We start from the raw sequence: 72,089 nt of genomic DNA, 5'->3' as shown, positions 1-72,089 counted from the left end.
ATTACTGGTGTATAGGAATGCTTGTGATTTTTGCACGTTGATTTTGTATCCTGAGACTTTGCTGAAGTTGTTTATCAGTTTCAGGAGATTTTGGGCTGAGATGATGGGGTCTTCCAGATATACAATCATGTCATCTGCAAATAGAGACAATTTGATTTCCTCCTTTCCAATTTGGATACCCTTTATTTCTTTTTCTTGCCTGATTGCTCTGGCTAGAACTTCCATTACTATATTGAATAGGAGTGGTGAGAGAGGGCATCCTTGTCTAGTGCCAGATTTCAAAGGGAATGCTTCCAGTTTTTGCCCATTCAGTATGATATTGGCTGTTGGTTTGTCGTAAATAGCTTTTATTGTTTTGAGATACGTTCCGTCAATACCTAGTTTATTGAGGGTTTTTAGCATAAAGGGTTGTTGAATTTTGTCAAAAGCCTTCTCTGCATCAATCGAGATAATCATGTGGTTTTTGTCTTTGGTTCTGTTTATGTGGTGAATTACGTTTATGGACTTGCGTATGTTGAACCAGCCTTGCATCCCCGGGATGAATCCTACTTGATCATGGTGGATGAGCTTTTTGATATGCTGTTGCAATCGGTTTGCCAGTATTTTATTGAAGATTTTTGCATCTATGTTCATCATGGATATTGGCCTGAAATTTTCTTTTCTTGTTGAGTCTCTGCCGGGTTTTGGTATCAGGATGATGTTTGTCTCGTAAAATGATTTGGGAAGGATTCCCTCTTTTTGGATTGTCTGGAATAGTTTCAGAAGGAATGGTATCAGCTACTCCTTGTATGTCTGGTAGAATTCAGCTGTGAACCCATCTGGACCTGGGCTTTTTTTGGGTGGTAGGCTCTTTATTGCTGCCTCGACTTCAGACCATGTTATTGGTCTATTCAGGGTTTCGGCTTCTTCCAGGTTTAGGCTTGGGAGGTTGCAGGTGTCCAGGAATTCATCCATTTCTTCCAGGTTTACTAGTTTATGTGCATAGAGTTGTTTGTAATAATCTCTGATGATGGTTTGGATTTCTGTGGAATCTGTGGTGATATCCCCTTTATCGTTTTTTATTGCATCAATTTGGTTATTCTCTCTTTTCTTTTTTATTAATCTGGCTAGTGGTCTGTCTATTTTGTTGATCTTTTCAAAGAACCAGCTCCTGGATTTATTGATTTTTTGAAGAGTTTTTTGTGTCTCTATTTCCTTCCGTTCTGCTCTGATCTTAGTTATTTCCTGTCTTCTGCTAGGTTTTGAGTTTTTTTGATCTTGCTCCTCTAGCTCTTTCAATTTTGATGATAGGGTGTCAATTTTAGATCTCTCCTTTCTTCTCATGTGGGCACTCATTGCTATATATTTTCCTCTAGAGACTGCTTTAAATGTGTCCCAGAGATTCTGGTATGTTGTGTCTTCGTTCTCATTGGTTTCGAAGAACATCTTTATTTCTGCCTTCATTTCATTGTTTATCCAGTCAACATTCAAGAGCAAGTTGTTCAGTTTCCATGAAGCTGTGCGGTTCTGAGTTAGTTTCTGCATTCTGAGTTCTAACTCGATTGCACTGTGGTCTGAGAGACTGTTTGTTATGATTTCTGTTCTTTTGCATTTGCTGAGGAGTGATTTATTGCCAATTATGTGGTCAATTTTAGAGTAGGTGTGATGTGGTGCTGAGAAGAATGTATATACTGTGGATTTGGGGTGGAGAGTTCTGTAAATGTCTATTAGGTTTGCTCGTTCCAGGTCTGTGTTCAGGTCCTGGATATCCTTGTTGATTTTCTGTCTGGTTGATCTGTCTAATATTGACAATGGGGTGTTAAAGTCTCCCACACAATAATAGTCTAAGTCTCTTTGTAAGTCATTAAGAACTTGCCTTATGTATCTGGGTGCTCCTGTATTGGGTGCATATATATTTAGGATCGTTAGCTCTTCTTGTTGCAGTGATCCTTTTACCATTATGTAATGTCCTTCTTTGTCTCTTTTGATCTTTGTTGCTTTAAAGTCTATTTTATCAGAGATGAGAATTGCAACTCCTGCCTTTTTTTGCTCTCCATTTGCTTGGTAGATCTTCCTCCATCCCTTTATTTTGAGCCTTTGTGTATCCTTGCATGTAAGATGGGTTTCCTGGATACAGCACACTGATGGGTTTTGGCTTTTTATCCAATTTGCCAGTCTGTGTCTTTTGATTGGGGCATTTAGTCCATTGACATTTAGGGATAATATTGTTATGTGTGAATTTGATGCTGTCATTTTGATGCTACCTGGCTGTTTTGTTGGTTAGTTGATGCAGATTCTTGATTGTGTTGATGCTTTTTTACCATTTGGTGTGTTTTTGGAGTGGCTGGTACTGGTTGTTCCTTTATATGTGTAGAGCCTCTTTCAGGAGTTCTTGTAGAGCAGGTTTGGTGGTGATGAAATCTCTGAGTGCTTGCTTGTTCACAAAGGATTTTATTTTTCCTTCACTTATGAAGCTTAGTTTGGCTGGATAGGAGATTCTGGGTTGAAAGTTCTTTTCTTTAAGGATGTTGAATATTGGCCCCCAGTCTCTTCTGGCTTGTAGGGTTTCTGCTGAGAGATCTGCTGTGAGTCTAATGGACTTCCCTTTGTGGGTAACCCGACCTTTCTCTCTGGCTGCCCTTAGCATTTTCTCTTTCATTTCAACCCTGGTGAATCTGACGATTATGTGCCTTGGGGTTGCTCTTCTTGAGGAATATCTCTGTGGTGTTCTCTGTATTTCCTGGATTTGAATATTGGTCTGCCTTGCTAGGTTGGGGAAGTTTTCCTGGATAATATCCTGAAGAGTATTTTCCAGCTTGGATTCATTCTCTTCATCACATTCAGGTACACCTATCAGACGTAGATTTGGTCTTTTCACATAGTCCCACATTTCTTGAAGATTTTGTTCATTCCTTTTTGCGCTTTTTTCTCTGTTCTTGCCTTCTCTTTTTATTTCATTGAGTTGGTCTTCGACCTCTGATATCCTTTCTTCTGCTTGGTCAATTCGGCTGTTGAAGCTTGCGCATGCTTCACGAAGTTCTCGTGTTGCGTTTTTCAGCTCCATCAATTCACTTATTCTCCTCTCTATGCTGTCCATTCTCGTCAGCAGTTCGTCCAATCTTTTTTCAAGGTTCCTATTTTCTTTGCGATGGGTTAGAACATGTTCTTTTAGCTCAATTGTAGTTTCTTACTACCCATCTTCTGAAGTCTGATTCTGTCATTTCATCACCCTCCTTCTCCATCCGGTCTGGTTCCCTTGCTGGTGAGGAGTTGTGATCACTTTTAGGAGGAGAGGTGTTCTGGTTTCGGGAGTTTTCATCCTTTTTACGCTGGTTTCTACCCATTTTTGTGGGTTTATCCACCTGTTGTCTGTCTCTGTCCCAGGGAGTTGGAGCTTTATGAGTTTCCGTTGCACTACTGCCTTTTTTGATTTTTTTTTTCAGGTCGGACCTGCCCAGCTAGCAGCACGCCTAGCCTCTGCCTGCCCGCAGGGGCTTTGCTGAGCTGCTGTGGGCTCCACCCAGCTGCCCTGGGCTCTTCCCTGTAGTCCTTTTTATATGGGCGTAGTTAGAACTGTCTCGGCAATGGTGGCCCCGCCTCTGTTATGGCGGACTCTCTCTGTTGTGGCTGGTTGCCTCGGCAACGGCGGGTTGCCTCGGCAACGGCAGCCTGCCTCCGTAGCGGTGGAGAGTCTCAGTAATGGCGGAAGCCCCTCCCCCACGGAGCCGGACCGTCCCGCTTCAGCTGTGCTTGGTTTGAAGGGCTCAACCCAGAGGGTTTCCAATTACTGTTTTTGTTTTCGTTGTTGTTGGGGGTGGAGGGATGGGACCAACCGAGCCTGATCACCTGGCTCCCTGACTCAGAGTCTTTTCTTTTAAGTTGAACGACCCCGCGTTCCGGTCGCTTGTTGAAAAGGCGCCGGGATCTCCCGTGCTGCGACTCACGGAGTCGGCTCGAACCGCGGCGCTGGCTCCTGGCAGATTTTTTGCCTAGGAATCTCCTGGCCTGGCTCGCTATTTCAGATGAATGGGCTATTCTGCCGTCTCAAGGCTCTGCTCGCCAGCTAAGAGGGCTCCCAGACCAGTGGCTTTTGTACGGAGAACCGCAGCAACAGGGAGTGGTCACAGCAGCCGCGCGGGCGGAATCAGCCCCGCGGGGGCCAAAACAGCCGCACCGGCTGGGACTGCGATGCTGGCGACCCCTCTGCCTGGGTATCTCCTGGTCTGTGGGCAATAAGAGTTCGTCTGGAAATGCGGCGTCCACTCACCCTCTGCACTTTCACTGGGAGCTGAAGTCCTGAGCTGTTCTTAGGCGGCCATCTTGAAAGTCGGATCTTAATTTCTTTTTTTTCTAGTAATTTTGTGTTTGGCACTCTTGCTTTCCTGGTTCTTCAAGATGCATCATTAGATTGTTATTTGAAGTTATTTTTTTTTTCTTTTCATTGTAGGCAATTATAGTTAAACACTTTCTTTTAGGTACTGCTTTTGCTGTACTCTGTAGGTTTTGGTATGTTGTATTTCCATCATTATTTGTTTCAAGAAATTTTTCAATTTCCTTCTTAATGTCTTCACTAACTTTCTGGTCACTCAGGAGCATATTGTTTAATTTTCCCATATTTATATAGTTTCCAAAATTCTGCTTGTTATTACTTTCTAGTTTTAGTCTGTTGTGGTCAGAGAAGGTGCTTGATGTTATTTACTTTTGAATGTTTCGAGATTTGTTTTGTGACCTCATATATGGTTTATCCTTGAGAATAAACTGAGAAAAAATGTATTCTGCAGCTGTTGAATGAAATCTTCTGTAAATGTCTCTTACGTTCATTTAGTCTATAGTGCAAATTCAGTCCAATGTTTCTTTGTTGATGTTCTGTTTGGAAGATCTGTCCAATGCTGAAATTGGGGTGTTGAAATCTCCAGCTATTATTGTATTGATGTCTGTCTCTCATTAGCTCTAATACTGTGTGCTTTCTGTGTCTAGGTGCTCTAATGTTAGGTGAATATATATTTAAAATTGTTATATCCTCTTGTTGAATTGGCTCCTTTATCATTATATATGGTCCTTCTTTGTCTCTTCTTTTTTTTTTTTGTCTTAAAATCTATTTAGTCTGATATAAGTGTAGCTACTCCTGCTCATTTTGTGGTTTCCATTGGCATGGGACATCTTTTTCCATTCTTTTATTATCAGTGGATATGTGTCTTTATAGGTGAAGTATGTTTCTTTTAGGCAACAGATTTTTAAATTCATTCACTCTCTACCACTCTCTATATTTTGATTAAAGAGTTTTGTCTGTTTATATTCAGTGTTATTATTGATAAGAAAGAACTTACTCCTGCCATTTGGTTATTTGTCTTCTGGTGGTTTTGTGGTGGTCTTTTCTTTCTTTCCCTCCTGCCTTCCTTTTAGTGAAGGTGCTTTTCTCTGTGATATGATTTAGCTTCTTGCTTTTTATTTCTTGCATAACTGCTGCATGTGTTTTTGGTTTGAGGTTACCATGTGGCTTGTGAATACTATCTTATAACCCATTATTTTCAGCTGATAACAATGCTGTTTACACAAGCAAACAATTAGCAAAAAAGAAACTAAGAAAGACTCTATTCCTTAAGTTCACTCCTCTGCTTTTTAAGTTTTGTTGTTTCTCTTCGTATCTTATTATACTGTATCTTGAAATGTTGTAGTTATTATTTTTGATTGATTTATCACTTAGACTTTCTACTTAGGATAAGATTAGTTTACACACCACAGTTACAATGTCATATTTATCTGTGTTTTGATATGTACTTACTATTACTGGTGAGTTTTGTATCTTCAGATGATTTCTTATTGCTCATTAACATCATTTACTTTCTGATTGAAATACTCCCTTTAGCATTTCTTGTAGGACAGGTTTGGTATTGATGAAATTCCTAAGCTTTTGTTTGTTTGGGGAAGTCTTCATTTTTCCTTCATGTTTGAAGGATATTTTCACCAAATGCACTATTCTAGACTAAGTTTTTTTTTCTCCAGCAGTTTAAATTAAACATCATTTTAAAATTGCATTTTAGGTTTGGGGGTACATGTGAAGAACATGCAAGATTGTTGCATAGGTACACACATGGCAGTGTGATTGGCTGCCTTCCTCCCCATCACCTATATCTGGCATTTCCCCACATGCTACCTCTCCCCAACTTCCCACCTCACACTGTCCCTCCCCTACTTCCCCCTGACAGACCCCAGTGTGTGATGCTCCTCTCCCTGTGTCCATGTGTTCTCATTGTTCAACACCCACCTATAAGTGAGAACATGCAGTGTTTGATTTTTATGTTCTTGTGTCAGTTTGCTGAGAATAATGTTTCCCAGGTTTATCCACGTCACTACAAAGAACACGAACTCATCGTTTTTGATGGCTGCATAGTATTCCATGGTGTATATGTGCCACATTTTCTCTGTCCAGTCTATCATTGATGGGCATTTGGGTTGGTTTCAGGTCTTTGCTATTGTAAACAGTGTTGAAATGAACATTTGTGTGCATGTGTCCTTATAGTAGAATGATTTATAATCCTTTGGATAAATAGCCAGTAATGGGATTGTTGGGTCAAATGGAATTTCTATTTCTAGGTCCTTGAGGAATCATCACATTGTCTTCCACAATGGTTGAACTAATTTACACTCCCATCAACAGTGTAAAAGTCTTCCTATTTCTCCACATCCTGTCCAGTATCTGTTGTCTCCAGATTTTTTAAAGATCGCCATTCTAACTGGCATGAGATGGTATCTCAATGTAGTTTTGATTTGCATTTCTCTAATGACCAGTGATGATGAGCATTTTTTTTTTATGTTTTTGGCCTCATGTATGTCTTTTTGTAAAATGTCTGTTCATATCTTGAGCCCACTTTTGAATGGGCTTGTTTTTTTCTTGTAAATCTGTTTTAGTTCTTTGTAGATTCTAGATATAAGCCCTTTGTCAGATGGGTAGATTGCAAAAATTTTTTCCCATTCTGTTGGTTGCCCATTCAATCTAATGACTTTCTTTCACAGTGCAGAAGCTGTGGAGTTTGATTAGGTCCCATTTGTCTATTTTGGTTTTTGTTGCCAATGCTTTTGGTGTTTTGGTCATGAATTCCTTGCATACGCCTATGTCTTGAATGGTTTTGCCTAGATTTTCTTCTAGGGTTTTTTTTTTATGGTATTAGGTCTTATGTTTAAGTCTTTAGTTCATCCATGTTAATTTTAGTGTCAGGTGTCAGGAAGGGGTCCAGTTTCTGCTTTTTGCAGATGGCTAGCCAGTTTTCTCAACACCACTTATTAGACAGGGAATCTTTCCCCCTTGCTTGTTTTTGTCAGGTTTGTCAAAGATGGGATGGTTGTAGATGTGTTGTGTTTCCTCTGAGGCCTCTGTTCTGCACCATTGGTCCATGTCTCTGTTTTGATACCAGTACCATGTTGTTTTGATTACTGTAGCCTTTTAGTATAGTTTGAAGTTGGGTAGTGTGATGCCTCTTGCTTTGTTCCTTTTGCTGAGAATTGACTTGGCTATGTGGGCTCTCTTTTGGTTCCATATGAAGTTTAAGGTGTTTTTTTCCAGTTCGGTGAAGGTCATTGGTAGCTTGATGGGGATAGCTTTGAATCTGTAAATTAATTTGGGCAGTATGGCCATTTTCATGATATTGATTCTTCCTAACCATGAACGTGGAATGTTTCTCCATCTGTTTGTGTCCTCTCTTATTTCGTTGAGCAGTGGTTTGTAGTTCTCCTTGAAGAGGTCCTTTACATTCCTTGTTAGTTGTATTCCTGGGCATTTTATTCTCTTGGTAGCAATTGTGAATCACTGTTTGTTCTTGATGTGACTCTCTTTAAGTCTGTTATTGTTGTATAGGAATGCTTGTGATTTTTGCATGTTGATTTTGTATCCTGAGACTGCTGAAATTGCTTATCAGTTTCAGGATATTTTGGGCTGAGACAATGGGATCTTCTAGATATACAATCATGTCGTCTGCAAATAGAGACAATTTGACTTCCTCCTTTCCTATTTGAATACCCTTTATTTCTTTTTCTTGCCTGATTGCTGTGGCTAGAACTTCCAATACTATATTCAATAGGAGTGGTGAGAGAGGGCATCCTTGTCTGGTGCCAGATTTCAAAGGGAATGCTTCCAGTTTTTGCCCATTTAGTATGACATTGGCTGTTCGTTTTTTGTAAATAGCTTTTGTTATTTTGAGTACCTTCCACCAATACCTAGTTTGTTCAGGTTTTTTGGCATAAAGGGCTATTGAATTTTGTCAAAGACCTTTTCTGCATCAATTGAGCTAATCATGTGGTTTTTGTCTTTGGTTCTGTTTATGTGGTGAATTACGTTCATAGACTTGCATATGTTGAACCAGCCTTACATCCCCAGGATGAATCCTACTTGATCATGATGGATAAGCATTTTGATGTGCTGTAGCAATCGGTTTGCCAGTATTTTATTGAAGATTTTTGCATCTATGTTTATCATGGTCGTCGGCCTGCAGTTTTCTTTTCTTGCTGAGTCTCTGCTGGGTTTTGGTATCAGGATGATGTTAGTCTCATAAAATGATTTGAGAAGGATTCCCTTTTTTTTGGATTTTTTAGACTAGTTTCAGAAGGAATGGTACCAGCTCCTCTTTGCATGTCTGATAGAATTCGGCTGTGAACCCATCTGGACCTGGGCTTTTTTAGGCTGGTAGTCTCTTATTTGCTGCCTCAACTTCAGACCTCGTTATTGGTCTATTCAGGGTTTTGACTTCTTGCTGGTTTAGGCTTAGGAGGATGCAAGTGTCCAGGAATTTATCAATTTCTTCCAGATTTACTAGTGTATGTGCATAGAATTGTTTGTAATAATCTCTGATGATGGTTTGTATTTCTGTGGAATCTGTGGTGATATCTCCTTTATCATTTTTTATTGCATCTATTCGGTTGTTCTTTCTTTTCTTTTCTATTGATCTGGCTAGTGCTCTATTTTGTTGATCTTTTTGAGGGGGAAAACCAGCTCTTGGATTTATTGATTTTTTGAAGGTTTTTTTGTGTCTCTGTCTCCTCCAATTCTGCTCTGATCTTAGTTATTTCTTGTCTTCTGCTAGGTTTTCAGTTTTTTTGATCTTGCTCCTTTAGCTCTTTCAATTTTGATGATTGGGTGTTGATTTTAGATCTTTCTTTGCTTCTCATGTGGGCATTTATTGCTATATATTTTTCTTTAGACACTGCTTTAAATGTGTCCCAGAGATTCTACTCTCTCCTGGCTGTAAGATTTTCATTGTAAAGTCTGCTGCCAGACATATTGACACTCCTTTGTATATTATCTGTTTGTTTTCTCTGGCTGCTTTTAGGATTTTTTCTCTATCCTTGACACTTGGAGTTTGATTATTAAATGCCTTCAGGTGGTCTTCTTTGGGTTGAATCTGCTTAGCTTTCTATAGTCTTTTGTACTTCGATATTGACATGTTTCTCCAGCTTGTGCAATTTCTCTATTATTATCTCTTTGAATAAACTTTCTACCCCTAGAGTAGAGTTCTTTACTTCCTTAGATTTCCCCTTTTGAGGCCATTTTCTAGATCCTTTATGTGTGCTTCACTTTTTAAAATTCTTTTTTCTTTTGTTTTCTCTGACCATACATGTTCAAATAGACTGTCTTCAAGCTCACTAATTTTTCCTTCTACTTGATCAATTCTTCTATTAAAAGAGTGATGCATTCTTCAGTATGCCAGTTGTACTTTTCAACTTCAGAATTTCTGCATGAATCTTTTTATTTATTTGGATGTCTCTGTTTTAATTTATTTGGTAGAATTCTGAATTCTTTCAGTGTTATCTTAAACTTCTTTGAGTTTCTTCAACACAGCTATTTTATTTTATTTTTTTATTTTAAAAAATTTATTTATTATATTTTAAGTTCTGGGGTACATGTGCAGATCATGCAGGTTTGTTATATAGGTATACATATGCCCTGGTGGTGTTGCTGCATCCATTACCCCATCATCTACGTTAGGTATTTCTCCTAATGCTATTCCTCCCCAATCCCCCCACTGCCTTCTTTTCCTCCCTTAGCCCCCACTCCCCAGGGCCCAGTGAACACAGCTATTTTAAATTATCTGTCTGAAAGGTTACATATCTCTGTTTTTCTAGGATTGGTCCCTGGTACCTTTTTTAGTTCATTTGGTGAGGTCATGTTTCTCTGAAACTGAAATCTCTCTTTTTTTTTTTTTTTTTTTTACAGAATCTTAGTGCAGTGGCCCAATCGTGTCTCACTGCAACCTCCACACCTCAGGTTTAAGTGATTCTCCCACCTCAGCCTCTGGAGCAGCTGGGATTGCAGGTGCCTGCCACCATTCCTGGCTAAATTTTCTATTTTTAGTAGACATGGGGTTTCATCATGTTGGTCAGACTGGTCTTGAACTCCTGACCTCAAGTGATCTGACAGCCTCGGTCTCCCAAAGTGCTGGAATTACAGGCATAAACCACTGTGCCTGAACCTCCTGAAATATCTTCACATTTTTAGATGTTCATATGTATCGGGCATTGATAAGTTAGGTATTTATTGTAGTTTTTTCAGTCTGGTCTTGGTTTTACCCATCCTTCTTGAAAAGGAGAAGCCTTCCCAGATATTAAAAATGACTTGGGTCTTTTGATTTATGCTCATTTGCTTCAGGGGACACCCCAAGCTCAGTAACACTGTGGTTGTTGCAGACTTGTAGGTATACTGCCTTGACAGTCTTAACAAGGTCCAGGAGAATTCTTTGGATTACTAGACAGAGACTCTTGTTTTCTTTTCTTACTTTCTCCAAACTGAATTAAGTCACTTTCTCTTTTTTGAGTCACCTAGAGCTTTGGATGGAGTAATATGAGTATTCCTGTGGTCACCACCACTATGTTTATACTGGGTCAGACTTGAAGCCATTACACCACTGAGTCTCTCTTACCCAAGGCCATCTAAAATGACTCCCTGGTTATGGCCTATGTTCACTCAAGGCCCTGGAGCTCTATAACCAGCAAGTGGCAAAGTCAGCCAGGCCTATGTCCTTCCGTTCAGGATGGTGAGCTCCCCTAGGCCTCAGGCGAGTCCAGAGGTACTAGAATCAAAATCCTCAGAAGTCTACCTCATGTCCTTTTGTACTGCAGCTGAGTTGACACTCAAGCCACAAGATTTAGTCATTCCTACTCTTTACACTCTCATTTCCAAAGGTAAAGAAACCTCACCTTTTGGCCACCGCCACTACAGATGCAGGACTACTGTCAGACTACCAATTGTATGCCTTCAAGACTCACAGGCTCTTGAGTCAGCTGATGGTGAACGCTGTCTGGCCTAGGACTCGCTTTTCAGGATAATAGGCTTCTCTCTGTCCCAGGGCAGGCCCAGACATGCCATCCAAGACCTAAGTCCTGGAATCAGGGATCTCAAAAGCTTGCTTGGTGCTCTGCTCTACTGTGGCCATGCTGGTACCTGTGATGCAAGTCAAAGTCCTCTTTACTTTTCCTTCCACTTTTCTGAAGTGGAGTGACTCTCCCATAGCTGTCACAGCTGGGAATGTGCTAATTCTCACCTAAGTCAGCAAGTCTGATAGTCTCATCCAAGGTTCTTGATATGGTACCTGGGTATTTCTGCTGATTATTTTGGACACAAGCACTCTTCAGGTAACAGGTGATGAATCCTGTCAGGACTGAGTTTTTCTTTTCAAGGCAGCAGTTTCCCTTATGGTCCATGGTGTATCTGGAAATGTCATCCAGAAGCTAGGTCTTGAAAAGGGGGCCTCACATCTCTGACTGATACCATATCCTGCTGTGGCTGAGCTGGTATCCAAGATGCAATATGATGTCCTCAACACTTCACCTTCTCCTCTCAAGCAGAGGGAAGAGGTCTCTTTAAGGGCTTGAAGTTAGAAGATGGAATGACTTAACAGTGTACTTTGAAAATGCCAGTTTTTAATTTGATAAAAATCAGTTTATTGTTTTTATTTCCTTGATGGTTCGTGTGTCTGTGTATGTGTGTTTTGGGAAATGTTTGCCTAATTCAATATTCAATAATAATTTCTCTTAGGTTTTCTTTTAGAAGTTTTATAGGTTGAGATTTTATGTTTAGTTCTATGATCCATTTCTTAAACTTAATTTTTGTGTATGGTATAATGTAAAGATAAAGACTCCCTTTTGCCTCCTCATATATCCATCTGTTTCAGCACCACGAGTCATTGAAAAAGTCTACCTTTACACTGTTAAATTATTGTGGGACCTTTTATGAATATCCATTAGCTGCATATTTGTAGATCCATCTATGAGCATTCTATTCTGTTTTATTGATCTACAGTATGTCTATGCTTAATACAATATTACATTGCCCCAATTACTGTAGCTTTATAATAAGTCTTGAAGTCAGATAATATAAATGCTCCAACTCTTTTTTTTAATCATTTGGTTAATCGTACATTGCATTTCTACATAAATTTTGGAATTATCCTTCAATTACTACTGAAAAACAAAACAACTAAAACAGCTCCCCCCCCAATATTCGAAAACAATTTTCTGGGATTTTTGAATAAGATCATATAGAATCTACATATCACCTTGTGAACTGACATATTAACAGTCTTCCGTATTAATTTTTTTATTTCTATAGGTTTTTGGGGAACAGGTGGCATCTGGTTACATGACTAAGTTCTTTAGTCATGATTTGTGAGATTTTAGTGCACCTATCTCCTGAGCAGTGTATACTGAACCCAATTTGTAGGTATAATTCTTCATCTGTTTAGGTCCTCTCTAAGTTATCTTACCAATGTTTCATAGCTTTCAGTACACAGGTCTTGCACATGTTTTCCTAAATGTATCCCTAAGCTTTTGGATGCTATTATAATATACATAATAAATTAAGATGGGAAAATAAAATTTGAAAATGTATGTATATATGTTTTCAATATAAATACTGTATACTATATACTAACAAACATGGGAAAATAAAATTTGAAAATATGTGTGTACATATATATATATATATGTATTGTCTCTGGCCCAGGGAGAGATACACATATGTATATATTTATATTATATATATATATATATCTAGATATATATATATATTTTTATATATGTCTCTATATAAATATATATATCTATATCTAATATATGGACATATGTATATGTCTATACATATATATCTATATATTATATATGTCTATATATAGATATATATCTATATATACGTATAGATATATATAGATATATATGTCTATATATAGATATATATCTATATATATCTATATGTATCTATATATGTTTATATATAGATATATACATCTATATATAGACATATCTAGAGATATATATAGACATATATGTTACATATCTATATATATGTACATATATAATTACATATTGATATATGTCTATATATAGATATATATATCTCGATATATATCCATATATCTATATATAGACATATATACATAGATATATATGTCTATATATAGATATATATACATAGATATATCTATCTATATTACATATGATATAAATATATTTGTATATAATATAATGTATCTAATATATAAATCTATTATATTAGCTATAAAACATTTATTATATATATTAAATATATAGTATATTATATATTTTATAAATATATTTAAAATATATATGATATATGAATATATTATATTATATAATATAGATATATAAATATATACAAATATATTTCTATTATATACAATATAGTCATATTTAAAATTATATTATTTTATATATCTTATATATAAATATATATTATACATAAATATATCAATATTTAATATTGATATGTTAATATTAATATTATATAAATATATCAATATATTATATCAAATACTATATATTATGTATATTATATATTATAATATAAAAATATATAAAATATAAAATATATAATGTATATTATATAATTTATACATTATATAATATATAAAAATATAAAATAATACATTTACATATAATATAATATATGATAAAAATATTTATGTATATATTGTATACATATATAATGTTGATATATTATATATAATAGATATATTTAGCTGGGCGCGGTGGCTCACGCCTGTAATCCCAGCACTTTGGGAGGCCGAGGCGGGTGGATCACGAGGTCAAGAGATCGAGACCATCCTGGTCAACATGGTGAAACCCCGTCTCTACTAAAAATACAAAAAATCAGCTGGGCATGGTGCCACGTGCCTGTAATCCCAGCTACTCAGGAGGCTGAGGCAGGAGAATTGCCGGAACCCAGGAGGCGGAGGTTGTGGTGAGCTGAGATTGCGCCATTGCACTCCAGCCTGGGTAACAAGAGTGAAACTCCATCTCAAAAAAAAAAAAAAAGATATATTTATATGTATATATTATATATATATACATATATATATATTTTTTTTTCAAATTTTATTTTCCCATCTTTCTTTGTTAGTATATAGTATACAATTGCATTGGACTATGTAGTTGTGATGTTGTTAACATCATTTGTTAGTATTAGTTATTTCTTTCATGGGTTTCTTATGATTTTCAATGTTTATTATCATGTCACTGAATAGAGAATTATAAATTATCAAATCCAAATATTCAGACCATTTACATTTAATGTAATTTTCTATATTATTGGATTTATGTCTGCTGTTTATTTTTTCTTTTGTTTTATGTTTGCTTGTTCTTTTGTTTCTTTTTCCTTCTTTTATTGTCTTTTTACAGATTGAGTGATTTTTTTAGTGCTCCATTTTATCTCTTCTGTTGCCTTATTAGTTACACTTCTTTGCCCTATTTTGTGATTATTTTAGCATTTACAGTATGCATTGTAATTTATCACAGTCATTTAATGTTGTGCTACTTAGTCATTTTTTTACATATTTTTAGTCCTGTATTTTACTTAACCATTGATCATTATTTGACAAAGGTTATCAGATGATTGCAGTGATTGAGTTAATTTATGAATTCTCTTTTTAAAATGAATTGCTAAATCTTTAATGTTTTGCTTTTCTTTCACTATTTGCCTTTGTTGTATCCTGTATACGCAATCACCTCTTCCTGTGGGTCTCTTTATTTTCTAGAATGAGTCACCATCATTACTACTGGGCTTTATCTAATGTCTTTTGGAAATTCTGCAGATGTTAACTTAAGCATCTTCATAAGCAAGTGTATTTCAGAGATGAGCTGCTCATACTGTGAAGAAGAGATGTTACTAAGCGTAGTCGTCAGCCAGGCTTTGCTTGCTCCAGTTCAGGGAAAGGGTACCTAGCCATTAAAAAAAAAAAATTCATTAAACTTTAAGTTCTGGGACACCCGTGCAGATCGTGCAGGTTTGTTATATAGGTATACACATGCCATAGTGGTGGTTTGCTGCATCCATTGCCCAGTCATCTACATGAGGTATTTCTCCTAATGCCATCCATCTCCAATCCTCCACCCCCTACTATTCCTCCCCTAGCCTCCCACCCCTGAGGTACTGGTGTGTGATGTTCTTCTCCCTGTGTCCGTCTGTTCTCATTGTTCAACACCCACTTATGAGTGTGAACATGCAGTTTTTGGTCTTCTGTTCTTATGTCAGTTTGCTGAGAATGATGGTTTCCAGATTCATCCATGTCTCTGCAAAGGACATGAACTCATTGTTTATAACTGCATAATATTCCATGGTGTATATGTGCCACATTTTCGTGACCCAGTCTGTCCTTGATGGGTGTTTGGGTTGGTTCCAAAGCTTTGCTATTGTGAATAGTACCACAATAAACATGTGTGCACATGTCTTTTAATAGAATGATTTATAATCCTTTGGGTATATACCCAGTAATGGGATTGCTGGGTCAAATGGTATTTCTATTTCTAGATATTGAATAATCACCACACTGTCTTCCACAATGGTTGAACTAATTTACACTCCCACCAACGTGTAGAAGTGTTCCTATTTCTCCACATTCTCTCCAGCATCAGTTGTCTCCTGATTTTTTTTAATGATTGCCATTCTAACTGGCATGAGGTGGTATCTCAATGTGGTTTTGATCTGCATTTCACTAATGACCAGTGATGATAAGCTTTTTTTCATATGTTTGTTGGCTGCATAAATGTCTTCTTTTGAAAACTGTCTGTTCATGTCCTTTGCCCACTTTTGACTGTTTTTTTTTTTTTTTTTTTTTTTTTTTTTCTTTCTTTCTATTGTAAACCTGTTTTAGTTCTCTGTAGATCCTGGAAATTAGCCCTTTGTTAAGTGGATAGATTGCAATTTTTTTCCCCATTCTGTTGGCTGCTTTTTTACTCTAATGATAGTGTGTTTGGCTGTGCAGTAGCTCTTAAGTTTAATTACATCCTGTTTGTCTATTTTGGCTTTTGTTGCCATTGCTTTTGGTGTTTTAGTCATGAAGTCCTTACCCATGCCTATGTCCTGAATGTATTGCTTAGGTTTTCTTGTAGAGTTTTTATGGTGTTAGGCCTCATGTTTAAATCTTTAATCTATCTAGAATTAATTTTTGTATAAGGTGTAAGGAAGGGGTCCAGTTTCAGCTTTGTTTTGGTAGCAGTACCATGCTGTTTTGATTACTGTAGCCTTGTAATGTAGTTTGAAGTCAGGTAGTGTGGTGCCTCCAGCTTTTTTTTTTTCTCTTAGGATTGTCTTGACTATGTGGGCTCTTTTTTGGTTCCATATAAAGTTTAAGGTGGTTTTTTCCATTTCTGTGAATAAAGTCATTGGTATCATTAAATCTATAATTACTTTGAGCAGTATGGCCATTTTCATGATATTGATTCTTCCTAACCATGAACGTGGAATGTTTTTCCATCTGTTTATGTTCTTGCTTACTTCATTGAGCAGAGGTTTGTAGTTCTCCTTGAAGAGGTCCTTCACATCCCTTGTTAGTTTTATTTCCAGATATTTTATTCTCTTTGTAGCAATTGTAAATGGGAGTTCACTCATGATTCAGCCCTCTGTTTATTATTGGTTTATAGGAATGCTTGTGATTTTTGGACATTGATTTTGTATCCTGAGACTTTGCCCAAGACTACATCCTGAATGGTATTCCTAGGTTTTCTTCTAGGGTTTTTATGGTTTTGGGTTTTACATTTAAGTCTTTAATCCATCTTAAGTTAATTTTTGTATGAGGTGTAAGGAAGGGGTCCAGTTTCAGTTTTTTTTGCATATGGCTAGCAGGTTTCTCTAGCACCATTTATTGAATAGGAAATCATTTGCCCAGTGCTTGTTTTTTTCAGGTTTGTCAAAGATCAGATGATTGCAAATGTGTTGTGTTATTTCTAGGTCTCTGTTCTGTTCCATTAGTTTTTAGGTGTATTTTGGTACCATTGCCATGCTGTTTTGGTTACTGTAGCCTTGTATTATAGTTTGAAGTTAGGTAGCCTGCCTCCAGCTTTGGTCTATTTGTTTAGGATTGTCTTGGCTATACATGGGTTTCTTTGATTCCATATGAAATTTAGAGTCATTTTTTCTAATTCTGTGAAGAATATCAGTGGTAGTTTGATGGGAATAGCATTGAATATATAAATTACTTTGGGCAATATGGCCATTTTAATGATGTTGATTCTTACTATTCATGAGGATGAACTGTTTTTTTCATTTGTTTGTATTCTCTATGATTTTCTTAAGCAGTGGTTTATAGTTCTTCTTGAAGAGGTCCTTCACATTCCTTGTTAGCTGTATTCCCAGGTATTTTGTTTTCTTAGCATACACTTTCAATAGATTTTGCCAAGCAATGTTTCAGTTTATACATTCACTAGCAGTGTCTGAGAGTTCTATTTGCTCTGCATCTTTGCTAACACTTTGTGTTGACAGTGTTTTTCATTTTCGTCATAGTAGGCGATGTGAACTAGTATCATATGGTGGTTTTAATTCGATTTCCCTAATGACTAATGAAGTTGAATAATTATTAATGTGTTTGTGGGTGCTATTTTTTGTTACATGTCTGTTCATATTTTGAGCCTAGAGCTACTGAAGTATCTGAAGAATAGGAGATCTACTCTATCATAAAGCAAAGCAAATAGTTGAGATATCTGGCATAAATTCAAAAAAGTTAATATTATAATTTGAATATTATGCAGGCTTATACAAATTTCTATCTAGCAGTGAGCTCATGTTACCCTGTCATGGGCTTAATCTGGGGAAATAACCAAACTTATGAATACCTGAATTCTAACAAGAATTGGTTGAAGTTTGGAAAAGACAACTCTAAAAAGGTTCTAACAAGATAAATTGGCTGAATAATATGTCACTGATCATAAATAAATTGGCTGTTGAGTAGGGAATTCTTTTTTCACTCTCAGTCTCATACTGAAAATTGTCTGTCAAAATGATGATTTTGGCACAGGTGATATGAAAATACTCAAGTAGATTGAGACCAAGGACTTCAGTTTATTGAGTTAAAAATAACACGGAAATTTCAGAAGATAATCATTTTGTTATATCATGTGATTGACAGCTCCTTGTCTACAAATGGCTCTGATTATTTTTATATTAAATAAATTAACATATGTTAAGCATATAAAAAAGTGTTTGGCACCTAATAAGCACTCAGAAAATTTTGATTGCTGTCATCATTAGTATTACATTCTGCTATTTTTTTCCTGTCACATCTTTCGTTTCTAGGGCTTGAAACTGGGCATAGTTTGTGAACTAATTCTGTCTTCCATGACTTAACCTTCCACTGATGCTTTTGACGTCTTGTAGGAAAGCAGGTCTATGATGTGTGAGATGATGCTGAGTCCCTCTTTTCTCCCCATCTGTTCTGATCATGTATTCTAGGCTCCCCACAATACAGGCAAGGCTAGCCTCTGCCTCTTCTCTCTTGCCTGTCTAGCCTCTAGTGTGCCTGGCCTTAATAAGAACCTCATAAATGCTTGCTGAAGATTTGCTACACTGCATGTCTTCCTTTGTCATCTGCTGCACTCAAGATGTGTGTGCATCTCATGGGTTCAAGGTCCTACAGAATGAATTCTGAGAAATTGTTGGTAGAGTAGGAAAACTAAGGGCTTAAGAATCAAGTAGCCTGACTTGAATACCAATTTATCTATTTTCTCTAGCTGTGAAATCTTAGGGGGGTCACTTAAACCCTGGGAGTTTCAGTTACCTCATCAGTTACATGTGAGAAAAGAATTCCAAACTCTAAAGTTTGTTGCAAAAATTAGGAATAACTTATCCAATATGTCTGTCCATGTAATAAACCTTCACATGTAACCCCTGAATCTAAAAAAAATTAAAAACAATTTAATGGCAAATATAAGCATACTTTCTTTTAAAAAATGATTAGGTATAACCTACCTGAAGGACCTAATAAGTATATGCTTCTCAATAAATGGCACTAGGAGGTGGAGCAAGATGCCAAACTAGAAGGCTCCTCTGATCCCACTGCTTCACTGAAAATGACACCCATTTAACAATATCTACACAAGGAAAGCACCTTCATTAGAACTAAAAATCAGGTAAGCTCTCACAGTATCTGGTTTTTAACTTTATATTGCTGAAAGAGGTATTGAAGAGGTAGAGAAAACAGTCTTGCATTGCTGATACCATCCCTTCCCCAACCCGCAGCAGCAATGGAGTCATGTGGATACAATTTCTGGGCATGGGATGAGGGAAGGCACAGCAATTATGAGGCACTGAACTCAGTGCTGTTCTGTTAAGAAGAAAGGAAAACCAGACCAAACTCAACTGACACCCACCTATTGAGGGAGCATTTAAATTAGCCCTAGCCAGAGGGGAATCACTGATCCCTTGAGTTTCTGCAAGCCTCACCACAAGTGCACTAAAGAGCTTGGGGGTTATAATAAAGTCGAAAGGCAGTCTAGGCCACCGGGACTGCAACTTTTACCTTAGTTCTAGTGCTGAACTTGGCCCAGAGAGAGTAGACTTGGGAGAGCACCTGACTTACCAAGACACCAGCCATGGCAGCTAAAGTAATGCTGGCATTATTCTTTCTGGACCACCAAGCTGCACAGCTCTCAGCACCAACAGAGACCCCTTACTTCTGCTTGAGGAGAGGAGCAGAAAGAGTGAGGAGGACTTTGTCTTGCATCTTGGATACCAGCTGAGCCCTAGTAAGATAAGACACCAGTCAGAGACACAAGGTCCCCTTTCCAGGACCTAACTCCCAAATGACATTTCTAGACACATCCTAGGCCAGAAGGGAACCTGCTGCTATGAAGGGAAGGACCCAGTTCTGGAAGAATTTATCACCTGCTAATTGAAGAGCCCATGGGCTCTGAGTAACCAACAGTGATACCCAGGTACTATGTTGAGGGCTTTGAGTGAGACTCTCAGACTTGCTGGCTTCCGGTGAAAATTAGCACATCGCCAGCTGTGGTTGCTATGAGGCAAGACTCCTTCCCCCTTGAGAAAAGTGAAGCAAAAAGTAAAGGGAACATTGACTTGTACCTTAGATACCAGCTCAGCCACAGAGGGGTAGAGCACCAAGTGGGCTCCTGGGGTCCCCAATTCCCATGCTTGACTCTTGGACAGCATTTCTGGACCTGCCTTGACCCAGAGATAAACCCACTGCCCTGAATTGTGATTTCCAGGCCAGGCAGAATTCACCTCATGTTAACTCAAGAGTTTTTGGGCCACAAGGGAACATCAGCAGTAGTCTGGCAGTACTCACTGTGTACTGTGGTGGTGATTGCCATGAGGTGAGACTCCTTTGCCTTTGGAAAAGAGAGAGAAGAGTGGGAATAATTACATCTTGTAGTTTGAGTGCCAGCTCAGCTGCGGTACAAAAGAACACCAGATAGACTTCTAAGATTCCTGACTTTAGTCCCTACTTCCCAGATGCCACCTCTGGGTTCACCTGGGGATAGGAGTAACTTGCCACTCTGAAGGAAAGGAAACAGTCCTGGGTGACTTCGCTACCTGCTGATTATACAGCCCAAGGGCTGTGAGGGAATATAGGTCATAGCCAGGGAGTCATTACAGCAGGCCTGGAGTGAGACTCAGTACTGTGCTGGTTCAGGTCTGACCCAGCATAGTCACAGTGGTGGTGGTCACAGGGGTGCTTCTGTCATTACATCTCCTGCTCCATGTGGTTCAGCACAGATAGACTTAATTTGTTTGGGAGAAAATAGCGAAAGAGAACAAGAGTCTCTGCCTGCTAATACAGAGAAATTTTCCAGATCTTGTCCAAGACCATCAAGGTGGTATCTGTACAAGTCAGCAGGAACCACAGTGTTACTGAACTTGGGGTGCCCTCTAAAGCAAATATGGCTTAGATCACAACCCTCGAGACCTTTTGCATATCTAGAAATCCTTCCCAAGAAGGTTGGTTAAAAACAAGCCCAGATTGGGAAGGTTATAATAAATACCTGACCCTTCAATGCCCAGACACAGAAGAACATCTGCAAATATCAAGATAGTTCAGGAAAACATGACCATACCAAATGAGCTAAATGAAGAACTAGGGATATGAGACAATTCAAAGAGAGAATTCAAAATAGCTGTGTTGAGGAAACTAAAAAATATTCAAGATAACAGAGAAGGAATTCAGAATTCTATCAGATAAATTTAACAAAGAGATTAAAATAATTAAAAAGAATTAAGCAAGAATTCTGGATCTGAAAAATGCAACTGAAGAATGCATCAGAGCTTTTGAATAGCAGAATTGGTCAAGCAGAAGAAAAAATTAGTGAGCTTAAATGCAGGCTATTTGAAAACGTACAGTCAGAGGAGACAAAAGAAAAAAGAATTTAAAAACCACAATGCAGCACACTACAGGATCTAGAAAATAGCCTGAAAAAAGCAAAACTAAGAGTTCTTCACCCTAAAGAGGAGGTAGAGAAAGATATAGGGTTAGTAAGTTTATTCAAAGTTATAATAGAGAAATTCTCAAACCAAAAGAAAGGTGTAAATATCCCAGTACAAGAAGATTATAGAACACCAAGCAGATTTAATCCAAAGAAGACAACTTCAAGGCATTTAATAATCAGACTTCCAAAGGTCAAGGATAAAGAGGATCCTAAAGGCAACAAGAGAAAATAAACAAATAACATATAACGGAGCTCCAATACATGTGGCAGCAGACTTTGCAGTGAAAACCTTATAGATCAGAAGAGAGTAGCATAACATATTTAAAGTGCTGAAAGAGAAAAATGTTTGCCCTGGAGTAGTATGTCTGGTGAAGATATCCTTTAAACATGAAGGAGAAATAAAGACTTTCCCAGATTAAAAAAAAAAAATGCTAAGGGATTTCATTAACACCAGACCTGCCATACAAGACATGCTAAAGGGAGTACTTCAATCAGAAAGTAAATGCCATAAATGAGCAATAAGAAATCATCTGAAGGTACAAAACTCACTGGTAACAGTAAGTACAGAGAAAAATACAGAATATTATGACACTGTAGCTGTGATGTGTAAACTACTCTTATCCTAGGCAGAAAGACTGAATGATGAGACAATCAAAAAGAATAACTGTAACAACTTTTCAAGACATAGTAAAAGGAGATAAATAGAAACAACAAAAAGTTAAGAAGTGAAGGAATGAAGTTAAGGCATACGGTCTCCATTAGTTTTCTATTTGTTGTTTATTTGTTTATGCAAACAATATTATCAGCTTAAAATAATGGGATATAAGATTGGATTCATAAGCCTTATGGTAACCCCAAGTCAAAAAACTTACAACAGATACACAAAAAATAAAAAGCAAGAAGCTAAATCACATCACTAGAGAAAAATACCTTCACTAAGAGGAATACAAGAAAGAAAGAAAGAAAGAAAGGAAGGAAGGAAGGAAGGAAGAAAGAAAGAAGATAATACCACAAAACAAACAGAAAACAAATAACAAAATGGCAAGAGTAAGTCATTACTTCTCAATAATAACATTGAATGTAAATGGACAAAATTTTCAAATTTAAAGACCTAGAGTAGATAATTGGATACAAAAAAGAGATCTATGTATCTGTTGCCTTCAAGAAAAAACACTTTACCTACAAAGAGATGAATACACTGAAAATAAGGGGATGGAAAAAAGACATTCCATGGCAATGGAAACCAAAAAATATCTGGAGTAGCTATATTTATATCAGACAGAATAGATTTCAAGACAAAAACTATTAGAAGAAACAAAGAAGGCCATTATATAATGATAAAGGGGTCAATTCAGCAAGAGGATATAACAATTATGAATATACATGCATAAAACACTGGAGTACGCAGATATATAAGGCAAATATTATTAGAACTAGAGAGAGAGAGAGAGAGAGAGAGAGAGAGAGAGAGAGAGACAGAGATAGATAGACCTCAATACAATGATAGTTGGAGACTTCAATACCTCACTGTTAGCATTTGACAGATCTTCCAGACAGAAAATCAACAAAAAAACATTGGACTTAATCTGACTTATAGACCACATGGATTTAATTGATATTGACAGAATCTTTTATCCAGTGGCTGCAGAATACACATTCTTTACTTCAGTACATGTATCATTTTCAAGGGTGGACCATATGCTAGGTCACAAAACAAGTCTTGCAACATTCAAAAAATTTTAAATAATATCAAGCATCTTCTCTTGTATCTATAGAATAACAACAGAAATTAATAACAAAAGGGATTTTGAAAGCTATATGAATACATAAAAATTAATACGCTCTTGAGTGACTAGTGAGTCAGTGAAGATGTTAAGAATAAAATTGAAAAATGTCTTAAAGCAAATTATAATGTAAACAAAACCTACCAAAATCTATGGGATACATCAAAAGTAATCCTAAGAAGAAAGTTATTAACTGTAAGTGCCTATATAAAAACAGAGAAAAAACTTCAAATAAACAATCTAATAATGCATCAAATAGAAAGAAAAACAAGAGCGCAGTAAATCCAAAATTAGTAGATGAGAAGAAATAAAAAAAGATCAGAGCAAAAATAAATGAAATTGAAATGAAGAAAACAATACAAAAGATCAGGAGAAAAAGTTGATTTGTTGAAAAGTTAAAATTGGCAAACCTTTAGACAGATTAAGAAAAAGAAAATACAAATAAAATTAGAAATGAGAAAGGAGATATTGCTCTCTTTAATTATTCTCCTTAATTACTGCAGAAATTCTCCAGAATTGCAGCAAAAATTTAAAGAAACATTTGTGGCTGCTAGGCAACTACATGTCACTAGAAGAAATGAACAAATTCCTACCATGATTTAACCAGGAAAAAGAATATCAAAACATGAAAAGACCAATAACAAGTAATGAGATTAAAGCTGTTTTAAAAAGTCTTCCAAGAAAAGCCCAGAACCTGATGACTTCACTGCTGAATTCTACCAAACATTTAAAGAGGAACTAACATTGATCCTAATCAAACTCTTCAAAAAGTGGAGGAGAAGCAAATACTATCAAAATTATTCTATGAGGCCAGTATTACCCTGAAAGCAAAACCAGACAGACACATCAAAAAATATATTTGATGAATTTGATGAAAAAAATCCTCAATGAAATACAAGCAAAGCCAAATGAACAACACATTAGAAAAATCATTCATCATGACCAGGTGGAATTTACCCCTGGAATGCAAAGCTGGTCCAATATATGCAACTCAATCAATGTGATACATCATATTAACAGAATAAAGAATAAAAACCATATGATCCTTTTAGTGATGCTGAAAAGCATTTGATAAAATTTAACATTCCTTCATGATAAAAATTATTTAAAAAATTGGCTACAGAAAAAACATACATCAATATAATAAAATCCATCTATGTCAGACCCACAACTAGTATCATACTAAATGGGAAAAAACTCAAAGCCTTTCCTCTAATATCTGGAATATGTCAAAAAGGCTCACTGTCACCACTGTTGTTCAACATAGTATTGGAGGTACCACCTATAGCAGTCAGACAAGAGAAAGAAATAAAGGACATCCAGATTGTAATGGAAGATGTAAAATTATCCTTTTTTTTTTGCAGATGATATGATTTTATATTTGGAGAAACCTAAAGACTCCACAAAAAGTATTAGGACAGTGAAACAAACAAATTAAGCAAAGTTTCAGACTGAAAAAATCAACATACAAAAATCACCAGCACTTCTATATGTCAACAGTGAGGTGAACAATCTAAAAAAAAATTAAAAATAATCTCATTTACAACACGCACATAAAATAAATACATATAAATTAACAAAATCAAATAAGTGAAAGATCTCTATAATAAAAACTATGAAACACTGATGAAATAAATTGAAGAGGTCACTAAAAAATTGAAAGATATTTTATGTTCATAGATTGGAAGTAAGAATATTGCTAAAATATTCATACTACCTAAAGTTACCCACAGATTCAATGCAATTCCTATCAAAGTACCAATGACATTCCTCACAGAAATAGATAAAATAATTCTAAAATTTATATGAAACCACAAAAGACCCAGAATAGCCAAAGCTATCCTAAGGAAAAAGAACCAAAATGGAGGAATTACATTACCTGATTTCAAATTCTATTACAAATAATAACCAAAAGAGCATAAAAACAGATACATAGACCAATGAAACGGATAACTCAGAAACAAATTTACACACTTACAGTGAATTTATTTTCAACAAAGGTGCCAAGAACCTACTCTGGGAACAAGACAATCTCCTTAATAAATGGTACTTGGAAAACTAGATATCCATCGCAGGAGAAAAAACTAGACCACTGTCTCTTGCCATATGCAGAAATCAAATCAAATGGATTAAAGTCTTCAAGTTAAGACCTCAAACTGTGAAATAACTACAAGAAAATGTCAGGGCAACACTCCAGGACACTGGTCTGGGAAAAAGATGTCTTAAGCAATACCCACAAGCACAGGAAGCCAAAACCAAAATGGACAAATGGGCTTACATCAAGTTACAAAGCTTCTTCATAGCAAAGGAAACAATCAAGAAAGTGAAGAGACAACCCCTAGAATGAGGCAAAGCATTTACAAACTATCCATCTGACAAGGGGTTAATACAGGGAGCTCAAACAACTCTATAGGAAAAAAATCTAATAATTCAATTCAAAAGGGCAAAAAATGTAAATAGACACTTCTTAAAAGAAGACATACAAATGGCAAATAGGCATATAGAAAGGGGCTCGACATCATTGATCATCAGATAAATGCAAATGAAAACTCCAATGAGATATCATTTCACTGCAGTTAAAATATATACAGGCAATAATAAATGCTGGAGGGGATGTGGAGAAAAGGGAACTCTTATACATCATTGGTGGGGATGTAAATTAGTATAACCACTATGGAGAACAGTTGGGAGCTTCCTGAGAAAACTCAAAATTCAGCTACCATATGATCCAGAAATCCCACTACTTGGTATATACCCAAAAGAAAGGAAATTGGTATATCAAAGAGATATCTGCACTCCGATGTTTCTTATAAAATTGTTCACAATAGCTAAGATTTAGAAGCAACTGAAGTGTTCATTAACAGATGAATGGATAAAGAAAATTGGTACATGTATACAATAGAGTACTATTCAGTCATAAAAAAGAATGAGACCCTGTCATTTGCAACAACTTGGAAGGAAATGGAATTATTACATTAAGTGAAGTAATCCAGGCACAAAAAGACAATTTCACGTTTTCACATATTTGAGAGGGATCTAAAAATCAAAACAGTTGAACTCATATCCATAGAGAGTAAGTAGAAGGATGGTTAATAGAGGCTAGGAAGGGAAGTGGGGATGTGGGGGAAGAGGTGGGAATGAATAATGGGTACAAAAATAATAGAAAGAATGAATGAGACCTACCATTTGATAGCACAACAGGGTGATTATAGTCAATGATAACTTAATTGTACATTTTTAAATAACTAAAAGAATATAATTGGATGTTCGTAACACAAAAGATACATGCTTGAGAGGATGGATATACCATTTTCCATAATGTGATTATTATACATTGCATGCCTAAATCAAAACATTTTATGTAACACAAACACACACACGCACACACATGCACACACACACACACACACACACACACACACCCCATACCTACTATGTACCCATTAAAATTAATATCAAAAAATAAAATAAACGTCAGTGGTCATTAAGTAATAATTTTATCTCTGCCTTGGTCTGCCCAGTTTCCTTTCTAGTTCACATCTTCAATTTTTTTCTCTCTCATTATTTTAATAAAAGGTCAAAGATCAGGTGTCTACAATATTTAATATGACACTAATTTTCCTTTTGGATTATTCTCTTACACAAAATGTGCATCAGGAAAAGGGAAAATCTTTATAACATGGTTATTTCATCCTATCCGACTGGGTCCCCTTATCCATCTGGGAGAGTGTTGACTTGGCCTGAAACTTTTAATGCAGAATCAAGACAGTGATGAAGCCGGGCGCGGTGGCTCAAGCCTGTAATTCCAGCACTTTGGGAGGCTGAGGCGGGTGGATCACGAGGTCAAGAGATCGAGACCATCCTGGTCAACATGGTGAAACCCCGTCTCTACTAAAGATACAAAAAATTAGCTGGGCATGGTGGCACGTGCCTGTAATCCCAGCTACTCAGGAGGCTGAGGCAGGAGAATTGCCTGAACCCAGGAGGCGGAGGTTGCGGTGAGCCAAGATCGCACCATTGCACCCCAGCCTGGGTAACAAGAGTGAAACTCCGTCTCAAAAAAAAAAAAAAAAAGACAGTAATGAGAAATCGGAAGATGGCTTTACAAAGAAGTTATTAACTTGAATATTATTTATCATCTGTATAGATTAGAAACTTTATGTCATAATTTTAATGGCTTCATATATGTAAATCTTTTTTCCTCAACAAAATTTTGAGCTCTTATGAATCCAGTAACTATATTGTTTATTTCTTTTCTGTCATCCCCAGAACCTGGAATGTTGCTGGATTTGTAACAAGCATTAAAAAATACTTGTTAGCTTGAAGTATTAAAAAGTATTTATTAAAGACATTCTTTTCAGTAGAATGACAATAAGCTGACCTCTACTGTGCGAGATGATATATCTCTTGAACTCATGGGATACCACATTTAAAATGTTTCAAATGCTGTTTGATTCAGGAATTCTAGAAGGTAATTCTGTGCAAGAGAACAAATATCAATCCTTCGTTCTACTTTCACTCTCCTACCTTTTTTCTTTACTTTCTTTTTTTTTTTTTTAAATTTCAATGCCTGAGATATTTTAAATTTTCAAACATTGCTAGTTTAAAATATGCTTTAAACTAACAGGATAGTAGAAGAAAATTTAGTATTGTTTATTTTTAGGTGTTTTGTCCATAGCAACTCTAATGAGATGGAAATATATTTATTCACTGTGACAAACCATTAAATAAATCTCTATTTCTTCGGTATGAGTATAACTGGAATTTTTCTATTTTAAGTTGGACAAAATTTTGAGTTAACATTAAAACAAAACAAAACAAAATGAAAACCCACAGTGCTCACCCAATGGCTACACCAAAGCCCATTAAACATGTGTGAATTTCTTTCCTGACTGAGGCATCAGCTGTTTTGGGCTCTGTGACAAACTTGAATTGTCATCCTCTCTTCAGTCATACAATTTTTACAATCAGCTGGCAGTGAAGGGAACAATGAAGTTACATCCCAAAGGTGGAAAAATGCTAAGCAGACTGCATAAGTTCCAGATTCCACTTCAAACCATGTGGTGATGTAATTCAGCGTCAAATATACCTTCCTAGAACCAGGGAGAAATGCTGGTAGCCTGAAAGAAGACAGCAGTAATAAACCACTTCCATAGGAGGGACCTCTCAGTTTGTCCCTACATTAAGTTTATGAAAAGTCACCATAGTTACATAGCTTGACAATTGTAGGGATTTTGTGGAAGATATGTTGTTTACATTGTTGTCCTCATAATAATATTTTCAGGATGCCTAGAGTTTTAGATGTAATTAATCATCAGTAACTCTTGAAAATCTCAACATTCTGGAGCCAAATCTCATAATATAAAAATATCTAGGACAATTTTAGATTATTATTTATTTTATAAATTTTAGAAGACAATGCTAGCATGAGTGATGTATAGTTCTTACTATATCCCTATTTGAGCAGGTAGTTTAGGTAATGACACAACTAAAATAATCTTCCAACATCAATTTTTCACCCATTCAACAATTATTTTAGGTGCCTACAATGTGCCACAAAGAGGAAGTCTATGTATTGTAGTGAGTTTTCAGCTCATTGTGATTATGTTAAAAATTAGTAAAAAATATTTTGTTTAATAATATGCAGAAAATAAGTTTTCTATATTTTTTTCAGAAATACTTGTACTTTAAACAAAACTGCTTGGAAGTGTTCAAAAACGTCTATATTCTTTTAACAAGCAATTGCTATTAGAAGAAACCAGACCGACTGGTTTCTTAGACTAAGCAGGGGAATTGAACAGTTTATAGTGTAGCAGGAAAAAAAAAGAATGCAGCTTGGTGAATTACAGTCTATCGGCCTATGGGAAGACACACTGTATTAGTCTGTTTTCACACTGCTGATAAAGACATACCTAAGTCTAGGTAACTTATAAAGAAAAAGTGGTTTAATGGACTCACTGTTCCATGTGGCTGTGAAGGCCTCACAATCATGGTGGAAGGTGAAAGGCACATCTTATATAGCAGCACACAAGAGAAAAATAAGCACCAAGCAAAAGTGAAAACACCTTACAAAAACGTCAGATCTCATGAGACTTATTCACTATTATGAGAACAGTATGGGGGAAAAATACCCCATGATGCAATTATCTCCCACTGGGTTCCTCCCACAACATGTGGGAATTATGGAAGCCACAATTCAAGATGAGATTTGGGTGGGGACATAGACAAACCATTCATTCTGCCATTGGATCCTCCCAAATCTCATGTCCTCACACTTCAAAACCAATCATACCTTCCCAAAAGTCTCCCAAAGTCTTAACTCATTTCAACATTAATGCAAAAGTCCACAGTCGAAAGTCTCATCCAAGACAAGGCAAGTCTTTTCTGCCTATGAGCCTATAAAATCAAAAGCAAGTTAGTTACTTCCTAGATATAAAGGGGGTACAATCATTGGGTAAATACAGCCATTCTAAATGAGAGAAGTTGGCCAAAACAAATGGGCTACAGGCCCCATGCAAGTCCAAAATCCAGTGGGGAAGTCAAATCTTAAAGCTCCAAAATGATCTCCTTTGACTCCATGTCTCACATCCAGGTCACACTGATGCATGAGGTGGCCTCCCATGGCCTTGGACAGCTCTGCCTTTGTGGCTTTGCAGGGTATAGCTCCTGTTGTTTTGACTGCTTTCCCAGGCTGGAGTTGAGTATCTACAGCTTTTTGAGGCACACAATGCAAGCTGTTGGTGGATCTACCATTTGAGGTCTGGCGGATGATGTTTCTCTTCTCACAGCTCCACTAGGCAGTGTCACAGAGGGGGACTTTGTGTGGAAGCTTCTGCCTCACATTTCCCCTCTGCACTGCCCCAGCGGACATTCTCCATGAGGGCTCTGCCCCTGCAGTAGAATTCTGCCTGGACATCCAAGCATTTCCATACATCCTCTGAAATCTAGGCAGAGATTCCCAAACCTCAGTTCTTGACTTCTGTGCACCCACAGGCTCAACACCACATGGCAGCTGCCAGGGCTTGGGGCTTACACCCTCCAAAGCCATAACTTGATATGTACCTTGACCCCTTTTAGCGAAATCTGGAGTGGCTGGGATGCAGGCTACAAAGTCCCTAGGTGGCACACAACAGAAGGGTCCTGGGCCTGGTCCACAAAACCATTTTTTCCTCATAGGCCTCCAAGTCCATAATGGGAGCGGCTGATGTGGAGGTCTCTGGCATGCGCTGGAGACATTTTCCCCACTGTCTTGGTGATTAACATTCAGATCCCTGTTACTTATGTAAATTTCTGTACCAGCCTTGAATTTCTTCTTAGAAAATGGGTTTTTCTTTTTTAGTGTATCATCAGGCTGCAAATTTTCCAATCTTTTATGGTTTGTTCCCCTCTTAAAACTTAAGACTTTTAACAGCACCCAAGTCAGCTCTTGAATGTTCTGATGTTTACAAATTTCTTCCACCAGATGCCCTAAATTATTTCCCTCAAGTTCAAAGTTCCACAAATCTCCAGGGCAGGGGCAAAATGCTACCAGTCTCTTTGCTAAGACATAGCATGAGTCACTTTTACTCCAGGTCCCAACAAGTTCCTCATCTCCAACTGAGACCACCTTAGCCTGGATTTCATTATTCATATTATTATCAGCATTTTGATCAAAGCCATTCAACAAATCTCTAGGGAGTTCCAAACTTTCCCACATTTTTCTCTTTTTCTGAGCCCTCTAAACTGTTGCAGCTTCTGCATGTTACTCAGTTCCAAAGTTAATTCCACATTTTCAGGTATCTTTTCAGCAGCACTGCACTCCTGGTACTATTTACTGTGTTAGTCCATTTTCACACTGCTGATAAAAACATACCTGAGGTTTAATATACTCACAGTTCCACAAGGCTGGGAAGGCCTCACAATCATGGTGGAAAGTAAAAGGCACATCTCACATTGTGGCAGATGAAAGAAGAGTGAGAGCCAAGTGAAAGGGATTTTTCCTTATAAAATCATCAAATCATGTGAGACTTATTCTCTGTCACAAGACCAGTATGGGGAAAACTGACCCCATGATTCAACTGTCTCCCACTGGGTCCTTCCCACAACATGTGGGAATTATGAGAGCTGTAATTCAAGATGAGATTTGGATAGGGATACAGCTAAGTCATATAACACACCACAAAAGCCAAGAGTGCTTCACTGAGGCATACATCAGGGACAGCCATGCCATCGAATGTAATGTATCAGCCACTTTTAAAATTGTATGGTTACTAGGAGGCTTAAATTACATGTGATGAAAAATTTATGCATTTAGATGACAGCACAATAAGATGATTGTAGTTTTTTTCTATACTTTTTGCATCATTTCAACATGGGTAGTGTAGTTATCTCAGAATGATAATTCTGAAATAATGTCTTGTATAAAATATAGAAAGGCATTGCATTATGACCCCCTCTTTCTTGGCATTTTAGCAATGAATGCTTGTGCTTACACTATATGTCTTTAATTATAGGACTGGCAACTGACCTGCCTAATAGTCATGTGACTTAAGCTAGCAGATACTGTGGCCAAGAAGTTAAACTTATTATTCAGTGACTTCCTGTCATAGAGAACAGCAAGTTAATAAGGTGTTCAAACCCTGTTTGGACACATTTGCTCTGAAATATGATGTGAGGGTGATAAAAACATTCCTATTGTGATACACATGGGCTCTCTATAGACTATTGGGAAATGTTTGTTCAGTGTTGCTTATTTTGGAAATATTCACTTCAGTTAAAAGTTATGTACTTAATCACTGTTGTGTTTAAATTTTTTCCTTCTTGACGTACTAAGCCATTAGGCTCCATGAAGTTTATTTTTAATTTAAGAAGACAGACACTTCAAAGAAAATAGGGTGGGGTTGCATGTAAGAAGAAATGGCCAAGTTGATACAAAAAGTAGCAAAACAGTGTAGAAAAATATCAACATGTCTAGCATAATGAATCACTGAAAATGTATCAATAAGATTGAGGCCATCTTACATAGGTACAAACAGCTGAAATAAATAATATAATATTAATATATGAAAAACCAGTAAATATGGCTTATTCTAAACCCAACCTATTTCTTAAAAAGAAAACATTATATGGTAAGACCTCTAGTGACTGAAAATTTGTACAAATTACAATAAAGCTAAAATATTTCTTATAGTGAGATATTTTCAGTTCTAAAATTTAGCCATCTGGAATTATTTTCAAAGTACCATACTATTAAATCTTTTGAAATAGAGAATATTTTTAACTAGAAATCTGTACTTGATCATAAAGATGGAACACTATGTCCTTGGCCTAGCTGTTCTTGAATTGTAGGCTTAACATATAGCATAGTGGGATTCCAATAAATTCATTTCAGGCATGAAAACTTGAAGGAATAAACACATATATGTGAACAGAGGAGGGTAACAATGTGATATCTTCTTTCCTAATGAATTCCATATAAGTGATACCATCAGACTCCTTGTTTTTTTACTAAAGTGCTGTGAGAATGGGGTTGGTCAATGAAGGCTGTAATTAGCTATTGGCAAATTAGGCTGTATATAATAAGATGCACAAAGAGCTCAGTGGCAAACTTAAACAATAAAACAATCTGCCAAGGGACAGTATTTTGCATATTTTTCATTCACAGAAAAGTCATAAACAAAGATTTATTTTAAAAGATGAGTTCAAGTATACAGTATTTATAGTATTGTCTCATTTTACATTAGCAGTATGTTCCAATTTCATCTTCTTTTCTAGGTTCTGATACCATTATTTTTGTGTTCCTTGAAGGAGCATGTTACTAGCATCAACGTTAAGTATAATAGATTCTTTTCATTCCAAACTCACTTTTTTTGATTGCTTCATTTGAGGGTCATTAGCTTCTTTCATTTCTGTTTTCTTGTTGAGAGAAACTAAGTTTATTGTTTTTCAAATATCTTCAAGGTTCCTTCTTGGGGTACCAACTATTTGACTCTATTTCATTTTTCTTGGAGATATTCTTTTGGGAACTTCATTTTCTCTTCTAATTTGAACCTATTCAAGTCTGATATTCAGCTAGTACATACCAGTACAGCAGTACTGATTTTTAAAATAATAAAATATTTCTGTATCAGAAAGAAAATTTTGTTAAACTTTCACTTTTATTATAGATTAAAAGGTACACATGCAGGTTTGCTAAATGAGTAATTTCTGTGACACTGTGGCTTGAGGACTCAATGATTCCTTTCTTCAGAAAGGAATCATTGTACCCAACAAGTGGTTCTTCAGCCCACTTCCTCCCATCGCTAATGTAGTGGTCCTAAGTGTCTATTGTTCCCATTTTTATGTTCATGTGTATGCAATGTTATCTCCTACTTGTGAGAACATGTGGTATTTGGTTTTCCATTCTTTTTTTTTCTTTAAGGCAAAGAAATCATGTACTACTCTAAGACAAAATGAATCTAATACACAGAAGAAATTTAAAAGGAGAACTAAAAGTTCAAATATTACTCCAATTTTTTTGTTTCCTTTTTTATTTTCTATTTTTTATTTTATCTTTTTATTTTTAGATTTTAGGGTACATGTGAAGAACATGCAAGACTGTTGCATAGGTACACACGTGGCAGTGTGATTTGCTGCCTTCCTCCCCTTCACCTATATCTGGCATTTCTCCCCATGCTGTCCCCTACCGACTCCCCACCCCCTGCAGTCCCTCCCCTATTTCCCCACAACAGACCCTAGTGTGTGATGCTCCCCTCCCTGTGTCCATGTGTTCTCATTGTTCAATGCCCGCCTATGAGTGAGAACATGTAGTGTTTGATTTTCTGCTATTGTATCAGTTTGCTGAAAATGATGGTTCCCAGGTTCATCCATGTCTCTACAAAGGACACAAACTCATTGCTTTTGATGGCTGCATAATATTCCATGGTATATATGTGCCACATTTTCCCTGTCCAGTCTATCATTGATAGGCATTTGGGTTGGTTGCAAGTGTTTGCTATTGTAAACAGTGCTGCAGTGAACATTCGTGTGCATGTGTCCTTATAGTAGAAAAATTTATAATCCTTTAGATATATACTCAGTAATGGGATTGTTGAGTCAAATGGAATTTCTGTTTCTAGGTCCTTGAGAAGGAATCACCACACTGTCTTCCACAATGGTTGAACTAATTTACACTCCCACAAACACTGTAAAAGTATTCCTATTTCTCCACATCCTCTCCAGCATCTGTTGTCTCCAGATTTTTTAATGATTGCCATTCTTACTGGCATGAGATGTTATCTCAATGTAGTTTTGATTTACATTTCTCTAATGACCAGTGATGATGAGCATTTTTCATATGTTTGTTGGCCTCATGTATGTCTTCTTTTGTAAAGTGTCTGTTCATATCCTTTGCCCACTTTTGAATGGGCTTGTTTGTTTTTTTCTTGTAAATCTGTTTTAGTTCTTTGTAAATTCTGGATATCAGCCCTTTGTCAGATGGGTAAACTGCAAAAAATTTTTCCCATTCTGTTGGTTGCCGATTTACTCTAAAGACTGTTTCTTTTGCAGTGCGGAAGCTGTGGAGTTTGATTAGGTCCCATTTGTCTATTTTGGCTTTTGTTGCCAATGCTTTTGGTGTTTCGGTCATGAAGTCCTTGCCTATGTCTATGTCCTGAATGGTTTTGCCTAGATTTTCTTCTAGAGTTTTTATGGTGTTAGGTTTTACTCCACTATTTTTAAAAGGAGACTCCTTTTTTAAGAAGCTTATTCAGGAGGTTAGTAAGTAGTGGTTAGTGCTGGTATGTCTTAGCAAAGATGGATAGTTATTAAGATAAATCAGAAAAGAGGCATAAGATTTATGAAAAATGAGAACAAGATGAAGATTTGGTCTCTGGTCAGTGAGTGTGTGGACCTTCTCAGCTACACCCATAGGCAGTGTCTCTCCTCATAGCTTATGGCAGAGATCCTGGTAGAGTTGGAGACTTCAAAGAAGATAAAGGATTAAAATGGGGAGATAAAATATTGTGGAAAGAGAATAACTGTTATAGTCTTTTTCTAAGAGAAATTTCTAGAAATTTCTGTCTGGCTATCTTCTTTTTTTCTCCCTAGGATCTTCAGCTTTTTAAGTGATATTTTAAAGACTTGTTGTTATTTTATTTTATCAGTAACATTAAATTCCTGAAAGACATAGCAGCTGAAAGAATAGAAGGACGTAGGGAGATTGTATTTTAAGAGAGTTACCAATATCTAAGGTATGTATACAGTTGAAATTGAGCATTTTTAAAAGACTACCTAATGGATATTGATAATTGATGTAATTTGGCTGTGTACTGATCCAAATCTCATATTGACCTGTAGTTCCCCTAATCCCCACATGTCATGGGAGGGACCCTGTGGGAGGTAATTCAGTCATGGGGACAGTTATTCTCATGATAGTGAGTTCTCACGAGATCTGATGGTTTTACAAGGATGTCTTCCCCACTTCGCTCTGTACATCTATTTCTTGCCGTCGTGTGAAGAAGGATGTGTTTGCTTTCCTTTCTGCTATGACTGTAAGTTTCCTGAGGCTTCCCCAGCCCTGCAGAACTGTGAATGAAATTAGTCTTGGGTATGTCCTCACAGCAGTATGAAAATAGATTAATCTAGAAAATAGCCTAATACAGTAACTAACACAGTAATTAATATCATGGCAAAGGAGTAAGTGGAAATTCAAAGCTTTAAAAGCTTAAGCTTGGCCTTGGTTAGAAAATATTTACAATGCTTTTCCAGTTCTCACCTTTCTCACCAGACAGTGCAAATTTTAAAGTCATAGTATCATAGAATGTTAAATAATCTTGTCTGGGAAACTGAAGTGCAGGGGGTTAAGCAACTTGTCTAAAATAATACTAATAAAGAATATAAATGTTTTTGACATAGAGTAGAAAAGCAGAATATCTATATAGTTCCAAAAATGTTTATCATTCAAATAGGAGTTTAGTCAGAGGCTTTGCCTAACAAGATTTAATAACTTTACTCACATACATTCAAATATTACTGACTTAATTTAAAAGGTTTGTGGAAGTCAGTTAAAATTTTAGAAACTCAAATACCTTGTTTAGGATTAAAACAGCGCCATGAAAAAAGATATAAGTAAAAACTAGAGAAGAGAATAGCAGGGGTGGTCTAAATCCTTAAACAAAATACAAATCTTATGATAACTATTTAGAAAGTAAAATGGTTATGATAGCATTTCCTTATATGAAGAACCTATTTTAACAAAGTCACTCTATATAATATTAAAATATTTTTCAATGTAAGATTTTAAATATAATTTTTGCTGTAAGAAATAATCACATCAAAACTCAGAAGCAGAATTGCTGGAGACAGAGAGCTGACTTTGGATTCTAGACTTAGAATTTAAATTACACTTAAAAAAATCTATATTGCACATGTTAAACAGAAAAAATAAAGATCATAGTTTAGCTATACCTCATGGCTAACTGCTCATAGCCATGTAGCCAAAACTTAAATCATTGTGATTTACCCAAAATGCTAGTTCTAGTAATAAATGAAACACAAAACATAACCCTTACATTTTTGTCAGCATGATTCAATGAAATTGAACCAATCAGCTATAGACAAATAGGCTTAAACATTTCTACTTGCACTAAAAAGAATGATGGTGTATAACAGTCAGTCACAGTAAAGGTCAAAATACTTTCCCTTTTATGTTTTAAAAGTGGTATCATAACTGCTGTGAATGGGACTTCTTACCACCATTGGTTTCCCAGTTCTCCGACTGTTCTTTTGCATGTACCATAAACTTTAAAACATTTTCTAACTTGCCTTAATTTTATTTTATTTTATTTACTTATTTTTTTTGAGACGGAGTTTCGCTCTTGTTACCCAGGCTGGAGTGCAATGGCGCGATCTTGGCTCACCGTAACCTCCGCCTCCTGGGTTCAGGCAATCTCCTGCCTCAGCCTCCTGAGTAGCTGGGATTACAGGCACGTGCGACCATGCCCAGCTAATTTTTTGTATTTTTAGTAGAGACGGGGTTTCACCATGTTGACCAGGATGGTCTCGATCTCTCGACCTCGTGATCCACCCGCCTTGGCCTCCCAAAGTGCTGGGATTACAGGCTTGAGCCACTGCGCCCGGCAATTTTATTTTTGACATACATTTAAAAATGATAGTAATGAAATTATTTGTGGCACTTAAAAAAACGGAGTAAGTTTCCTAATGCTGCTGTGACAAATTACCACAAACTTAATGTCTTAAAACAGCACACATTTATTATACTCTTAGTTCTGGAGGTCAAATATCTGAAATGAGTTTTGAAATGGGTTTCATTGGGCTCAAATGAAGGTGTCAGCAGCTAGAGGATTAATTCTTTTGCAAGGAATGCCTACATTCCTTGACTTGTGATACCCTCCTCCTCCTCGGCCAGCAATGGAAGGCTGAACCCTTCTCACATTTAATGAGTCAGACTCTGACTCTCTTTCCAGGACCCCTGTGATAACATTGGATCCACCCGGATAATCCAGAATCAGCTTTCTATTTTATAATCAGTTAATTAGCAACTTTAGTTCCACATGCAACCTTAACTGTATTTTACCAGGTAAGGTAACATTTTCACGTGTTACAGGGGTTACAATGTGGACATCCTTGCAGGGGGTGGAAGCAGTGGTCATTATTCTGGCTACCACAATTGTTATCAATTTAACTTTTGTTGTTAATGTGACACTATTAATTTTACTGAAGGAGCTTATATGGTCCTCAATATGATGAAAATCTTTGTACAGTTGTGTCAGTTACAAGATTAGAGGCATATTAAGTAAGAAACACTAAAAAGGTAGAAGACATGAGTTGGGTTGGGGGGTCTGCTTGGTGCTCCTAAGTGGCTAATTGGTCTGCTAGATCTATTACTGGGGCTAGTCAATATATTGCAGACATGAATGCCATACAAATGAAAGTCCATATTTTTCCTGAATCAATAGTTATAAAATGTCACCTATAAATTATATAGTAGTTTAAAAAATGGAGATAAAATTTTTCTCACCCTGACAACTCTATTGAAATTAGTGCTAACTCTGTTTTCTCCTTAGATGTAGATAAAATGTGGAATGAAAGTGCGCAGCAGTAAAATTTCAGTATTTCTTGACGTTGTAATTCAGGGAGAAACTGGAGATGCCACACTTGGATATTGTCTCTTCTACTTTTTCTGGCTAACTCATGCGATTATTAACAAACTGAAAGAGAGGCCAAGGCTTGGTTAATTCTGGAAGAGTGGTGGCACTACAATGATATTTCAAAAGGGCATAAGACTTGTACTTACTGGGACAGAAGAGAAAGTGGGAATTCAAAAAGTAATGGGAAAAAAAGAGAACAAGAGTATTGTAAAAAGTGAGTAAAAATAAAAATGTAAAAGTATTCTAATGATATATTAAAAAAAACAACAAAACGGGAAAAAGTCACAGAAGGAAATAATAGTTACACAGAAAATGCAGAAATAATGGAGTTTGAGGAAAAACAGATGTAGGGGAAAAAGGTACAAACACCCAGCGTTGGGCAATGAAAGAGAAAGTCCAGTAAAATGGTGAAGCAAATGAGAGCCAGAAACACAGCAAAGGTTAAAATAATGTTTGTTTTGCTTAGCCTTAATAATAAGAAAGAGTCTTGTTGCCTTCTTATAGTTTTCCACCCAAAAATAAAAATTCATGGCCAATTTACGATGCCTAAGATAGCCACTCACTCCTAAAATTTCTAGTTTTACATTGTCATTTTAAATAATTCTTTGGGAGTTTATCACTACATGGTTTTTGAGTGAGTAGAGATAACGTATGTTCAGACATATAAAATTATTACATGAGGTAATCTCCCTGCTAAGAGATGAACAAATATAGGTTGGTGATATGGTTTGGTTCTCTGTTCCCACCCAAATCTCATCTTGTAGCTCCCATAATTCCCACATGTTGTGAAAGGGACGCAATGGGAGATGCTTGAATTATGGGGCGGGTCTTTCCCATGCTGTTTTCATGATAGTGAATGGGTCTCATGAGATCTGATAGTTTTGGAAATGGGAGTTTCTCTGCACAATCTCTCTCTTTGCCTGCTGCCATCTATGTAAGATGCGACTTGCTCCTCTTTGCCTTCCATTAAAATTGTGAGGCCTCCCCAGCCATGCCAAACTGTAAGATCAATAAACTTATTTCTTCTGTAAATTGCCCAGTCTTGGATATGTCTTTATCAGCAGCATGAAAATGGACTAATACAGTTGGAATAGAACTTGGCTAAACACTGAGGCCTGTGTATTTGGGCATAGTTGAGACGTGTACTAGTATTTGCAAGCAGAGAGATGGAGAAAATAACATTTTGCGGTCCCTTATAGTCTATTTTTTTTTTTTAAATTGAGACTCTGTCTCACTCTGTTGCCCAGGCTGAAGTGCAGTGGTGCAATCTTGGTTCACCACAACTGCAACCTCCAAACTGCAACCTCTGCCTCCTGGGTTTGAGCAATTCTCCTGCCTTAGCCTCCGAGTAGCTGGGACTACTGGCACATGCCACCACACTTGGCTAATTTTTGTACTTTTTTCCCGCTGAGACAGAGTCTTGCTCAGTTGTCCAGCTGGAGTTTAATGGTGCAATCTCAGCTCACTGCAACCTCCATTTCTGGGGTTCAAGCAATTCTCCTGCCTCAGCTTCCCAAGTAGCTGGGATTACAGGTGTCTGCCACCACATCTGGCTAATTTTTGTATTTTTTTAGTAGAGACAGGGTTTCACCAAGTTGAGTAGGCTGGTCTCGAACTCCTGACCTCAGGTAATCCACCAGCCTCAGCCTCCCAAAATGCTGGGATTACAGGCATGAGCCACTGTAGTTGTCCCTCTTCTGGTCTTAAAATGACCATTAAGATTACAATCTAAAAATGCTCCATTTCCCAGCTGGTGGGCCAACTGGTTTGAAAAGAAAGTTAACTTTTAATTACTCACACTAATTAGGGGAGAAGTGTCACAGGTTAGATAAACCAAAATGATGGAAAGTCCAAAAATAATTTTAATTTTCTTTGAAGAGGTTTTGTAGCTACATTTAAAGTGGTATTTAGAAAATTCTGAATATATGTAACTATTAGATGAAATGAGCTCTTTAGTATTGGTTAGCTTATCTAACTTTATATTTTTTGGAGCCTAGTATAGAGACTTGCTATATTCATGAAGTGTTTGTTAAATTGAAATTGAAAGTGCAGTGTTTGACTTGATCATGGAGCTTTCCAATCTTGCATCCTGTGTTGTCCCTCTACTGTTTTCTATCCCAAATAGGGAATCAACTATGTCACTACTCATAGATGGAGCAACGGTGTCTGAATGTAGAGTAAGCTTCACAATCAGCATTCAATCTCAAATAATCACTTAGATTAGTTGATAAAGACTTGTTCTAAAAGGACTGCTTCTCCAGCTTCCACTGAGTGAGCAAAAATAAAGTACATAATAATAACAGAGTAAGTAATTATTAAAAAGCTTAAAGGAATAATTTTAAAGCAATTGTTTACTTTAGATATATTTAACCATAAACATATATTTATCATTTGCAAACTTGCTAATTGAATAAAAATATTATCAAGAATTGACAGGTACTATAATATAAGCAGAAGACTATATTTGAAAATAAACACAACAGAATGTCTTGCAGGAGTTATGTTAGACCAAAAATCTTGGCAAAACAATAGAATTTGGAGTCTACTACTTGATAGTCAAATAATCTAGTAACACTCTGCCAAATAGTTGAGTTAGACTGCCTCCATTGTTCCATCTCTTCAGGTCACCTTATGTCTATGGCATAAGAACCAAAGAGATCTTTTTAACATGTCAGATCATGTCTTTGCTCAAAATCTTCCAATGACTTTTTACCTCATTTAAAATAAAAGCCATAGTTATTACCCTGGTTGGCAAAGTCGTACATAATTTGATAATTCTGCCTCACTGACCCCATCTTTTACTATTCTCTTTTGGCTCACCTCTGTTCTAGTGACACTGAGGTTTTGCTGTTCTCAAGTATGCCAAGCATGTCTCTGCTTCATTACTTTTCCACTGCTCGTTCCAACTTTTTGAAAGGATATGTATATGGCTTTCTTAGACACTTTTTTAAGGAATCTGTTCAAATATCACTTTTCTTAGTCATCTTATGTAAAAGAGCCATACATACTCCAGTGCTTAGAACAGTATATGCACATAATATGTATAAGTATTTGTTTAATAAATTAATTCAAGACATATATAAAGTAGAAGTGAAACATTACCATTTATTAAGCAATCTGCTTGCTTCTCGCTTACAAAGGGAAAATTGAATTAATTAGGAAGTGCTGCCCATCATGATAACAGCCAAATAAACTGAGTATCAAAGAAGTTAAAGGTGAAGGTCATTTAACTGAACCAGAAACTCAAAATCACACCAGTCTTACTCCTAGCTGCTAGACCATGGTAACAATTTTTCTTATTTTCTTGGTGACTTTGGAAGACATAAAGGTTATGCCAAGGAATCTGAGGAGAAGATTGGGATAGGGCAGAATGATTTTTTGATTATCCTAGGCAATATGGTGAGACGGAGAGTGTTAGTGAATCAGGGAAGCCAAAGTCATAACCCAGGACAAACATGTGTGCATAGTTCAGCAGGATGAAGGTGGAGGCAAAGGCATAAAAAGGAAGTCTAAATATACACCCCAAATCTAGAAGGGTTTGAAAAGGCTAAGATGCCTAGAACAAAACCAGGACAGTACTAAGGCTGAAAATGATCCCAAGTTATTAGGGTCTGGCTGCTCTATGCTAATGTGTGTGGCCTGTGGGTGAATTTAAAGGTTTGCGGATAGTGTGGAGCAGATATAGGACTGTCAAAATGGCCCTTTGGAATATTTGCTTTGCATGCCTTCTGTGAATAGTGATGTGGTTATCTGTCCTGTGGTAAACAGATTGTTCTTTCATGTTGCTACCGCTGGCAATGAGGTTCCTTTGCAACCAACTCACCTGTGTCTCCTATCATTCAGAATGGTGATGCATCGTAAGAATTGCTTCATCTTGTTTTTTTTCCGTCTTATTACCTGGCTTCTGTAGGGCTGTATTATGACAAGGCATCTTTGCCTTTGTGGGTGTCTTCTTCCATAATACATTGAAATTATATTTTATGACTGTGTTGGTCTAAGGACAAATATGTTAATGTGACATATGAAAACATTTTCTTCAGCCTATAAGTCCACTTATTTTTCTTCTTATTTTAAAAGAAATGAAAACATTTATCTGAACCCTTAAAAGCATGATGTACCCTAGGTGTTATGCCTGCTGTGACTAATCTATAAATCAGTCCTTGTTCATAGGCTGCTTAGTTGCTTTAAAATATAAAATAATTGGCCACGTGTGGTGGCTCATGCCTATAATCTCAGCACTTTGGGAGGCTGAGGCGGGTGGATCATGAGGTCAAGAGATGGAGACTATCCTGGCCAAAGTGGTGAAACCCCGTCTCTACTTAAGAAAACACAAAAATTAGCTGGGTGTTGTGACGCACTTCTGTAGTCTCAGCTACTCGGGAGGCTGAAGCGGAGGCTGAGGCAGGTGAATCACTTGAACCCGAGAGGTGGAGGTTGCAGTGAACTGAGATTGTGCCACTACATTCCAGCCTGGTGACAGAGCAAGACTCCATCTCAAAATAAAATAAAATAATTGCATGTGGCATCTTTAGTTACAGCAGCCGTTCCACTTTTGATCTTCTGATCATGACTGAAACAGGTGTATACAGCATCACTCTGTTAGCTATAGTCAATCTTTGTCAGTATAGGGTATCTAAATCTTTTTGATTTCTTGGAAAGATGGGAAATATCAGTGTGTATTCCTGAAACTAATTAGATTCTGAAATCCTCTTCTAGTTCTGTCTGTGTTTATGATCCTATATTGCCAGCAGCTTGATCGGTAATTTCACCTAGGATAAGTAAGAAACTAAAGCCGAAAGAAACTTTTATTCCTAGAAAAGGTGGAAACTACCAAAATGAAGATTACATAAGAAAAGTTTAGTTTCCTGGAATTGTAACAATAATGATAATTAACCATTAGTATCATCCAATCACCATATGTTGAATTCCTAGTACGTTTCAAGCAATAAGCTAAGTGTTCAACTTAGTTTTTTCCTCCATAAATTAATCTTAACAGGTAGTTACTATTAATAATCCCAATATATGGGTAAGGAAATTAGGATTATGGAGATTAAATAACTTTTTCATGATCTATGTGTGGCAAAAATGGACTCATCTAATTTTGTGTGATGCTAGTATTTATAATTTTAATGCCATTTATCATCTTTCTCATAGTTCTTTGGAGCTATTGGAGAGCGCTTTGAAACTTTGATAATTTTTGGTTGTGACCATGTTAAGATGGATGGGAAAAATCCCAACTAGAAAGAATAATTAGTCTAGTAAATGTTTGGGAGTGTTGTGGGGACTTGGTAAAAATGCAACCATTTGCTTCTTTCTCTCTTGACTAATTGTACATTCTCTGAACAAGAGGAGAAAAAGCTCTGCATTTTTCTCATTGTCTAACCTCTTTATCAGACCATCTTTCTGCTAAAACATGAATTTTTGTGTGTGCGATGTTTTTTTTTTTTTTTTTTTTTTTGCTTGTTTTTCTAAGAGATAGAGTCTCATTATCTTGCCTAGGCTAGTTTAGAGCTCCTCGGACTCAAATGATCCTTGTGCCTCAGTCTACCAAGTAGGTGGGATTATAGGCATGTGCAACCACACCTGGCCGAATTCATTTTTAAATTTTTTTTAAGTATAATAATAAATGTTTGCCTTAATACATGACCATTTTTATTTGGACAACATGCATTTAATGAGAGTCAATTATGTGCACAATGCTATGCTAAATACCAAGAAGAATATCTAGGCTGTAATGATGTTAGTTACTGTGCTATAGATCTATGCTATGCAACAACAATGCAAGCCACATATGTAATTTAAATTATTCCAGTAATCACTTCAAAAGATAAAAAAACAAATAAAATTAATTTGAATAATGTCTTTAAACTCATTATCATTTTAAGATATAATCAATAGAAAAAAAAACCCATTCAAAAGTGGGCAAAGGACATGAACAGACACTTTTCAAAAGAAGACATATATGAGGCCAAGAAACATATGAAAAGATGCTCATCATCACTGGTCATTAGAGAAATGCAAATCAAAACCAGATGGAGATGCCACCTCACGCCAGTTAGAATGGTGATCATTAAAAAATTTGGAGACAACAGATGCTGGAGAGGATGTGGAGAAATAAGAACACTTTTACACTGTTGGTAGGAGTGTAAACTAGTTCAACCATTCTGGAAGACAGTGCAATGATTCCTCAAGGACCTAGAAATAGAAATTCCATTTGACCCAGGAATCCCATTACTGGGTATATATCCAGGGTTATAAATTGTTCTATTATAAAGACACATGCATACGTATGTTCATTGTGGCACTGTTTACAATAGCAAAGACCTAGAACCAACCCAAATGCCCATTGATGATAGACTGGACAAAGAGAATGTGGCACATAGACCACAGAATACTACACAGCCATAAAAGACAATGAGTTCGTGTCCTTTGTAGGGACATGGATGAATCTGGAAACCATCATTCTCAGCAAACTGACACAAGAACAGAAAATCAAACACCACATGTTCTCATTCGTAGGCAGTGTTGAACAATGAGAACACATGGACACAGGGAGGGGAGCATCACACACTGGAGTCTGTTGGGGGGGGGGAATAGGGGAGGGAAAGCAGGGGGTAGGAAGATTGGGGAGGGATAACATGGGGAGAAATGCCAGATATAGGTGACAAGGGAATGGAAGCAGCAAACCACATTGTCATGTTTGTATCTATGCAAAAATCCTACATGTTCTGCACATGTACCCCAGAACCTAAAGTGCAATAAAATATACATAATAAATATAATAAATATTATATATACCATATAAATATATAATAAAATTGTTAATGAGGTATTTTACAATCTTTTTTGGTACAAAGTCTTCAAATCCTAGTGTATATTTTATATTCATAGCATATCACAATTTGAATGCCAAAGTTTCATTAGAAAAACTTAATATAGGCTGAGTGCAGTTGCTCATGCCTGTAATCCCAGCACTTTGGGATACCAAGATGGGTGGACTGCCTGAAGTCAGGAGTTTGAGACCAGCCTGACCAACATGGTGAAACCCCATCTCTACTAAAAATACAAAAATTAACCGGGTGTGGTAATGGGTGCCTGTAATCCCAGCTACTCAGGAGGCTCAGGCAGGAGAATCACTTGAACCAGAGAGGCAGATGTTGGCAGACATTGCAGTGAGCTGAGACCACAGTATTGCCCTCCATCCTGGGCAACATGAACAAAATTCCATCTCAAAAATAAATAAATAAATAAATAAATAAAAATATAAATCTTGATTTTATAAAATTAATAGTTGGAAACATAGATTCATGTGCCCAAGTTGTTTCAAACATACTTTTGAAAGCTTTGTAATAATTGAAATGACTATCAGTTTTATTTTATTTAATTTTTTATTTTACTTTAAGTTCTGGGGTACATGTGCAGATCTTGCAGGATTGTTACATAGGTATACACATGCCATGGTGGTTTGTTGCCTCCATGCCCCTATCACCTACATTAGGTATTTTTCCTAATGATCAGTTCCAGTATACATGTGCAAAATGTGAAGGTTTGTTGCATAGGTAAACAAGTGCCATGGTGGTTTGCTACACCTATCAACCCATCAAGCAGATATTAAGCCCCAAATGCATTAGGTATTTATCCTGATGGTCTCCCTCCCCTCATGTCCCCTGATAGGCCCTGGCATGTGTTGTACCACTCCCTGTGTCCATGTGTTCTTATTGTTCAGCTCACATTTATGAGTGAGAACATGCAGTGTTTAGCTTTCTGTTTCTGTATTAGTTTGCTGAGAATGATGGCCTCCAGCTTCAACCATGTCCCTGTAAACAATCTGATCTCATTTTTTATGGCTGCACAGTATTCCATGTGTATATATACCACATTTTCTTTATCCAGTCTATTATTGATGGGATTTGGATTGGTTCCATATCTTTGCTATTGTGAATAGTGATCCAATAAACATGTGTGCATAGAACAACTTATATCCCTATGGGTATACACCCAGTAATAGGATTGCTGAGTCAAATGGTATTTCTGATTCTATACCCTTGAGGAATTGCCACCCTGCCATCCACAATGGTTAAACTGTTTATACCAATTTACATTCCCACCAAAAATGTAAAAGCATTCCTATTTCTCTACTGTCTCACCAGCATCTGTTGTTTTTTGACTTTTAAACAATCACCATTCTGACTTGTGTGAGATGGTATCTCACTGTGGTTTTGATTTGCATTTCTCTAATGATCAGTGATGATGAGCCTTTTTTCATATGTTAGTTGGCAGCATAAACGTCTTCTTTTGAGAAACATCTGTTTGGGTCCTTTGCCAACTTTTTGATGGATTTTTTTGTTGTTGTTGTTTTCTTTTTTGGTAAATTTGTTTAAGCTCCTTGTAGATTCTGGATATTAGCCTTTGTCAGATGGATAGATTGCATTTTTTTTTCTCCCATTCTGTATGTTGCCTGTTTAATTAGGTCTCATTTGTCAATTTTGGCTTTTGTTGCAATTGCTTTTGGTGATTTCATCATAAAATCTTTGCACATGCCTATGTCCTGAATGGTATGCCTAGATTTTCTTCTAAGGTTTTCATGGTTTTGAGTTTTACATTTAAGTCCTTAATCCGTCTTGAGTTAATTTTTGTATAGGTATAAGGAAGGGTCCAGTTACAGTTTTCTGCATATGGCTAGCCAGTTTTCCCAGCACCATCTATTAAATAGGGAATCCTTTTCTCATTGCTTGTTTTTTTTTTTTTTTTTTTTCAGATTTGTTGAATATCAGATAGTTTTAGATGTAGAGTCTTATTTCTGAGGTCTCTATTCTGTTCTATTGGTCCATATTTCTGTTTTGGTGCCAGTACCATGTTGTTTTGGTTATTGTAGCCTTATAGTATAGTTTGAAGTCAGGTAGTATGATGCCTCCAGCTATTTTATTTTTGCTTAGGATTGTCTTGGCTATATGAGCTTTTTTTGTTTGTTTGATATGAATTTTACAGTAGTTTTTACTAATTTGGTGAAGAATGTCAATGGTAGTTTGATGAAAATAGCATTGAATCTGTATATTACTTTGTATGGCCATTTTTGTGATATTATTGGTGCTCCTATCCATGAACATGGAATGTTTTTTTCATTTGTTTGTGTCCTCTCTTATTTCCTTGAGCAGTGGATTGTAGCTCTCCTTAAGAAAGCCCTTCATGTCCCTTTTTAGCTTTATTTCTATGTATATAATTCTCTTTGCAGCAATTGTGAATGGAAGCTCATTTACGATTTAGCTCTCTGCTTGCCTGCTGTTGGTGTATAGGAATGTTTGTGATTTTTGCACATTGATTTTGTGCCCTGAGATTTCTTGAAGTTGTTTATCAGCTTATGGAGTTTTGGGCTAAGAAGATGAAGTTTCCTAAATACAGAATCATGTCATCTGCAAACAGAGACCATCTGATTTTTCTCTCTTCCTATTTGAATACTCTTTATTTCTTTCTCTTGCCTGATTGCACTGGCCAGAACTTCCAGTACTATGTTCAATAGGAGTGGTGAGAGAGGGCATGCTTGTCTTGTGATGGTTTCAAAGGTAATGCTTCCAGTTGTTGTACATTCAGTGTAATATTTTCTGTGGGTTTGCCATAAATAGCTCTTATTATTTTGAGATATGTTCCATCAATATTAAGAGTTTTTAACATGACTGGATGTTGAATTTATCAAAGGTCTTTTCTGCATCTACTGAGATAATCATCTGTTTCATTATTGGTTCTGTTTATGTGATGGATCACATTTATTGATTTGCATATGTTGAACCAGCCTTGCATCACAGGGATGATGCTGACTCGATTGTGGTGGATAAGCTTTTTGATGTTCTACTGCGTTTGGTTTGCCAGTATTTTATTGATAATTTTTACATCCATGTTTATCAGGGATATTGACCTGAAGTTTTCTTTTTCTGTAGTATCTCTGCCAGATTTTGGTATCAGGATGATGTTGGCCTCATAACATGAGTTAGGGAGGAGGAGTCCCTCATTTTCAATTGTTTGAAATAGTTTCAGAAAAAAATGGGAACATCTCCTCTTTGTACCTCTGGTAGAATTTGGCTGTGAATCCATCTGGTCCTTGACTTTTTTTGGTTGCTAGGCTATTTATTGCTGCCTCAATTTCAGAACTTATTACTGGTCTATTCAAGGATTCAACTTCTTCCTGATTTAGTCTTGAGAGTGTGGTGTATATGTCCAGGAATTTATCCATTTCTTCTAGATTTTCTAGTTTATTTGCATAGAGGTGTTTATAATATTCTCTGATGATCATTTGTATTTCTGTGGGGTCAGAGGTAATATCCCCTTTGTCATTTTTTATTTGTTTATTTCATTCTTCTCTCTTTTCTTCTTAATAAATTCTGCTAGTGGTCTATTTTATTTTATTTTTTTCAAAAAACCAGATCCTGAAATCATTGATTTTTTGAAGGGTTTTTAGTGTTTCTACCACCTTCAGTTCCACTATGATCTTAGTTGTTTCTTGTTGTCTGCTAGTTTTTGAATGTGTTTTCTCTTGCTTCTCTAGTTCTTTTGTTGTGATGTTAGGGTGTCAATTTGATATCTTTCTAGCTTTCTGATATGTGCATTTATTGCTATAAATTTTCCTCTTAATACTGCTTTAGCTGCATCCTGGAGATTCTGGTACATTGACTTATTGTCCTCATTGGTTTCAAAGAATTTCTTGGTTTCTGCCTTAATTTCATTATTAAACAGGAGTTATTCAGGATCGGGTTGCTCAATTTTCATGTAGTTGTGTGATTTTGGTGAGTTTCTTAATCTTGAGCTCTAATTTGATTGCACTGTGGTCTGAGAGACTGTTTTTTATAATTTCAGTTCTTTTGCATTTTCTGAGGAGTGTTTTACCTCCAATTATGTGATCAACTTTAGAGTAAGTGTCATGTAGCACTGAGAAGAATGTATATTCTGTTGTTTTGAGGTTGAGAGTTCTGTAGACATCTATTAGGTACACTTGTTCCAGAGTTAAGTTAAAGTCCTGAACATCCTTGTTACTTTTCTCTCTCATTGATCTGTCTAATATTGACAGTGGGGTATTAAAATCTCCCACTAATATTGTGTGGAAGTCTAAGTCTCTGTGTAGGTCTCTAAGACCTTGTTTTATGAATCTGGGTGCTCCTGTATTGGGTGTGTATATATTTAGAATAGTTAGCTCTTGTTGAATTTATCCGTTCACCATCCTTTTTTTGTCTTTTTTGATCTTTGTTGGTTTAAAGTCTGCTTTGTCACAAACTAGGAGAGTAATCCCTGCTTTCTATTTGATTGGTAAATATTTCTTCATTTCTTTATTTTGGGCCCATATGTGTATTTGCATGTGAGATGAGTCTCTTGAATGCAGCAAACCCGATGGATCTTGACTCTATCCCATTTGCCAGTCTGAGTGTTTTTAACCAGAGAATTGTCACATTTACATTTAAAGTTAATTGTGAATTTGATCCTGTTATTATGATGCTAGCTTTTTATTTTGCACATGAGTTGATGCAGTTTTTTCATAGTATCATTGATCTTTGTTTTTTGGTGTATTTTTGCAATGGCTTGTACCAGATTTTCCTTTCCATATTTAGTGCTTCCCTCAGGAGCTCTTGCAAGGCAGGCCTGGTCAGGCTGAATTTCCTCAACATTTGCTTATCTGAAAACTATTTTATTTCTTCTTCACTTATGAAGCTTAGTTTGGCCAGATGCAAAATTCTGGATTGAAAATTCTTTTAAGAATATTGAAGATTGGCTCCTACTCTCTTCTGACTTGTATGGTTTCTGCTGAGAGATCCATTCTTAGTCTTATGGGCTTCCCTTTGCAGGTGGTCTTTGTCTCTGGTTGTCCTTAACATTTTTTCTTTCATTTGTGTTCTTGGATAATCTGATGATTATGTGTCTTGGGGTTGATCTTTTTGTGGAATATCTTAATGGGGTTCTCTGTATTTCTTGAATTTTAATGTTAGCCTGTCTTGCTAGCTTGGGGAAGTTCTCCTGGATGATATCCAAAAGTGTATTTTCAAACTTGTTTCTGTTCTCCCTGTCTCTTTCAGGTACTCCAATCTGTTTTGGGTTCAGTCTTTTTACATAGTCCCGTAGTTCTCACAGGTTTTGTTTGTTCCTATTCATTATTCTTCTTTAATCATGTCTGCCTGCCTTATTTCAGCAAGATAGTCTTCAGTCTCTGATATTCCTTCTTCCACTTGATCAATTCAGCCACTGATACCTGTGTATTCTTCACAGACTTCTTGTGCTGTGTTTTCCAGTTCCATCAGGTCATTTATGTTCCTCTCCAAACTGGTTATTCTTGTTAGCAGCTCCTGTAACCTTTTACCATGGTTCTTAACTTCTTTGCATTGGGTCAGAACATGCTCCTTTACCTCAGCGAAGTTTGTTATTACCTACCTTCTAAAGTCTACTTCAGCCAATTCATCCATCTCATCTTCCATCCAGTTCTGTGCCCTTGCTGGAGAAGTGTTGCAATAATTTGGAGAAGAGATATTCTGGCATTTTTGGTTTTCAGTGCTTTTCTTTAATTTTTTTCTCATCTTCATGAGTTTGTCTAGTTTTGATCTTTGAAACTGCTGACCCTTGGATCAGGTCTTTATGGGAACTTTTTTTTTTTTTTTTAAGCTGTTATTGCTTTCTGTTTATTTTTCTTTCAGTAGGCAGGTCCCTCTTTTGTAGGGTTGCTGCAGTTTGCTGGGGATTCACCTCAGGCCCTATTAATCTGGTTTGCTCTCATCCCTAGAGATGTCACTTGAGGAGGTTGGTGAACAGCAAATATGGGTGCCTCCTCCTTCCTCTGGTATAACAAGGCATATCGACCTAATGCCAGTAGGAATATTCATGTATAGTGTGTCTGCCCACCCCTGTTGGGGGGATCTCACCCAGTTGGGGGGCATGGAACCAGGGCCCATTTAACAAAGCTCTTTGACTGTACCTTATTGGAGAGGGTATGCTGCGCTTGAGTGAAACCCACTCATTGGGGCTGCCTAGATTCCTCAGAGCTAGCAAGAGAAAGACTAAGTCTGATGGTCTGCAGAGACTGTAGCCACTCCTCCCACTGGGGCTCAGGTCCATGGTGATCAGAGTTCTGTCCCTGATCCCCTGGCTGAAAGTTGTTAAGGTTCTTGCAGAGAGGCCTCACCCAGTGAGGAGGAATGGGTCAGGGTACGATCTAAAGAGGCAATCTGGCCATGGTCTGCCACATCCAGTGTGCTGCACTGTGGGGAATGCCTCATGGGACCAAGCCATCCAGACTTCCTGGCTCCAGTAAGGGAAAAGTGAATCCTGGAACTATAGTGATAGCTGCTGCGCTTCACTTTGAGGAGCTTAGTGTCATAGGTAGCTAGCAGCTGCAATGTTGGCTGCTGCCCTTACACCAGGGAACTCAGACAGCTTAGAGGGCAGGCAGCAGCAGCAGTGGTGATGGGTGACCCCACCAGCAGCAGCAGTGATGGGCGCCCCCCACCCCAAATTACGTAGGCTTAGACAGATTCCAGCTGAGTGGCTGTTGAGAATCTGTGTGGCTCTGTGGTTGGGACCCAAGGCTCCAGTGACATGGGCTCAGGAGTGGGATCTTCCAATCCGTTGGCTGCACAGTTCCATGGCAAAAGCACAGTTTCTCAGGCTTGGTAGCATGCTCACTCACTGGCTCCCTTGGCTGGGAGTGGGATCTCCCCACCCCGTGTGGCTCTCAGGTGGGCTGCTGCACCACCCCACTCTTCCTTCCTCTGGAGGATAGAACCTGGATACCTCAGTTGCCGGTGCAGAATTCACATGCTGTTTTGGTTCTTTTCAGTGAGAGCATCTGATTGCTGGTGCTTTTAGTCAGCCCTATTAGTTTTTAAATTTAATTTAGATTAATGAAAATTAAATGAAATTAAAAATTTACTTCCTCAGTTGAACTAGTCACATTTCAAGTACTCAACAGTCATTTTTAGCTAGTAGCTATTTTATTGCACAATGTACATCTTAGAAATTCTATATGGCTTATATACCTTTAGTAAATCTCATCTACCAGGGCATATTTCATTTATTGATTCTCAATTTATACATACTAACCACTTTCTGTATTCAGGGTCCTTACTATTCCATCTACTTGTTTTAAATACGTTAGATAAATTTGTCCTATACCTTATTTTGTGTCTGCTGAGATGGGAAAAGTTAGTTCAAAACAAAAGTAGTTGTACTTTTAAAACTTTGTTTATCTTAACCTTCTACATTTTCCCCTCTTATCCATTTGTATTTTTTCTACTTTTCACATCTAGAAATAGGAAAACACAGACATGATTACGAGTCAGAGTAATTTTATATAGTTTCTCTATTACTGTCATAATCTTCCTTGGAGATGTATCTATTCAATTCTTTTGCCCATTTTTAAAATTTGATAACTTTTATTGTTATTGAGTTGTATGAGTTATTTACACAGTTTAGGTATGAGATCTTTATGAGATATATGGTTTGCAAATGTTTTCTCCCATTCAAGAACTTGTCTCTTTGCTGTGCAGTTTGTTTTTCTGTGTTGTGCAGAAGCGTTTTTTCTTAGTATGAGGTAGCCTTACTTACCTATTTTGCCTTTATCCTTTGTACTTTTGGTGTCTTATTCAACAAATCATTGTTTATTCCAATGTTTTAATTTAGTGATTTTATATTTATACATTTTATACTTATATCTTTAATCCGTTTTGAGTTGATTTTTGTGTATGGCATAGGATAAGGGTCTAATTTTTTTCTTTTGCATGTGAATACCCAGTTTCCCTAAAAACATGTATAGAAGAAACTGTCATTTCCTCATTGTGTATTGTTGGTAATCCTGTCCAAGATCAATTGAACATATATGTGTACATTTATTTCTAGGCTATTTATTCTGTTTGTTAGTCTAGACATATATCTTTATATCATTACAGTACTTTACAAGATTTATCATTTATTTAGAGACAGGTTCTCACTCTACCTCACAGGCTTAATACTTAAAAAAAATTATCGTTTATTTAGCGACAGGTTCTCCCTCTATCTCACAGGTTTGAGTGAAGCACACTATCCTAGCTCACTGCTGCCTTGAACTCCTGGGACTCAAGTAATCCTCCCACTACACCCTCCCGAGTAGCTGGGACTATATGTGCATACCACAATGCCCAGTTAATTTTTAAATTTTTTGTGGAGATGAAGTCTTGCTATGTTACTCAGGCTGGTCTCAAATTCCTGGTTGCAAGCGATCCTCCAACCTTGGCCTCTCAAAGTGCTAGAATTTAGGTGTGAGCCACTGTGCTTGGCCACAATACTCTTTTAACTACTATAGTTTTGTAATACAGGTTGAAGTAAAGAAGTGTGAGGTCTCCAGCTTTGTTCTTTCTTGAGATTGTTTTCACTTTTTAGGTCCTCTGTGATTTCACTTGAATTTTAGAATTTTTTTTTTCATTTCTGTAAAAAATATCATTGAATTTTGATAGAGATTACACTAAATCTGTAGATTGCTTTGGTTAGTATGGACATTTTTCTTGACCAAATCTTTCAATCCATGAATGCAGAGTGTCTTTACATTTAGCTGTGTCTTTTTTGATTTCTTTCAGCAATTTTTTGTAGTTTTCAGTGTATAAGTTCTTGGTTAAATTTACTCTAAGTATTTTATTCTTTTTGATGCTATTATAAATTAAATTTTTGTCTCAATTTCCTCTTCACATAGCTTATTAATGTGTGAATGTGCAACTGATATTCATATGTTGATTTTGTATCCTACAAGTTTACTGAATTTATTTATTAGTTCTAACTCTTCTTTTTTTTTTTTTAATGATTTCTTTCAGGTTTTCTTCATATAACATTGCATCATCTTTAAACAGAAAAAATTTAACTGTTTCTTTCTTGCTTTTAATATCTTTTATTTCTTTTTCTTGTCTAATTGCTCTGGGTAGGGCTTCCAGTACTATGCTGAATAGGAGTGGTCAGATAATATAAGATAAATATCTAGTTTTTAACATTAGAAAAAGAGCTTTCAGGTTTTCACTGTTGCTATGTTAGCTGTGGGATTTTCATATGTGGCTTGAATATGTTGAGATAAATTTCCTCTATGCTTTATTTGTTGAGTGTTTATCATGAAATGGTGTGAATTTAAATACATTTTTATCTACATCTACTGAGATGATCATGTAATTTATCCCTGGTTATGTAAATGTGATGTATTACATTAATTGATTTTTATATATTAAACCATTCTTGCATCCCCATGATAAATCCCACTTGTTCATAATGTATGTTCCTTTAATTGTGCTGTTGAATTCAGTTTGCTAGTATTTTGTTGAGGACTTTTGTCTCTATATTCATCAGGGATACAGATCTGTAGGCTACTTCTGGTGTTTTTTTTTTTTTTTTTTTTTTTTTGAGGGAGGAGCATCAGGATAATTCTGGCCTCATAAGCTTAGAAATACTCTTTTCCATTTTTTGGAAAAGCTTGAGGAAGAATGATTGGTATTAATTTTTCTTTATATGTTTAGTGGAATTTACCTGTGCAGCCATCTGGTGTTGGGCTTTCCTTTGTTGGAAGGTTTTTGATTACTGATTCCATGTCCTTGTCAGTTATGGGTCTGTAATTTCTTCATGATTTACTCTTGGTAGGTTGTATATTGCTAGGAAAAGATCATTTTCTTCTATGTTATCCATTTTGTTGACATATAATTGTTCATAGTAGCCTCTTTTTTTTTTTTTAATTTCTGTGGCCTCAGTTATAATAGTTCTTCTTTCATTTCTAATTTTTAAATTTTTCTTTTTCTATTAGTTTGTTTAGCTAAAGTTTTATCAATTCTGTTGATTTTTAAAAAACTTGTGTTTATTGATTCTTACACTGCTTTTCTCTATTTTATTTATTTTTTTCTATAATCTTTATTATTTTCTCCCTTCTAACTTTAGGCTTAGTTTGTCTTCTGGTTAGTTAAGGTATTGTTAGATGGTTTATTTGACATTTTTCTTCTTTCTAAATCTAAGCATTTGGCACTACAAACTTTCCTCTTAATACTATTTTTTTTTTCTGTATTCTGTAAGTCTTGGTAGGTTGTGTTTTAATTTTCATTGTCTCAGATATTTTTTAATTTTTTAAAAAATTCTTCATCCCATTGATTGTTCAAGAGTATTGTTTAATTTCCACTTATTTGTGAATTTTACAGTTTTTCTTTTGCTATTAATTCTAATTTTATTCAATTATGATCAGAAATAATGTTTCATCTGGGCACCCCATGGTCCAATCAAGTTGACACATACAATTAACCATCACAAGTCCATGTTCCTTGTTAAACTGGCACTCATATGCATTTTCTTTAATCATATTTAATCTCTAAAGAAAGATCATAACAAGGTCATAATTCAGTGTAACATGATAAGCTATTCTGTATATAACTGAAAATATACTAACTCATTCCCCAGAAGAGGAAGTCAAGTCCTTAAGTGATGTTTACTTTTCTTCTTGACATGTATTTTTTAAAAAATAGATATGAGGTCTCACTATGCTGCCCAAGCTGTTGTTGAACTGCTGAGCTCAAGCAATCCTCTCATCCAGCCTCTCAAAGTGCTAGGATTATAGGTGTGAGCCACCATGCCTGGTCCTTGATATGTAAATTTAACAATACTTAAATACTGTGATATAAAGCCAATACATCTTATATTCCATGATAGAGGAATAAGAGGGGGAAAAAAACCAAAACACACACATATACAAAAATATGTTTAGCAAAATATGGATAAATACGCATATCAATTAAACTCCTCATTTCTGCAACTGAATATGTGGTCATAGCTGGTAGTTATAACTACCTTCTTCCACTAAGCATTCCCTTTGCCTTCAGCAAGAACCGCAACTGGTTTCTTCTTTACTTCGTGGGGTGAACCAATACTTCAATCCTGAAATATATGAACAATTAATATCCCTGTCTGGATTGGGTTTTTCACTGATGTTAATCACAGGGTATGGTAGTACTAAGAGAATCCCTGCCTTAGTTGGTATAACAAAATACCTTAAACTGGGTAATATGTCCTCATAGGGCAGAAAGAAAAAGGCAAACAAGAGCCCTCAGGCCTCTTTTACAAGGAGATGCTAATCCCATTCATGAGCACTCTGCCCTCTCTCCCAAAGGCTGGACCACTTAATAATAACACATTTGGGTTTAAATTTCAATGTATGAATTTTGGAGGGGCACAAAAATTCAGATCATAGCACACCCTAAGGAATCTCTTATATTCCATACATACTCTTTCTTATCTCTGTTGTGAAGTAGTAGTCCACATTCCTCTTGGTAGTCAGGATGAATCACCCAGCTAACAGAGCAGCTGCCTTCTTTGGCTGTTGATTCAGAGGCATGAGGAACCCACAGTGGCTAAGTGACACTCTTAACTTCCAATTCAATTGAATCATTGATGTTTTTTCTAGTGGAAGAATTCGTCCCTGGGGACTAAGACCTCTTGGCCAGTGGAGAATAAAGTCACAAGAACAGAAAGCTAAACTTTTCCTAGTGAGTCACTAGAAATAATAGTAGGTGGTATCACTCTATTTCTACCTCTTGATTCCTGGACCCTTAAATCCTGGATATGGGAGAAACAGCACCATATAATGAATGCTAATTCAGAGCATATACAGCTCTCTGGAGAACCTTGCCCCAGCACTGTAAAGTATTGCCACATATCTCTTACTGTAACTGAGTCTTCAAAAGGCCATTCTACCATTTTCAATGCAGCTGCTTCAGGATTGTAGGAAACGTGATAACACAAGCGAATTTCAAGAACATGGGCTCATTACTGCATTTCCTTTGCTGTGAACTGAGTTCCTGGATCAGAAACAAGGCTGTGTGGAATATTATGATGATGAATAAGACATATTATAAGTATGTGGGTGGTAGTTTAGGCAGAAACATTGCATATAGGGAAAGCCAATCCATATCTAGAGTAAGAACAAAATAGAATCTATATTTATTCCAGTAAGAATAAAGTGGTGTCCTTTTTCTAGTGGAAGTGGTTCAGTGTTATTGATCTGCCACCAGGTAGCTGTTTGAACACTCTGAATGTTTTCATGCTAGGAGTGTAGTGTTGGTCTCTGAAGCTGGCAGACTGTGCACTCAGCAGTGACCATAGCTAACTCAACCTTGGTGAGTGGAAGCTTATGCTGCTGTCTTTTACTATGGTGGCTTTGTTCATTAACCCACTAAGAAATAACATAGGTAGCTGGGGAAAGAGGCTGACTGGTATGTAAAGAATGGTTCATTCTATCCATTTGATTATTATAATCACCCACTGTTGATAGAGTCATTTGTGAACATTCACATGAAATACAAATATTTCCATGTTTTTTTTTTTTTTTTGCCCATTCAGAGAGATCCATCTACATACTTCTTTCTAAAATCCATTTGTCACTAATTATCAAGTCATTTTTCTTCCAAGTCTCTTGTCATCCTGTCAAATCATTGAATTGATATATAATCACATGTCTGACCATTTCTCCTTGCAAGTAAAGTAAGTAATCAGATACATTGCTCAAAGTTCTGACTGGGAAGATTTTTCTTTTACCACTGTCCATTAGAAATATTTCAGCGAGGGGCCACATTGCTACAGCTGCACTTTCAGGTGGTACTTGTGTATCATGCAGAACCATTTATAAACTTGGCCTGAGTCTTTTCCTCCTCTGTCAGCTGATCTCAGGGAGCACTACATGAGGACATAGGTCCATGCTGGGAGAAAAAAGGACATTGCGACTGTGGTTATTTGGGACACTTCTTTATGCCACTTACTAATGCCTTCAGGGCCTGATTAGGCCTAATTATGTATATACTACTTTCACTTCCCCTTGACGATGGACTGTTGCTATGCTTGTCCAAATTTATGGCTTGGCCATCAGACAACACCAAGCTATAATGGGCAGCTCAGATTTCACGGTTACTGGGTGATATATGGTTTAATTCGGTCTCTTCTAGGGTCCAGTATGGGGGCCAAGAACTCTTTCTCAAAAAAGAGTAGTTATCTGTAGATGGTGTGCTTTTTTTCAAATTCTGGAAGAACTGCACTAAGATTCACCTATAGTAATCTACCAAAGGCTCCAAACTGAATACATATTTGTCACTGAAACTTCAGGCACCATAGGACTTACTGAATCTTATGGTCCAAGTGCCAGAGCACCTTCACAGCAGCCTGGATCTGTTGCAGACTTCTCTAATTCTGGGCACCCTCAAAACTTGAAGCTTTTCGGGTCACTTGGTAAATGGGCTGAAGTAACACATCCAATAATGTATATGTTGCCTGCAAAATCCAAAGAAGCCCATTATACTCTGTGCCTCTTACTGTGTTAGTCCATTATCACACTGCAAATTTCTGCAGCCAGCTTGAATTTCTCCCCAGAAAATGAGTTTTTCTTTCCTACTGCATTGCCAGGGTGCAAATTTTCCAAACCTTTATGCTCTTTTACTTCTTGAATGTTTTGTTGCTTAAAAATTTCTTTTGCCAGATACCCTCAATCATCTCTCTTAAGTTTAAAGTTGCGTGCAGCTCTAAGGCAGGGGCAAAATGTCTTAGAGTTCCCAAAAACTTCCTCATATCCATCTGAGACCACCTTAGCCTGGACTTTATTGTTCATATCACTGTCAACATTTCGGTCAAGACCATTAAACAAGTATCTAGGAAGTCCCATACTTTCCTACATCTTCCTATTTTCTTTGGAGCCCTCTAAACTGTTGTAACCTCTTCCTGTTACCCAGTTCTAAAGTTGCTTCCACATTTTTGGATATGTTTATAGCAGCACTCCATTGACTGTGGTGCCAGTTTAGGAAGGACCAGATGCAAGAACTTATCCTTCACTTAAGAGGAAATATCTCAACATGTGCCACACCACTGGACCCCTAGAAATTTCACTGAGGTAGAAGTTTCCTGAATTTGCGTCATATTTATTTCCCACTCCTGACATTCAGGCAAGCAAAGTATTTGCCAATTAGTCTGGAGCAGCTGCTACTTATTACTCAGTAGGTCCAATCAGCATTATGTCCTCAATGTAATGGACCAGTGTGATATCTTGTGGAAGAAAAAGGTGTTCAATCCCTGCAAATGAAATTACGACATAGGACTGGAGAGTTAATATACCCTTGAGGTATGTCAGTAAATGTGTATTTCTGGCCTTGCCAAGTGAAAGAAAAGTGCTTCACTAACAGGTACTGACAAAAACTTATTTGCCAGACCGATCTCTCCATACAAGTAACCAAGCAGAAGTGTTAATTTGCTCAAGCAATGTGTCCACATCTGGTACAACAGCTGCAACTGGAGTTATCCCCTGGTTAAGCTTACTGTATTCCACTGTCATTCTTCAAGATTCATCTGGTTTCTCCATGGGCCAAATAGGTGAGTTGAATGCAGATGTGGTGAAAATTAACATGCCTGCATCCTTCAGATCTTTGATGGTGGTACTAATCTCTGCAATCCCTCCAGGAATACAGTATTTCTTTTCTATTTTTTATTTTATTTTAAATTTAATTTTTGTGTGTGTACCTAATAGTAGTATTGTTTTTGATTTACTAAATCCCTAGATAGATGCAGTTCACTGGCCTTTCCCACCATAACAGCTTACACTCCACATTAGTGGGTGGACCTGATATGGGGATTCTGCCAGCTGCTAAGTATATCTATTCTAATTTTGCATTCTGAAACTTGATAAATAACCACAAGGTGGATTCAGGGATCCATTGGGCCCACTGTGAGACAGAACTAAGCTAAAACTCCTATTTGGTCCATTCTTGCATTACTATAAAAAAATCTGAGACTGGGTAATTTATGAGAAAAGAGGTTTAATTGACTGACGGTTTTATAGTCTATACAGGAAGCATGATGGTGTCTGCTTTTAGGGAGGCCTGAGGGAGCTTTTAGTCACAGAAGTAGGCAAAGCAAGAGCATGCATCTCACATGATGAAAGGAAGAGCCACAGAGCAAGTGAGGAGGTGCTACACACTTTTGAATGATCACATCACAAGAGAACTCACTATCACAAGGGCAGTATCACAGGGCTGGTGAGACAGGAATAATACAGGGTGGTGGCAGGAGAATAGAAAATTTAAAGTTTCCTTTTGCTAGTCATGTGATACTCCAGGCAGTCATTTCACATGACTATCAAAAGGAAACTGTTGAAATCACTGCAGAAGGTAGGTCCTGATAAGTTCCTGAAAAACTAGTGTGTGTGAACCAGGCAGGCTAAGACTGACTGGACACAACACGGTGCTGGATTTGATCTAGGTTTCTCCAGGTTTCTCATTATATGTTCATGAGCATCCTAAATCACACATCCATCAGCACCATAACAGCTCTGAGAACACTCAAATTTGTTGTAAAAATGAGTGGCACCACAGTTTTGAGAAATTGTTACCTTTTCCCAGGAATTTCCATGAATATTTCACTCCTTGGTTAAAAAAATCATAAAGATAGAAACCCCAAATCCTATTGCCTGGCTTTGTCTTCAGTACATCTGCATTCTATTTACCTGAGTGCACACTTTTCTCGTGCAATAAATCTCTGTATTTTCACTATTTTCTGACTTATCCTTGAATTCATTTTCATGACAGTGTCAAGAGTCTGGACTGGGGCCGAGTCTCATGGGTGTCTGAGGACCTCCTCCAGCCCACTGGTATCAATGGTACTAAACAATTCATTAGAGTCTCCCAACCTGCATGATCCAGTCTCCTTTCACCAGGACCCACTTCCAATACTGGGGATTAAAATTCAACATGAGATTTGGGTGGGGCATTCAAATCATATCAAATCCATTGATAATCTCTATAAGTGTTTACTCTTACTGTTGGACCGAGAGACATTATGTGTCTCCTGGAATTAATGTCAGTTTCCAACGGTCCCAAAGATCTGTTATTTTCTTTCCCCCCAGGGTATAGTTACCCTAGTAAAAGTTATAGGTCCCTTTGAGGAAAACTGACAAAAGAATTAACAGTACAGGTGCTTTTTAGCTTATGATGGGGCTACATAACACTAAACCCATTGTAAGTTGAAAGCACCATGAATGAAAAGAGCATTTTTAACTTACAGTATTTTAATTTATCATGTGTATTGCTTTTATTTCATATCATAATGTAAAAAAATTGTAAGTTGAACCATCCTAAGTCGGGGACTATCTGTATACATTTTCTGTAGTGTATTGAGGTTCTTACTCAAGGTGACCTGGATTCCCTTAATTTAAGGGATTCTGGGTCTATAAATTGGCTCAAGTCTGGGAATTGGTTGAGGAACCATAACTCTGTTCTTATGATTTGGCTTAGACTTTTATTCACTTGACTTAGAACTTTTCTGTTTACACAGATCAAGTAAGAACTCAGTGGGCTTCCCATCTAACTTCTAGAAAAACAGATCAACTAGGCAACAACATAGGCATGCTCCAGTAAGACTATTCTGATTGGAGACTATGCCTTGGTTCTACTGTTCATCATGGTAACCATGGCCATCCTGTCTTTGGGGTTGAGTACTGTACCTTGGCCCCTACTGTCTTAGAATTCAATTATTCCCATTGCAGTTAGGTTTCCTAGTTCAGTGACTACAGTTCCAACTGTGAGGTCTGGCCTACAGAAAAAAGCAATCACAGAACTCTTCAAGGACACCAGGGCAAATTTATTTCTCATAATATTGGTGAAAGATATGTCTTCTGGACCCAGTATGGGTGAGTAGATATTAAATGACAAAAACACTCTTACATTCCAGTCTCCCTAAGCCTTTGTATTCCTTTCTGTCTACAATAGACCAAGCCTTTCCTGGCATTTTCACTTCACTCACTGTAGGCTACCTTTTGGTCCTCGTTTCAGTAAACCAACCAAATAAATTATTAGCTCCTTTTAAAACTCCGATTTTGATAGAGTCTGTGTCTTGCAGCTCTTTCAGCTATAATCCACTGTTATTTTACTGAAGCCCTGTTTGTGTGGCTGTCAAGTATGAAGAAAAGAAAGGGTTCCACAATATTATGATTAAATATAACTTTTTTAGTATGTCTCTGTCCTGTGGCTGTGACCCTCACAAATATTTCACAGCTTTTGCCCCACCTTAGGTGAAATAAGGAGGTTGGAAGGGGTTGCAATATGGGAAATGTTCTCCCTACGTAGGATGAGGCTCTGTTAAAGCCTTTTAAACTCTTTCGCTCTGGACAGTAGGCCTTTGTTATAAAGAACATTCTGAGGATATTTCACAATGGTTACTTCCTTCCTCCTGCTGCCAGAACCATGAGATTTTTCTTGACTTTTCACTGTGAGAACCTGGTTGGAGTCTAGAAAGTAAAACCTATGACAGTGTGTGAGATTTCTTAAAACTGTGGATTTCAGGAGCTTCTCACTCTCACACTAGTCCACATTCAGCCTCAGGCAATTAGTCAAAATGGCCATTTAAATATTTCCACAGTTTATGGCTCTAGTGGCTTCTGCTCTAGTTAAGCCACTAGATTGTGACTCTGGATTTTCCCGTATCTCCAGATCACAGCGTGGCAGTTTCTACAACCTCAGTTCTCTAGGAGTTCTAAGACAAGTTACTGATTTTCAGTTTGCTCAGCTTTTCCCTTGTTGTAAGAGTAAAGGTGACAACTTTTAAGCTCTTTACACATTGGTGCTAAAACTACAAGTCTTCTCACTGAAAACATACTAAAGGTAAATTTCTAAAAGATGGGTAATATCAAATAAAGATTTAGGAACGTGAGAATTCTTATACAGTGGATGCTTACTTAACGTCGGTGATAAGCTCTTGGAAACAGCAACTTTAAGCAAAATGATGTATTGAAAAACATTTTTTTCTCACCAATCTTATAATAAAATGATGTTGAATGAAATGTTATTATTCAAGAACCTGCTGAACAATATTTTGCTTAAAGTTGTAGTTTCGAAGAACCTATCAACAATATTAAGTGAGGACTTACTGTACGGTGCTTAGAGAGTATAAACAGGTATAGTAATTTTATAGACACCTGTCAGTCTTATTTATCTGTTTAAGCTCTTTAAATCAGCAATGCCACTCTTGGGCATATAACTATACAAAAAGGATATTTATGAGAATGTTTATTTTGATGTGGTTTATAGGAGCTGAAAGTTATCAACATAGGTATTCATCACTGAAGTAGTTAGAATCACCATGAATTGGATATTAAAAAGACAGTGTTAAAAAAGTTTGAAAGAGGATTATATCTATACAAACAATACTAAATAAAAGCATACATAAGACTTCCACCAAGATGGCTGAATAGGAACAGCTCCGGTTTGCAGCTCTCAGCGAGAGGGATCCAGAAGATGAGTGATCTCCACATTTCCAATGGCGGTACCAGGTTCATCTCATTGGGACTGGTTAGACAGTGGAAGTAGCCCAAAGAGGACAAACCAAAGCATGGTGGGATGTTGTCTAACCCAGGAAGTGCAAAGGGCCAGAGAACTTTCTCTCCTAGTCAAGGGAAGCCATGAGGGACTTTTCTGGGCAGTCTGGTTGAGATATGGCGCTTTTACCACAGTCTTCACAACCCATAGACCAGGAGATTCCATCTGGTGCCTATATCACCAGCACCCCAGGTTTCCAGCACAAAACTGGGTGGCTGCTATAGCTGAAGCAGTTTTTTTTTCCTTTTTCTCATGCCCCAGTGGCACCTGAAACACCAGCAAGGCAGAACCACTTATTCCCTTGAAACAAAGGGAGCTGAAATCAGGTAGCCAAGTGATCTGGCTCAGTGGGTCCCTCCCCCATGAAAATCAGCAAGTTAAAATCCACTGGCTTGAAATTCTTGCAGCCAGCACAGCAGTCTGAGTTCTACCTGGGATGTTTGAGCTCGGCGAGAGGAGGGGTGTCTAGCATTACTGAGGCCCGGGTAGGCAGTTCTAAACTTGCCTGTGTAAACAAAGTCACTGGGAAGTTTACACAGCAACTGAGTGGAGCCCACAACAGCTCCACAAAGTCTCTGTAGGCCGACTATGACTAGACTTCCTTCTTGATGGGCATGGCATCTCTGAAAAAAGGCAGCAGCTTGAAAGGCTGCCACCTTCCTGGGACAGAGCATCTGGGGAAAGGGGCATTGTGGGTCCTGCTTCAGCAGATTTAAATGTCCCTTCCCAGAAGGTCTGAGGGGACCAACAGAGCTCCCAGAACAGCACTTGAGCTCTGATAAAGGACAGACTGCCTGCTCAAGTGGCTCTCTGACTCCCATTTATCCTGACTGGGAGTCACTCACACAGGAGAGCTCTGGCTGACATCTGGTGGATACCCTTCTGGGATAAAGCTACCAGAGGAAGGAGCAGACAGTAATCTTTGCTGTTCTGCAGCCCCCATGGGTGACTCCAAGGTGAGGAGGGTCAGGAGTGGACCTCCAGCAGATCTGTAGCAAAGGGGCCTGACTGTTAGAAGGAAAACTAAAAAACGGAAAGAAATAACTTCAACATCAATAGAAAGGAAGTACACTCAGAGACCCCATCCAGAAGTCACCAACTTCAAGACCAAAAGTAGATAAATCCACGAAGATGGGAAGAAACCAGTGCAAAAAGGCTGAAATCGCCAAAAACAAGAACACCTCTTCTCCTCCAAGGGATCACAACCCCTCACCAACAAGGGAACAAAACTGGATAGAGAATTAGTTTGATGAAATGACAGAAGCAGGCTTCAGAAGGTAGTTAATAAACTTCTCTGAGCTAAAGGAGCATGTTCTAACCCAATGCAAAGAAACTAAGAACCTTGAAAAAAGGTTAGACAAAATGCTAACTAACTAGAATAAGGAGCATAGAGAAGAGCATAAACAACTTGATGGAGCTGAAAAACACAGCACAGGAACTTCATGAAGCATACACAAGTTTCAATAGCCAAATTAATCAAGCAGAAGAAAGGATATCAGAGATTGAAGATTAACTCAATGAAATATAGCGAGAAGGCAAGATTAGAGAAAAAAGAGTGAAAATAAATGAACAAAGCCTCCATGAAATATATGGGATTATGTGAAAAGACCAAATCTATGTTTGATTGGTGCACCTGAATGTGATCAAGAGCATGAAACCAAGTTGCAAAGCACTCTTCAGGATATTATCCAGTAGAACTTCCCCAATCTAGCAAGGCAGGCCAACATTCAAATTCAGGAAATAGACAGAACACTGCAAAGATATTCCTCAAGAAGAGCAACCCCAAGACATGTAATCATGATTCACTAGGGTTGAAATAAAAGAGAAATGCTAAAGGCAGCCAGACAGAAAGGTCAGGTTACCCATAAAGTGAAGTCCATCAGACTCACAGCAGATCTCTTGGCAGAAACCCTGCAAGCTAGAAGAGACTGGCAGCCAATATTCGACATCCTTAAAGAAAAGAACATTCAACCCAGAATTTCATATCCAGCCAAACTAAACTTCATAAGTGAAGGAGAAATAAAATCCTTTACAGAGAAGCAACTGCTGAGAGATTTTGTCACCACCAGGCCTGCCTTACAAGAGCTCCTGAAGGAAGCACTAAACATGGAAAGGAACAACCAGTACTAGCCACTGCAAAAGCACACCAAATTGTAAAGACCACCGACACTATGAAGAAACTGCATCAACAAATAGGCAAAACAACCAACTAGCATCAAAATGGCAGAATAAAATTCACACATGACAATATTAACTTTAAATGTAAATGGGCTAAATGCCCCAATTAAAAGACACAGACTGGCAAATTGGATAAAGAGTCAAGACCCATTGGTGCACTGTATTTAGGAGACCTATCTTGTGTGCAAAGACACAGATAGTTTCAAAATAAAGGGATAGAAGAAGATTTACCAAGCAAATGGAGAGAGAGGGAGAGAGAGAGAGAGAGAGAGAGAGAGAGAGAGAGAGAGAGAGAGAGAGATTGCAATCCTAGTCTCTGATAAAACAGATTTTAAGCCAATAAAGAGCAAAAAGAGACAAAGAAGGGCATTACATAATAACAAAGAGATCAATGCATCAAGAAGTACTAACTATCCTAAATATATAAAGCAAGTTCCTAATGACCTACAAGGAGACTTAGACTCCCACACAATAATAGTGGGAGACTTTAACACTCCACTGTCAATATTAGACAGATCAATGAGATGGAAAATTAACAAGGATATACAGATCTTGAACTCAGATTTGGACCAACCGGACCTAATAGGCATCTATGGAACTCTCCACCCCACAGCCACAGAACATACATTCTTCTCAGCACCACATCACACTTACTCTAAAATTGACCACACAATTGGAAGTAAATTACTCCTCAGCAAATGCAAAAGAACAGAAATCATGACAGTCTCTCAGATCACAGTGCAATCAAGTTAGAACTCAGGATTAAGAAACTCACTTAAAACTGCACAATTACATGGAAACCGAACAACCTGCTCCCGAATGACTACTGGATGAATAATGAAATGAAAGCAGAAATAAAGATGTTATTTGAAACCAATGAGAACAAAGACACAACATACTGTGTTGGGACACACTGAAAGCAGCATCTAGAGGGAAATTTACAGCACTAAATGCCCACATGAGTAGAGAGGAAAGATCTAAAATTAAAACCCTAATGTCCCAATTAAAAGAACTAGAGAAGCAAGATCAAACAAACTCAAAAGATAGCAGAAGACAAGAAATAACTAGGATCAGAGCAGAACTGAGGAAATAGAGACACAAAAAATCATTCAAAAATCAAGAAATCCATGAGCCATTTTTTTTTCAGTTCAACAAAATAGGCCACTAGCCAGACTAATAAAAAAGAAAACAGAGAAAAATCGGATAGATGCAATAAAAAATGATAAAGAGGATATCACCACTGATTCCACAGAAATACAAACTACCATCAGCAATTACTAAAAACACCTCTATGAACATAAACCAGTAAATCAAGAAGAAAGGAAAAATTCCCGGACACTTACACCCTCACAAGACTAAACCAGGAGGAAGTTGAATCCCCAAACAGACCAGTAACAAAGTCTGAAGTTGAGGCAGCAATTAGCCTACCAACCAAAAGAAGTCCAGGACCAGATGGATTCACAGCTGAAATCTACCAGAGATACAAAGAGAAGAAGCTGATACCATTCCTCCTGAAACTATTCCAAACAATACAAAAAGAGGGAATCCTCCCTAACTCATTTTATGAGACCAATATTATCCTGACACCAAAACCTGACAGAAACACAACTGAAAAAGAAAGTTTCAGGCCATTATCTATGGTGAACATTGATGTTAAAAATCTTCAGTAGAACACTGGCAAGCCGAATCCAACAGTACATCAAAAAGCTTATCCATCATGATTAAGTTGGCTTTATTCTTGGGATGAAAGTCTGGTTCAATATAAGTGAATATATAAACATAATCCATCACATAAACAGAACCAAAGACAAAAACCACATGATTATATCTATTAATAGAGGCAGAGAAGGTCTTCAACAAAGTCAATAATCCTTTTTGCTAAAAATTCTCAATAAACTAGTTATCGGCAGAATGTATCTCAAAATAATAAAACCTATGTATGACAAACCCACACCCAATATCATACTGAATGGGCCAAACTGGAAGCATTCCCTATGAAAACTAGCAGTAGACAAGAATGCCCTCTTTCATGACTGCTATTCAACATAGTATTGGAAGTTCTGGCCAAAGCAATCAGGCAAGAAAAAGAAATAAAGGGTATTCAGTTAGGAAAAAAGGAAGTCAAATTGTCTCTATTTGCAGATGACATGATTGTATATTTGGAAGATCCCATCATCTTAGCCCAAAATCTCCTTAATCTGATAAGCAACTTCAGCAAAGTCTCAAGATACAAAAGCAGTGTGCAAAAATCACAAGCATTCCTATACACCAATGACAGACAAACAGACAGCCAAATCATGAGTGAAATCCCATTCACAATTGCTACAAACAGAATAAAATACCTAGGAATACAACTAACAAGGGATGTGAAGGACCTCTTCAAGGAGAACTACAAACCACTGCTCAAGGAAATAAGAGAGGACACAAACAGATGGAAAACATTTCATGCTCATGGTTAGGAAGAATCAAAATTATGAAAATGGCCATACTGTCCAAAGTAACTTATACATTCAATGCTATCCCCATCAAGCTACCATTGACTTTCTTCACAGAACTGGAAAAAAACACCGTAAACTTCTTATGGAACCAAAAGAGAGCCTGCATAGCCAAGACAAACCTAAGAAAAACAACAACAACAACAACAACAACAACAACAACAAAATAACAAAGCTGGAGGCATCATGCTACCTGATTTCAAACTCTACTACAAGGCTACAGTAGTCAAAACAGCATGGTACTTGTACCAAAACAGATATATAGGCCAATGGAACAAAACAGAGGCCTCAGAAATAACACCACACATCTGCAACCATCTGATCTTGAACAAACCTGACAAAAACTAGCAATGGGGAAAGGATCCCCTGTTTAATAAATGGTGTTGGGAAAACTGGCTAGCTATGTGCAGAAAGCTGAAACTGGATCCCTTCCTTATACCTTATACAAGGATTAACTTCAATAGGTTAAAGATTTAAACATAAGACCGAACACTATAAAAACCCTAGAAGAAAACCTAGGCCATACTACTCAGGACATAGGGATAGGCAAGGACTTTATGACTAAAATCCCAAAAGCAATGGCAACAAAAGCCAAAATAGACAAATGGAATCTAATTAAACTTAAGAGCTTCTGCACAGCAAAGGAAACTATCATTAGAGTGAACTGGCAACCAGCAGAATGGGAAAAAGATTTTGCAATCTACCCATCTAACAAAGGGCTAATAACCAGAATCTATAAAGAACTTAAACAAATTTACAAGAAAAAAACGGACAACCCCATCAAAAAGTGGGTAAAGGATATGAACGGACACTTCTCAAAAGAAGACATTTATGCAGCCAACAAACACATCAGGAAAAGCTCATCATCACTGGTCATTAGAGAAATGCAAATCCAAACCACATTGAGATACCATCTTACACCAGTTAGAATGGTAATCATTAAAATATCAGGAGACAACAGATGCTGGAGAGGATGTGGAGAAATAGGAATTCTTTTACATTGTTGGTGGGAGTGTAAATTAGTTCAACCATTGTGGAAGACAGTGTGGCAATTCCTCAAGGATATAGATCTGGAAATACCATTTGACCCAGCAATCCCATTTCTATACCCAAAGGATTATAAAACATTCAATTATAAAGACACATGACACATATGTTTATTGCAACACTGTTTAAAATAGCAAAGACTTGGAACCAACCCAAATGCCCATCAGTGATAGACTAGATAAAGAAAATGTGGTATATACACACCATGGAATACTATGCAGCCATAAAAGGATTAGTTCATGTCCTTTGCAGGAACATGGATGAATCTGGAAACCATCATTTTCAGCCAACTGACACAAGAACAGAAAACCAAACACTGCAAGTTCTCACTCATAAGTGGGTGTTATACAATGAGAACACATGGACACAAGGAGGGAAACATCACATACTGGGGCCTGCTGCGTGGTCCTGGAGCTAGGGGAAGGATAGTAGGGGGTGGAGGGATTGGGAAGGGATAACATTAGGAGAAATACCTAATGTAGATGACAGGGGTATGGATGCAGCAAACCATTATGGCACATGTATACCTGTGTAATAAACCTGCAACATCTGCACATGTACCCCAGAACTTAAAGTATAATAAAAAAGAAAAGAAAAAAAATTCCACACCTAGTCTGTTGCACTAGAAATTCTAAGACATATTGTCTGCTCTTAAAGACCTCAGAGTGTGGTTGAAGAGCAAGACATGAGGGCAAATCATTCAAGTACACACTTATAAGTGCTAAAGTAGAGCAATGTGTGTGGCCAGGTGAGTCCAGAATGGCCTTCAGGGGCTGAACATAAGCTTTCAAGAGCTTAAAGTTTTCTTGCAGTCAAAACAAAAAGGAATATCACTGACATCAAAATAACCAGCTGCCCAGGTAAAGGCCAACATTCTTTTGTTCAATTACCAGGTGAAATTTCTCTCTAGAGCTCCTCCCTATGGAGAAAATTGTTAGCAGAAGCTGAACAATTGATATCACAGACTCTCAGGGTGGACTGTCCTAATAACCTACAGTCTGAACTGATGACATCATATAAAAAAACCGATGCCTGAAACACCTTATTTTTACACCTGTAGGAACCCTCACATACAGCCAAGTCCTAATTTGCCATTTGCAAATTAAGTGAGGACATACAGGATACACAATCAGCAAAGTGCTGGGCCTGGTAGAGCAATGGAACTGGATTCAGGAGGCCTGAGTTTTATATGCCGAACAGTGTCATAAGAGCAATCAATAAATTTTTTTTTTTTTGGAAAAACCGAAAATAAAAAGCATACATGAATATTTAAAAACACATTTCAAATATATTAGAGTTGAGGTCCATGAATGAAAAAAAATCGGGATGGAGAACAAGGGGAAAAATTTAAGAAACAAGAGAACAGCCTTGCATGGCTGATAGGATAATATACTATGAACCCAAGAGCATGATTAATTCAGCTCTTTGTAACAAAGTTCCAAAACACCAACTAGCCAACCAACCAATCAACCACCAAAGAAACAAAACTAAATAAGCATGCAATTTGAAAGCAAAGTCTAAAATAAATTTAGTGGTATGAAGTTGGACTCAAATACAGGGACACTCTATACTTCTAGAAATCAGCAAAGCATAATATTAACATACTTATGGAGCTTAAGTTTGCCTATATATTAGCCAAGAATTTGCATGGCTTGTTTTGCACTGTATATGGTTGGCAGCTTTAAAACTGTTTAAAAGTGACAAAGAAAACAACTCTTTCTGGGGTTAGATTTTGCCTAGTCATCTTTTACATTCAGCATATGTGTCATAGGGATAAGTTGGACAGTTCTAAACTGTTCACTTACCCCTACTTTGACCAAGGGTAAAGTTTCCTTTCATGTCAACATTATCTCTCACGATGGGCCAGTCTATCATCCTCCATATGAAGGGTTTACATGTATCCCGTTGGATTGCAATTATTCAGAGGAGAGCACCACCACATAAATTAGACAAGGTAATAAAATCAGAACTCTCTGAATCTAGGTCTCTGACTCTAAATCCCATAATTTTTTCCTTTGTTCTGCTGTCTTTGTTTAGTTATTTTAAAATGTTAATTTTTCTCTGGTTATAAAAGTAGAATGTATTGAAAAACATAAAGATGAAAACAAATCACCAATATTCCCACATTCTTTAGGCCCAATACGTTATGAGTGGCTATTGAGCCTGTAAAATGTGGCTAATCTGAGATGAGATATGCTGTAATTATAAAATACACACCAAATTTTAAAGAGTTTGAAAAAAATCCTATTAATAATTTTTATAATAATTGCATATTAAAGTAATATTTTAAACATTGAGTTAAATAAATTACATTATTAAAATAATTTTACCTGTTTTTTCTTACTTTTTAAATGTGGATATTAAAAAATTAAAAATTATATATGTAGCTTGTACTACATTTCTACTGGA

Source organism: Saimiri boliviensis, chromosome 1 (assembly GCF_048565385.1).
Source record: "Saimiri boliviensis isolate mSaiBol1 chromosome 1, mSaiBol1.pri, whole genome shotgun sequence".
NCBI lineage: Eukaryota > Metazoa > Chordata > Mammalia > Primates > Cebidae > Saimiri > Saimiri boliviensis.
Note: the sequence above shows the minus strand (reverse complement) of the source record.